General features: G+C 40.2%; 3 protein-coding genes and 1 long non-coding RNA gene across 6 annotated transcripts; 2 read left to right on the top strand and 2 right to left on the bottom strand.

Moving 5' to 3' along the window:
• Positions 1-18,169: 18,169 nt before the first annotated feature.
• On the bottom strand, positions 18,170-30,236 carry LOC120525206. Its single transcript, XR_005632902.1, has 2 exons — positions 29,893-30,236; positions 18,170-19,398 (listed from the first exon to the last, which is right to left on the bottom strand). It is a non-coding gene; the product is annotated as an uncharacterized LOC120525206 (long non-coding RNA).
• Positions 30,236-36,196, top strand: LOC120525205 (tubulin alpha-1B chain-like). Its single transcript, XM_039747317.1, has 4 exons — positions 30,236-30,486; positions 33,790-34,012; positions 34,093-34,241; positions 34,912-36,196. The coding sequence occupies exons 1-4, from the start codon at positions 30,484-30,486 to the stop codon at positions 35,890-35,892; spliced, it is 1,356 nt and encodes a 451-aa protein (XP_039603251.1). The 5' UTR covers positions 30,236-30,483; the 3' UTR covers positions 35,893-36,196.
• A 2,494-nt stretch (positions 36,197-38,690) lies between these two features.
• pmela (premelanosome protein a) lies at positions 38,691-53,665 on the bottom strand. Its single transcript, XM_039747316.1, has 12 exons — positions 53,569-53,665; positions 50,557-50,658; positions 49,304-49,450; positions 46,979-47,122; positions 46,629-46,790; positions 46,161-46,529; positions 45,374-45,973; positions 45,030-45,170; positions 43,495-43,588; positions 43,075-43,280; positions 40,233-40,323; positions 38,691-39,247 (listed from the first exon to the last, which is right to left on the bottom strand). The coding sequence occupies exons 1-12, from the start codon at positions 53,615-53,617 to the stop codon at positions 39,091-39,093; spliced, it is 2,262 nt and encodes a 753-aa protein (XP_039603250.1). The 5' UTR covers positions 53,618-53,665; the 3' UTR covers positions 38,691-39,090.
• Positions 53,666-57,692: 4,027 nt separating this feature from the next.
• On the top strand, positions 57,693-61,695 carry LOC120526779. Of its 3 annotated transcripts, none has more exons than XM_039749927.1 (2): positions 57,693-57,729; positions 60,774-61,695. In XM_039749927.1, the coding sequence occupies exon 2, from the start codon at positions 60,864-60,866 to the stop codon at positions 61,500-61,502; it is 639 nt and encodes a 212-aa protein (XP_039605861.1). In that variant the 5' UTR covers positions 57,693-57,729; positions 60,774-60,863; the 3' UTR covers positions 61,503-61,695. The 3 variants fall into 3 exon arrangements, with proteins under 3 accessions (XP_039605861.1, XP_039605862.1, XP_039605860.1); XM_039749928.1 differs by lacking the exon at positions 57,693-57,729 and adding an exon at positions 57,778-57,857; XM_039749926.1 differs by lacking the exon at positions 57,693-57,729 and adding an exon at positions 58,193-58,217.
• The last annotated feature ends 10,394 nt before the right edge of the window (positions 61,696-72,089 follow it).

The raw sequence follows: 72,089 nt of genomic DNA, 5'->3' as shown, positions 1-72,089 counted from the left end.
ATTTTTTCTCATATTTCCAAGATGTGCTTATTAGAATTTTCCTCTTTAAATAACAAAGTGTTATCATTTCTAATGAATTGGGCCGTTCCTTTTTTGCACCCACCTAATAGGCTCCAGTTGATGTCTGTAGGAATGAATTGCAATATGTGCTGGATAGAACCCAGGTTTATCTCATTGATACAACTGGCTCCAGAAGACTGCCTAAAGATTTCGCGTTTTATTCTTACTTATTATTTCTATTAAACCATTCTGTTATACTTCCATAAATAAGAGTTTGGTCCATCACATTAGTCTGATAATGTTAAAGCTAGCATAACACAAATTAAACTGATACATTATCATGTGTAGGTATTGTTAAGCATAGCCTGCTGTATGCTAAAGGGAACAGAATTCAAAACATAGCTTTATCAGTTTCTTTCTATACTGAGAGTCAGTGTCTTGAATTTAAGTTTTGGGCAAAGGCAAACAAATAAAAGTGTATTTTTGAGTCCCTGTTGGTATTTTGTTTTGTGATCTAAGGTGGTCATCCTGCCTATTTATTTTTTACTTCCATGTAAATGGAAGTTTGGTGATGGGCTCAAAATTTGCTGTCAAGTTAAGTTCAGATCCTGATTCTATGATTTTCAAAATGCAGAGAAGTTGATTTTAGCATAGTGCTGTATGTGTGTCTATGTGTATGTATAGAACCCTATACAGTATACGACTTCTGAAAAAATTTACCTGTCTTTTTCAAACAATTTGCATAGTGTTTGTCTTGTCTTGTCACAGGCTCCATTCCCAATGTTTCTGATTTATATTGGTCCAGTACTTACCTCAATATCCTTCAAAATCATTTCATCTTTAGCAATAACTGCCATAGAACTTGTCTAATTTAGCTAGGTGTTTTGCAGTCTGCACCATTTAGTTCATGGGGCCAGGACTGTTGATTTGCAAAAATTTTGCACAAGTAGTTTTGGAGATGCATAATTTATTTAAATACACACATGTGCTCACACATGCTCAAAGAAATTTATAAGTGATGATAGCTGACAGCCTTTTTGCCCTACCAGAATTCATTCTGGATGATTAAGAGAAAGAAATGAACACACACAATCATACACATGCCACAGTAAATCTGTAATGGTTGATGTACACAGAGGCATTGGCACCCCTGTATCAATTTGCTTGTCTACGTAGGCTTATTTTCTTCATTTCAGCCATTGTGTTTAGTTTTACTGTATATTTATTTGTGTACATTCAAAAGTTAATGTGTTTGATTTTATATTGTATAGTACAATCAGTTATTTTGTATTGTAAAATCATCTGTTGAGTGTTTTCCTGCAGTATCATTAATGTGAAGTTTACAAGGAACTACTGTAGGGACCATTCAAGACCAATTTTTCCAAGGATTGACTAAACACCCCATTGTTTATTCTTGCTTTTACTTCTCTTGAACCATTCCTCTATGTTGCCATGATCAGAGGGAAATTAAAGAGTTTTTTTTTTGCATTCTCTCATCTTCTTGCACTTGTGTGAATTCCATTGTAGAGCGAATTGTTAAATTAGTAACTCTGCAAGGATTTTGCATACATCAAGAAGCAAATAGAAGTTAATACAGAATACTTTTTATGTTTGGTAGTAAATCAGAAAAACTAAAGCAAAAAGTATAACTTATGACTCTGCCAAATACTGAGAGAGTTTCTTCACACTTACTTGAATTCCAGTGTAGATGAAGTGTTAAATTAGGAAACTTAGAAATCCATTTTCTGTTATGCACATCCTACAACTCCCTGAAGCTTAGTACATCACAGTTTTTTTTTCTGTCTGATTCCCTACATTCATGTGTGGATGAAACAAGTGTCAGATGAACAACCTTCTAGATCAAAATTTGAAGTGTAAACATCAGATATTTTCATTCATTTTCAGGACTCATTATTTAGACTCAGATTATGAAAAAAATTGTGAATTAACCTTGGGACACACAGGAAATGCATAGGAGCCATATCATACACTAGTCAGCTTCAAGTTGCATTTGGGTAGTTACTGAATTTTCAACTGGATTTCCATCTTGTAATGTCATAAATTACACTTTTTTCTCTAATCTCTTTTTTTTACTGAATTATGAACAAAAAAGGAGGTTAGCATAAAAAAAAAAACTTTCAAAGTTGAGCTCACCTCTCACGTTACGTCCTTCATGCAACATATCTGCTATTAGTCTCTACATGCTGCTTCTGCTAATGGATTGTATTTTTGTAGATTCCAAGCAAAAAGTGGTAGAAAGTTTTTTTTTTATATTTGGTAAACTCCATCCAACCTAAATAATGAGGCTCGAAAGTGAATCTATGGCTGCATGGTGTGATATTGTTTGAGGTAAGTGTGTACTACACTGATACAACTTTAGACTGACTGACTCACAGTACACACAATGTGCTTTGCCACAAGTATCTTGGCTCTAAGCCAGTCTGTCAGTGTACAGCTGAGCCTAAGGTGGATTGCAAGTGTTATGTGCAGCGCATATCTGACACATAGTATGCACCATAGTATGCTGTGCTTTAATATCACACATGGGCTCCCTTCTGTTATGCGGCTTGTCTACTGAAAGTGAATTCCAGGGATAAATGAAGATAATTCTTTAATAATAATAATTCTTTGCATTTATATAGCACTTTTCTCACTACTCAAAGCGCTCAGCATTTGCAGGTTATGGGCCTTGCTCAAGGGCCCAACAGAGCAGAATCCCCTTTTGGCATTTACGGGATTTGAACCAGCAACTTTCTGATTGCTAGTGCAACGGATTTCCAATGGACAAAGTTTTAGTTAGATTTCCTTTACATTACTTTGCTAAATTTGAATAAAATGTTTCACAGCCACACAAAAGTTTGATGTTTTCTGCTGTTGAGTATCTGGGTCAGAGTTCTAGACGTTCTCTATGACACATTTTTTTGGTGGACACCAGCAGTTACACATCTAGGAGGCCAAGCTGTGAGATGTCTTTTCCCAGTTTGTTTCCTAACAACAGGACCACAACAACTGTTGCTAGTCCTGTAATGAGTTTACTTTGACAATGTCCAGCAGGACGTATGTTTGGCCATAAGAAATCGGCAATAAAGGCAATATTGCACTTGGAAAATGATACGTTTAAAACAATTAGGTAATACTGCGCTAGGTAGACATATTACTCTTATGAGCTAGGAAAGAACTTATTGACCAGCTCAGACACAGGTAGAATGTAGAATGTTCTAATTAGACCTTGCTCCTAAACCAATAAGGTTACATCAGGAGTTCCTATCTACTTCTTTTAATCTACCCCTGCCCCTTCCACCTTTTCATGAATACCATTTGATCATTTTGGGTTACATGCCAGACTGGTTACATATGTTGGCTTTCTCTTGGTGTGTAAATATTTTGTAAGATGTCTTTGCTCACTTGATATGTTTTTGCTTGTGGGTGTGTCCCCCATTACTTAATATATGGGACACCCTCCTGGATGTTTCTTCAATTTGACACAACACATGGGTTAACTTCTGATATGTTCCTAGATTGACTTCATATGTGGGTTCTACCCTGATTTGTCTTTTCTACCTGTGCTTATGAGTTAATTCTGTGTTCTGTTTTTGGGTATGTCTTCTCCATGACTCTGTGTATGAGCTACCTCCTGATGTATTGCCATCCTGGCTCTACAAGTAGGTTACTGCTGTGTGTCCTATCTTTGACTTCACATGTGGTCTAAATCTGTGTAATCTTAGATAGCACTGTATTTATAGATAGATAGAATTTTATTTGTTTAGTATTTATTATTATTACTTATTTATCTTTACTCTCATTTCAGGCACTGACTACTTTTTAATATGTCTCCTCATCTACATGTGTGAGCTGACTCTGGGTGGGTACACACTGTTTCCTCGAGTGGGTTATCTCTTTGTATGCTCCCTCTCACATATGTGAGCTCTTGTCTAGGTGTGTTTGAACATGAAACATGTAGTATGGACTACATTCTGACATGTTAACCTTGTTCATATTATTGTCTACCTTCTTGGTGGTCTCCATGCTGACTACGCTTGTGGGTTTCCTCCTAATTAGTTTCCACTGCCAACGTTTGTTCTTTACTTCCCACAGTTTATCCATTTAGACTCCAGCCATTACCACCTTCCCATGTATCTTCACCAAGGCTTCTCCTTTTAGGCTATCTTCTGGTTTGTCTTCCTTACCTTCATCTTTGGGCTAGATCCTGGTGTATTTCCACATGACTAAATACAGACTTTTTCTGCATCTTCCTCTGCATTGTTGATTCGAGATGTATACACTCTCACTCTAAATCTCTGCTGCCTCTAAAAGTGTGCCCTCTTCTTCCAGGCTATGTCTTCTTTGCCTACATTAGTTATTGTGTCTGTCCTCTTTGTTTAAATGGGCTGCCTTAGGGTATTACATGAATCAGCAAATACCTGTATAGCATAACACTAGAATTCTCATTATAGCTAGTTTATCTTTGTTTTGGATAGCATAGTTGGGGTATAGGTCTTGCTAATAATTTCAATGTAATCACTCCTTACGTATCCTTCTAGACACCTAAATACCAAACATCTGTATCAGCAGATACATTCTAGAAGACTTCCATTTTTAAAAGTGAGGGGACAAAAAGGTAAATGGGATATTTTGATTCTCAGGTTCCTTTAATCTATTGTCAGCCTTGTAGATGTGGCGTGGAAGCGGTTAAACCACCATGCCATATTGCAGCCTCATTTCACTGTTGCTCTGTCATTGGAGTCCCACCTACTGTGACTAATATGTTTTCCAAAAGCAACGGGCTTCCTGTTTAATGGAATTAGGCAGCCGCTCAATCCAGTCTATGATGTCATTATCATAGATCAGCAAGGCAGCCCCCCCGCCCCAGAGTCACTCAACTCAGAAATGCAGGCTGCAGTTCTCCAGCAATCTAACCCCTCCCCAAATCCAATGCTGAAAATGGAGAATTAGAAACACAAATCAGGACCTGCATACAGTATGTCTGCTGATCTGTTGTAGAAAGGGACATGCACACCATCTCTTATGCCAGTCCACTCTCATAGTCCTATTTTCAAAGCTCAGAGGTAAACTCAGTTAACCCCTTATCCTCTGTAAACCTTTCTCAGGGGAATATGATTACAAACACTCACATACATGTACTCACTCATGCTTTACTTTTTGATGTTTCAGTGGAATACTCCTGCGGGGGTTGTTATTATTTGATTTGGAAGCTTAGTGACCTGAAATTATTCTTTCACTCTGTCGATGCAGGGCCCTGCACTGCCCTACTGACCGCAATTTTTGTTTCTATGAAAATTTGTTAATGGCATGTAACAGAGAGGTGAGGGGGTGGGAGATAGCATTTTATATAAATCCAAACATGCGCAGCAAACAGTAGAGTGACTTATCCAGCACACTGCCACAGCATTTGAGAAAGGAAAGGTATGGAACTACAATCCATTCCACTTTTAGTTTTTTCAGTGGTCTTGTAATCTGCAGCAAATTCGGAGGTCCATACTTCATATTGTCTTAACATGGAGACAACTTAGCATAAACTGTGCCTTGAGCAGAACTGTGCAGCTGTCCAGCACCCTGGAATGGCCTTTTGTTCCCAATATTGTTTTACAAAACCCCCTTTCAGCTGCTGTGATAATCACAGCTGTTCTGCCAGTCCCACAGGACCCTCTTCTTTTATTTCTTTGAAGCAACTACATTTGCAGGTTCTGTAAATTCACTCAGTTCCCAATCAGGACAGTTAGAAGTCCAACTCTGTGATAAATCTAACCATGGGCACAGTTCATCTAACTAAAGGTAATCTTTGTTGTGTGATCTTATTATATTTGAGTATTCTGTAGCCTTACCAGTTTTCTTATAATTTATAATCCTACATCGTACTTGTTTATGCTCAACCCTGACATTAGAAATATAATACTTCAAGATTTCAGCTCTTTAATTGATTACCTCCTCAGGCAGTTACTTCAGAAAGTGTCAGTATTCTTTTGAACTCACTCATGGCGGATTAAAGCATTGCCTTCTTGTATCCTGACCCTGCCAGAGGTCAGTATAATTTTTTCCTCTCAGTATCATTAACTGAAATACCAAAAAACACTGATTATTGAAAATTAATGATCATTATTATTTATTATTATTATATTCGAGAGGTTCTGGCTAGATATAGTCGGACTCACCTTGACGCACAGCTTGGACTCTGGAACCAATCTCCTTGAGAGGGGCTGGACTCTCTACCACTCTGGAGTTGCCCCTGCTGAGACGCACCGAGCAGGTGTGGGCATACTTATTGCCCCCCGACTTGGAGCCTGTGCATTGGGGTTTACCCCGGTGGACGAGAGGGTGGCCTCCCTTCGCCTTTGGATGGGTCCTGACTGTTGTTTGTGTGTACGCGCCGAACAGCAGTTTGGAGTATCCACCCTTTTTGGAGTCTCTGGAGGGGGTGCTAGAGGGCGTACCTTCTGGGGACTCCCTCGTTCTGCTGGGAGACTTCAATGCTCACGTGGGCAATGACAGCGAGACATGGAAGGGCGTGATTGGGAGGAATGGCCCCCCCGATCTGAACCTGAGCGGTGTTTTGTTATTGGACTTCTGTGCTCGTCACGGATTGTCCGTAACGAACACCATGTTCAAGCATAAGGGTGTTCATATGTGCAATTGGCACCAGGACACCCTAGGCCTCAGTTCGATGATCGACTTTGTGGTCATGTCGTCAGACTTGCGGCCATATGTCTTGGACACTTGAGTGTCAACTGATCACCACCTGGTGGTGAGCTGGCTTCGATGGTGGGGGAAGATGCTGGTCAGGCCTGGTAAGCCCAAACGTGTTGTGAGGGTCTGCTGGGAATGGTCAACTTCGACCACGTCCCAAGGGAGTTGGGGGACATTGAGTCCGAATGGGCCATGTTCCGTGCCTCTATTGTTGAGGCGGCTGACTGGAGCTGTGGCCGTAAGGTGGTCGGTGCCTGTCGTGGCGGCAATCACCAAACCCGTTGGTGGACACCGGCAGTGAGGGATGCCGTCAAACTGAAGAAGGAGTCCTATAGGACTTTTTGTCCTGTGGGTCCTCTGGAGGCAGCTGATAGGTCCTGGCAGGCCAAGCGGAATGTGGCATTTGGTGGTTGCTGAGGCAAAACTTGGGCATGGGAGGAGTTTGGAGAGGCCATGGAGAACGACTTTTGGATGGCTTGAGGAGATTCTGGTCCACCGTCCGGCATCTCAGGAGAGGGAAGCAGTGCAGTGTCAACACCGTATATGGTGGGATGGTGCCTGCTGACCTCACTCGGGACGTTGTGGGTCGGTGGGGAGTACTTGAAGACCTCCTCAATCCCACTAACATGCCTTCCAATGAGGAAGCAGAGCCTGGGGACTCTGAGGTGGGCTCTCCCATCTCGGGGACTGAGGTCACCGAGATAGTCAAAAACTCCTTGGTGGCAGGGCCCCCGGGTTGGATGAGATACTCCCGAGTTCCTTAAGGCTCTGGATGTTGTAGGACTGTCTTTGACACGTCTCTGCAACATCGCATGGACATCGGGGACAGTGCCTCTGGATTGGCAGACCGGGGTGGTGGTCCCCCTCTTTAAAAAGGGGGACCGGAGGGTGTGTTCCAACTATAGAGGGATCACACTCCTCAGCCTCCCTGGAAAAGTCTATTCGGGGGTTCTGGAGAGGAGGGTCCGCCGGATAGTCGAACCTCGGATTCAGGAGGAACAGTGTGGTTTTCATCCTGGTCGCGGAACAGTGGACCAGCTCTTCACCCTTAGCAGATCCAGGAGGGTGCATGGGAGTTTGCCCAACCAGTCTACATGTGTTTTGTGGACTTGGAAAAGGCATTCGACCGTGTCCCTCGGGAATCCTGTGGGGGTGCTCGGGAGTATGGGGTACCGGACCCCTGATAAGAGCTGTTCGGTCCCTGTACAACCGTGTCAGAGCTTGGTCCGCATTGCCGGCAGTAAGTCAGCCCGCTTCCAGTGAGAGTTGGACTCCGCCAGGGCTGCCCTTTGTCACCGATTCTGTTCATAACTTTTATGGACAGAATTTCTAGGCAGCCAGGGTGTTGAAGGGGTCCGGTTTGGTGGACTCAGGACTGGGTCACTGCTTTTTGCAGATGATGTTGTCCTGTTTGCTTCATCAGGCCGTGATCTTCAGCTCTCTCTGGATCGGTTCGCAGCTGAGTGTTAAGCGGCTGGGATGAGAATCAGCACCTCCAAATCCGAGACCATGGTCCTCAGCCGGAAAAGGGTGGAGTGCCCTCTCAGGGTTGGGGGAGAGATCCTGCCCCAAGTGGAGGAGTTCAAGTATCTCGGAGTCTTGTTCACGAGTGAGGGAAGAATGGACCGTGAGATCGACAGGCGGATCGGTGCGGCATCTGCAGTGATGCGGGCTCTGCATCGGTCTGTCGTGGTGAAAAAGGAGCTGAGCCGTAAGGCAAAGCTCTCAATTTACCAGTCGATCTACGTTCCTACCCTCACCTATGGTCATGAGCTATGGGTAGTGACTGAAAGAACGAGATCGCGAATACAAGAGGCTGAAAGGAGTTTCCTCCACAGGGTGTCTGGGCTTTCCCTTAAAGATAGGGTGAGAAGCTCAGTCATCCGGGAGGGGCTCAGAGTAGAGCTGCTACTCCTCCGCATCGAGAGGAGTCAGATGAGGTGGCTCTGGCATCTGATCAGGATGCCTCCTGGATGCCTCCCTGGTGAGGTGTTCGGGCACGTCCAACCGGGAGGAGGCCCCGGGGAAGACCCAGGACACGCTGGAGGGACTATGTCTCCCGGCTGGCCTGGGAACGCATTGGGATTCTCCTGGAAGAGCTGGAAGAAGTGGCCGGGGAGAGGGAAGTCTGGGCCTCTCTGCTTAAGCTGCTGCCCCCACGACCCGATCCTGGATAAGCGGAAGAGGATGGATGGATGGATGGATATTATTTTGTAAAATTCCAGAATAACTTTTTATTCGGTAGACAACAGCTTTAACTATTTATACTGTATCCCTGATTCTGACAGATCAAATCCTCAGATAGATTCAAATCCTCAGATTTCATTATAGTATATAATTATTCCAATGTATTCTTATCCTGTTAATTTCATTTTAACAAAGATCAAAATGTATTTTAAATGCTAATTCTACCAGATGACACCATTCTGTATTTGATTCAGTACTTCAGAAAGCTTTTGTTTAGAGTATAACATCAGCTGTGGAGTCTGAAATCTCTGAAACAGGAACTAAATTTCTACTTTGATATGTACTTTTAATCCTATATGTGTTTTTGTAAACATTAAAGCGACTCAGTTCTTTTACAGCAATGTGCATCACTGCAGCAAATACAAACAAGCATGTCAGTAAAGTCTGCAGCTTTTTTGTCAGTTATCTCTGAGTTTACTTTGCATGCAGCAATCTATTACCATTATTATATATTTAGCTGATTTGTTCATCTAAGTTAATTTAGAAATATCTCAGTTAGAGGATCTGTGCAGAACTTTTTCAAAACCTGGCAGGATCTAATCAATAATATTTTAGAATAAGTTCTTAAAGCACTGAGGAAGTAGATTCTCTTCCCATTTCCTTTTCTTCTCCATTTATCTTTATCCGCCTATTAAACTCATTATTTTTTTTATTTTTACTGGCTTTAAGTTTTATTCTGTTGACCATGCTCTCTTTCCCAGGGGTGGGGGTTGATTTATTTTCAATCCTATTTTTTTGTAAAAATTGATCTATTTGTATGGAATGATTACAATAAAATAAAAAAAAAGAAATATCTGAAAATGTTACAGGTGTTAATATGAAGTTTTCTCCAGTTGAAGTCCAATTAAATGACTTGTTTTGTGTCAAATAATGAATCAGAGGATGAAACTGAATATTCAGCCTTGTGGTTTGAAAGTCCAGTGACTTAGCTATTGCACTCTCATCCTTGACATTCAAGCTTGAACCTCTGACTAGTTACACACTATTTAGTTATGTTAATATTTTTAAACAGGTCAAGTGTTTCTGAATTTGTTACAGGACATGCAGAGATTAAACCACAAAAAAAGGCCTCTTGCACAGGACATTTACAAACCTTACATTCCAGACTGGTTCCACAAGTCATTTGTGCCATTGGTACAGGAATGTATTGGCAGAGATCAGGTATTTTTTTTTAAATCAGGGGTCTTAAAATCAGTAAGCTGTTGACAGAAGTGAGTGCTTAGGGCATTCAGTGATGGGGGAGGTGATTTGGCAGAAGAGAGGAATTACAGTCAAGGGCAGTCAGAGAATTCACGCCTGTCCTACAGCTGTTTGCAGTTTGAATCTACCCATTAGGAATCTGTAGGCCAGCTCAGAAAATGCTATGAATATCCTCCCTGAAACATGATGGGCATTCTGACTGCAAAGGGAAATAAACATGAAATGACAGATAGGGATTTCAGTTATGATGAGACATTAAAAGGCTTTTTTTTAAAAAATCCTGATCATTTCAGAATCTTGCAAATCCCAATGGAGTGCCTGGGTGGATTTTGGGAATTTGATGTTAAAAAGTTATATATTCTTCTCTGTACCTTTTGCAGCAAAGACCAGGTGCAATTTGCATAATTAAGAGTTATATACCAGCATCTAGTTATTATTGTTTATACTGAAGTTGCTTTCATGATTACAGTAATCTAAAAGATTTCCTTTTATCTCTTTTCAGACCTGTATATTTGCATTTCAAGATCATGACGAGACAGTCTGTCATGGCAGCAGCAGATGCAACATCTTACTATTGACTTAAAACAAGTCCTTTTCAGGGCATACTTACACTCATGCTCACACCCATTTTGGCATGTACAGTCAACAGAAAAATCAATAGCTTATATTTGATCTTTGATAGTAAATGGGAGTCCCTGTGGAAACTTACATGCAGATTCCATACAGAAGATACCTGAGTGAAGATTCTAGCCAGGATTACACACTGGGAAGTTATGATAAGAACTAAAACATCATAATAAATTTCAAAGCATTTTGTTAAACAGAAGTTGAAACATGAGCATTCTGATGTGATTTTATAGAATGTTGTTTTATCATTATACATATATAGGTTTATAGGATCATTACTGTCACATGTACAGAGTAATTCTTACTTACATTTGCTAATCAACATCTAACACCTCACCACACTCCGACACCATTACTAGTGAGTACCACTTCAGAACTATAGTGTCTCTTACCTTAAAAGATATCCTACCTTGAAACTTTTGTCTTCCTTGCTTAAGTAAACATGTGTCTTCCTTGAGCACCGAATTATATGTTAAATGTGGTAGTATACTTATCTGTTCTCCTAGCTGCATTAATCTGTTTTCAATACCAAGGTGAAGTACACCAATGATCTGTAAATACACTTTATATGTCTCTGTCTGTCTGATTGATTTATTTATCAGGTGCATACAGTATGTGTGTACTGATTTTTCTATTCGTATATACTGTAATAATGTAAAGGTGTAATTGCCCTTAAAAGTGGAGTTTTGTTTTGAAATGCTCCAACATTATAAGTTCACTTCTATTTCCAATGGAATTTCTATGTGCAGACGGACCTTCTACCTTTGGATTTTACCATACCGGTCTTATGAACTATGATATTTTTGGTCTTTTAACAATAATCTTACTTTTTTGCTACTACCTCAATACCCCTTCATATCCTTCATAAAAAAGAATTGTGTAATGATCATTTTTATTTGATTCCTTCTCAATTTCACTTATTACTATATTTGTGTAAAGGCTTGACCTTTTCAGTGTTTTATACAGTATATCATGGTGGTATTACTTTTACTATTGGTGAACTACCCTTTTGTGATGCTTAGCTAAATAACATAGCGGTACATCTCTGTTTAGAATAAAGATGGTTATCTTTGTAGGATCATTGTACAAGCCTCATAATACAGTACTGTACAATGATGTGACATGATTTCAGTCCAAGGGATCAAAATGGTGCAACACCAACCTTTGACAGAATCATGCATTAAAAATGTAAAAGAACTATAGAAAATTATGTTTTGTTAGAATCAGGCTTTAAAGAGAAAGTTGCAGGATACTAAAAGTTAACAGCATCATGATTGTAATACAAGAGTATTGTTTTGTAAATAGTATGGAGAAATATTAAACAAGAAAAAAAAACATCATGCAATTTTTTTAGGAACAAATATTTGGATATTCATCGTCCTTGTAGAAAGTACCAGCCTTCCGCCTCTATCCCAGTCATCTCTCTGACTCTGTTATTAAGTAAGTGATTCAATCTTTGCAGCTATTAAAATCTTTTAAACTGAAAATGGCTTACTTTCTTTTATTTGCTTTTTAACTCAAAACAGGTCAATGTATAGTCACTAGTGAACCTCATTTGGACTTGTAAGCATCCTGAAGAAAGCCCATCATGGAAGGGTGTCAGTCTGGCATGAAGTTGCTTGAGGAAAGGTGGTATTAAGGTTGGAGAGCCCCCAGAACCAAAAACACCATACTGGCATAAGAAGATGGTCTGTTAGTCTATCCATAGAGATAATGGGCAAGGGGCATACAAGCAGGGAAGAAAGAGATGGAGAAAAGTGATCTTTCATGTTCCTCTAGAAATTAGAAAGCATGTGACCCAATAGTAGCTAAGAATGTCAAACCCTCTAGTTAGAATGAAGAAGAGTATTTTCAATGTACAAAAATATCTCTTGGAAGATAAGGAGCAGAGCATAGATGAACCTATGGCCTGGGAGGATTAGAACGTGACAATTCTGTGCCCTCAAGTCAATTATTTGGTAGCACACAGTACATGTCTTGGAAAAAAGCTGTCTTTTTAAAGTGCCTAGCTCAGAAGCTGCTTCAGATACATGGACCTTTTAAAGCTATTGAAGATCAAGTGGTAGTGCCACCCCAGACCCCAAAAATGACTCTGACAAGGAGTTTCTCTGCTCCCTCAAACCAGGAGCTAATGCTTGATGGAGGAAAAACAGAGCAAAGGCTGTGAGATGGAGGTAAGAATTGGAGTACTTTATTAGCTAGACAAAAGGGCAAGACACCCTTCTTAACAGACAGAGTATACTGAATATATTGACATAGGCAGAAGACTTGTGAGGGTCAACCCGGTAGGACATTTTTTTTCCCCACAGATAATATTAAGGACTCAATTTTTTATTGATTTGAAAGTTATAATGCCACTAGTAATCTATTAAAGTAAACATTCTAACTGGAAATATCTCTGTGAAAAGAACCATTTAGATAAAGAAAAAGCTGAGGTATATGTTAATTATAGAGGGAAAAAAGTACCAATATGAATATGTATCCAACTAAATAGGTAATGGTTTTAGTAGTTTTACCTTACTTAGTCTTCTTTATTTATTTACTTTATTTTTAATGTTTGTATTATTGTTATTTAAATGTGGTGCCTTACATAGTGCTACCTAACTATACTAGAGATTTCATCAGGACTTATTCACAAGTTTTCAGAAACTAGGAACATACTTGACAAAGTTAAATGACAGTTTAAAAGCGTGGATGGGGTATATCTGGTGAGCTGATTTATGTTTTCTATTAAATGAATTGAAAATATGTATCTTAATACATTCTTCTCAATTACTACTATGTCAAGTCAAGTCAAGTTGGGGAACATGCACTGGTACAGTGCTTTGCCGCACCCACTACACAACAAAACAACTCGGGATCCCGGTTTGCAACCCCCCAGGCAGACATGTGGTCCAGTCCCACTCTGCAGATATGACCCTGTGTCTGCCGCTGCCAGGTGTTATGTGGGCGACCCCTTGGCCTGGTCAAACCAATGGTACCCAAGGATTTTCCAGAGAGACTCAGTACCAAAGGAGTCCAGTCTTCGTCTCAGGTCATTGGATAACGTCCATGTCTCGCAATCATATAATAAAAGAGAAAGCAACAGGAATCTAAAGACTTGGATCTTTGCCATTTTGCAAAGATATTGGGAGCACCACACTGCCCTTTACAGAGACCTCATGACTTCCCATGCACTCCCAATCCATCTACAGACTTCATAGAAAGAGTCAGCCAAATACATGAAAGTTGCTGCCGAGGTAAGTAAACCTGGTTGACACTCTCTTTATAGACAAACACACTGCCAAAGGCTGTGGCCAAGAGGTTATAAAAGACCTGGATCTTGGTTTCGTCTCTGGTCACTGGATAGCGTCCATGTCTCACAACCATATAACAAGACAGGAAGCACTAAGACTCTAAAGTCTTTAGACTACTATTACTGCTATTATTTTATTATATATATGTCATTTTGAATATCTCTAGCCTCCTGGACATTATTCTAGACATAACAATCCTTTACTATTAACACCACATGCAGACTTAACACAGTGTTTCATGACAAAGTCCTTTGAGCTGTGACAGAGAAGGATCAATCACTTAATTCTATTCCAGGTCAAAGTTTAGCAGAGCCTATTTCAGCAGCATTGTGTGCAAAATAAGAATCAACTCTGGGAGGAAATGTGTGAGGAAAACAGGAGTACTCGAAGGAAAAGCCATACAGATGAGGGGAAAGTGTTTAAACTCGTGAAATAAGACAGGAAATGTGAAGCAACAACTCTAACCAGTATGCTACTATGCTACCCCTAGCATCATAATGATAAATATTATTTGGGCCATGCTATTTTGTATTGTCTTCATTGTGTTGTGATATCAATTAATTCTTTAATTTCCATTTTGTAAAAGTGGTCTAGTAGAGTTTTCACTATGAAAGGCACAAGTTAAAATATATACTGAACGGTCAATTCCTTCATTATTAATAATATAAGCTGTTGTGTTAATTGCTTTTTCTAATTACACCAAAATACTATTCACCCATTCCCTGGAATTCCATTTTCATTATTGGATAGGACACCAGTTTATCACAGGGCAAAGACACACATCAACACTAGCACCTAATGGGACAAAGCAAAGCTGTCACACCTTAGGAATGTGACAGGAAACTTGAGTACCCCTACAAAACTAAAAAAACAAGTTATTCTATCATTAATAGCATAGTATTAAACACTGTTTTATACACTCACCTAAAGGATTATTAGGAACACCATACTAATACAGTGTTTGACCCCCTTTCGCCTTCAGAACTGCCTTAATTCTACGTGGCATTGATTCAACAAGGTGCTGAAAGCATTCTTTAGAAATGTTGGCCCATATTGATAGGATAGCATCTTGCAGTTGATGGAGATTTGTGGGATGCACATCCAGAGCACAAAGCTCCCATTCCACCACATCCCAAAGATGCTCTATTGGGTTGAGATCTGGTGACTGTGGGGGCCATTTTAGTACAGTGAACTCATTGTCATGTTCAAGAAACCAATTTGAAATGATTCGAGCTTTGTGACATGGTGCATTATCCTGCTGGAAGTAGCCATCAGAGGATGGGTACATGGTGGTCATGAAGGGATGGACATGGTCAGAAACAAAGCTCAGGTAGCCTGTGGCATTTAAACGATGCCCAATTGGCACTAAGGGGCCTAAAGTGTGCCAAGAAAACATCCCCCACACCATTACACCACCACCACCAGCCTGCACAGTGGTAACAAGGCATGATGGATCCATGTTCTCATTCTGTTTACGCCAAATTCTGACTCTACCATTTGAATGTCTCAACAGAAATCGAGACTCATCAGACCAGGCAGCATTTTTCCAGTCTTCAACTGTCCAATTTTGGTGAGCTTGTGCAAATTGTAGCCTCTTTTTCCTATTTGTAGTGGAGATGAGTGGAACCCGGTGGGGTCTTCTGCTGTTGTAGCCCATCTGCCTCAATGTTGTGGGTGTTGTGGCTTCACAAATGCTTTGCTGCATACCTCGGTTGTAACGAGTGGTTATTTCAGTCAAAGTTGCTCTTCTATCAGCTTGAATCAGTCGGCCCATTCTCCTCTGACCTCTAGCATCAACAAGGCATTTTCGCCCACAGGACTGCCGCATACTGGATGTTTTTCCCTTTTCACACCATTGTTTGTAAACCATAGAAATGGTTGTGCGTGAAAATCCCAGTAACTGAGCAGATTGTGAAATACTCAGACCGGCCCGTCTGGCACCAACAGCCATGCCACGCTCAAAATTGCTTAAATCACCTTTCTTTCCCATTCTGACATTCAGTTTGGAGTTCAGGAGATTGTCTTGACCAGGACCACACCCCTAAATTCATTGAAGCAACTGCCATGTGATTGGTTGATTAGATAATTGCATTAATGAGAAATTGAACAGGTGTTCCTAATAATCCTTTAGGTGAGTGTATATGATAAAGGGAGTGCTGTACTCTAACAAATTTTAATACTAAAGATATGCTACTGCCATTCTGTCTTACACATAATCAAGATGACAGTGCAGGTTTTACTTTATAGAATAATTTTCTTCCAGGTTTATCTGTGAGACATTACAATTAAAAATGTTTTTAATTTTATAACTTGTCACACTACCGCCAAACATACTGTTCTTTAAATTGGTTGACATATGTATATTCCTTCATTTCACTGTTTTTATCTATCTATCTATCTGTCATTCTTGTTTGTTTTGTAAACTAATGCTCATGTATTAAATTTTTAAAAATGATTGAATAATTACTGACATTACTATAAACATTACCTGGACTGCTTGTAAGAGATGTTTTTAACAAAATTATATAGAACTTTACTTGACACTGTGGACTTTTCAAACCATCCACATTCAGATTTTGTGACAGAGAGCTTTCAATATTGAAAGTTGATGACTGCACAGTTTTTGAAAGACTTTGTTTTGAATCCTTTGAACACAAACAGCATCCTTTCTCCAATATATAGGGCTCTTTAGGGATGATATAGCACCATAACTAACTAAAAAAAAGATTGAGTCTCCTTCTTGGTCAGATAGAAGGATTCTGAAGGAAGTCAAAATCAGACTCAGAACAAATCTGGGCTGCTAATGGCACTTAAAATAAATACAACTGCAGAACATCTGAAACAATAAGACCTCAACGGACAGTGAACAAAAACTGATCATTCTGTGTTGTGAAAACTAAAGTTCAATTTCCCACATAGTGTGAAAACAGACATTTTGTATAGGGCCTGACCTTTATGATGATGATCAGACTAACTGGATTTTAATGTTGTAATCAATTTCAGCATTCCGTATATTCAGGGCACTGGATGATTGTAACAAGAATTATTTAAAATTAGATGTAATCATATTTGAGCATGATATGGAGGTAGGCCATATACAGGCAATTTTAGTTTTTCAGGTTATTAAGAGTGGTCTTTGAAAATCAGAATTCTGCTTTGTCTTAGTGGTATGAATGTAGGCTAATGGGTGATGCCATGCTTTTGTCAAGGGATGGATCTGGAGAAAGGCCTTTAAAAAGGTGTAGGATTTGAGTCCAACATGCTATGGTTTTAAGGCAGTCCATTTAGTACTAAAAGAATCAGACTCTAAAAGCAGTCCAATTACTTACTGGAGAGTGATGTCTCACAAAATGGAATTCAAGGACAGTGTGGCTACAGAACTTTGACACCTGAAGAACCAAATGATTACATTATGGCACGATGAGATTATTAATTCCATATACTACAATATTAAATAAATAAGACGAGGAAAGATTCCAGCATTGTCACTGAGAACAGACATCAGACTCTGAACCATTGTAGCAGGAATATTTCAAAGTACAATTAATCATATTTGAGCATGATATAGATGCATTTTGAGAATTAGTCTCAGTTTGAGATTCTTTTATTTGATATAATTTAGAAAAAATATAACCAGACTTGAGCTTTGTCTGAGAGATGTGAATGTTGGCTGCTGGTGAGATTTGTCACTTGGCTGATGTGGGCAGAAGCTTTTAAAGAACTTCATTATAAAATTACAGAGAAATTCAGTGTGAATGCAGGCTGTTTAGTTCTAACAGAGTCTAAATCCAGAGCAGTGTTAGTAGATGCTATTGAGGCCTGTCAAAATCGGAATATATGCTATTGCAGGCTGACAAAATTAAATCTTGTACTAATGTCCGTGTAAGCTTGTTGACATCTTACTGCATTCAGATCCTGTATGGTGTGAATACAAATACAGTAAATGCTAATAGAATTTATTTTTAGAATAATGTGACTAAAGCCTTTTTGAGGTTACACTAAATTGTTGCAGGCTAAAATCGGTTGCAGGCCCAAGAGTTTTTTTTATTGTAATGTGAAATTTAGGCTTCAGAAAAGGAAGGAGCAAACTCTCAAGAGGATTTTAAAAAAATACAATACACAGCTTTTTTATTCACAATGCAATTCGGATACAATGTGTCACTGTCACAAAAAGAGTTGCAGTAGCATGGTTGCCAAGGAGACAGACTTGTCAGTCTTCCAGATTAACACACAAAGAATCTATTACTGACTCTCCAGTCCATCTTCACTCAGATCTAGGCCACGGGGTGCTTATGTGTCCACCTGCTCCATTCCTACTGAGTATAAGCTGTTGTTGGGCAGTATAATCAACTGCTAGTCAGGAACGAAGTAAAAAATGAACATCAGATGTTGAACAGATAATCAAAGCATTGCAGTATTTCAGAGTAATAAATAAATAATGCCAGTCCTTGTTCCAAGGATGTGGTAAGACGTGTGGGATGCTCACTGATCACCCCAGCAGTCATGTGATCATGCGGCAGAAGTGACTTCACTGCAGCAAGCCTGATAGGGGGGGGGTGGAGTGTGTGTGTGCATATGAGGCTTCTACTGGCAGTAGCAGTGCAAATGAATGCAGAGGAGCCTTCAGAGTACATTGAACATAAACTCAAAATATTAACTCGCTTTCTGAAAATTGCAGATGCTAGTCACGTCCATCCCCTGCCCCTCAAAGCTCTATTATTGAGCAGCTGCTGTATTTTTTTTTGCATTTCAGCTTCTAGACTATAACTGTCAGCCTTGGGGGAGGGGAACCAAGTGAATGTCTGCGATTAACATTTTCTATGGACTGCCACACCCAGGAAATCATTTGGGAAGAGACTTCTACTGGATACAGGCGACAGAGGTAATGGATAACAAGAGAAACGCATTTTTTTCTTTCTTTGAGAATCTGGCCAAGTTCCCTTTGCTTGTCATAGCAGACTTCTGGCTTATTTTTTTTATTTTCTGTAGTTCACAAACAGAGTGGTATTCTTACTTACACTTCACTCTCAATAAAAATAAATAGTGTTGATAGGTTGAAAAGGTGGAGTAAAGCTATATTATACAGTATATATATACATATATTCATCATTCATATTCTTTGAATACTTGTGTTTGAAGGTCTTCCTCCTATGTCTTTCCTCAGTATCTTCATGTGTGTCAGCCTCTGTTGTCCTGAATTTTCAGTTCCAGAGGGACACTGTGGGGCATGCTGGCTGGGACGGTTGGTGTTCCTGGTTGGGAGGCTGCCTCCTCAGTCATACACTGGAAATGCAGCAACTCTTCTAGTGAGTCCTTGTTTGGATACCTGCAGGGCAGCATGGGAAATATGGTTTTATAGGGCTGCCTTGTTGGGTTCCACAGTTGCTACCAGAGGAAGCTATATGGTGTCAGGTCAGGTCAGGTTGGGGAGCATGCACTGGTACAGGACATTGCCAAAACCACCACACAGAGAAATATTATTATTGGTTGGCAAACAAAACAGACACGTGGTACAGTCCTACCCTCCAGAAATGCCCATCTATCTGCTACAGCCAGGTGTTATGTATGTTCCCTGGGCCTAGTCCAGCCATTTGGGTCCTCAACAGGGAGGATCCTGAGAGCCGGATCACCCTTGTGGAATTGCGCCACATAATTGTAGTGCCGTAAGTGATGTTCTGTCACAATGCAGGTAATGTGTCTCATTTGGGAGTCCATGAGCAACCGCTCATTCAACACAAAGTCAAACCAATGGTACACAAAGATTCTCAGAAGAGACAAGGTATCAAAGGAGTCCAGTCTTCGTCTCAGGTCATTGGATAACGTCCATGTCTTGCAATCATATAACAAAACACAAAGCATCAGCAATCTAAAGACTTGGATCTTCGTCATTTTGCAAAGATATTGGGAGCACCACACAGCCCTTTCCAGAGACCTCATGACTCCCCATGCACTCCCAATCCATCTACCAACTTTATAGGAAGAGTCACCAGATACCTGAAAGTCGCTGCGGAGGTAAGTAAACCTGGTTGACACTCTCTTTGCAGACAGACACACTGCCAAAGGCTGTGGGCAAGAGGTTATTAAAGACCTGGATCTTGGTTTTTATCCAGGACACTCACAAGTCCTGACACTCAGACTTCTCACTCAGTTTCTCAAGAGCCCCAATCAGAACCTCCATTGACTCTGTGAAGGTCACAGCATCCTGGACAAAGTCAAAATCAGTGAATCTCTCTTCACCAACAGCTGCTGGACCACATGACCCCGCCAAACACCCAGTACATCCAAGTATTGAACAGAGTAGGAGCAAAAACAGACCCCTGATGAACCCTAGAATCACCTGGGAAAAAAACAGAGGTCCTGCCTTCAGTCTGCACAGCACTCACAGTACACCAGTGTACAAGCCAGCCATGATATCAGCAACCTCGAGGGGATCCTGTGAATCTCAGGGTGTCACACAGGGCAGCTCAATCAGCTGAGTTGAGTGCTTCATGAAAAATCAACAAAGGCTACAAAAAAACTCTGCCGATATTCTTGTTTGTGCTCTATGAGAATCCTCAGTGCCAGGATGCAGTCGCTGGCAGACGTCTTAGTTGAAAAACCAGACTTCTCCGGTTGCTGGTAGGTGAACAAGTGATCATGGATCCTGTTGAGGAAGACCCTTGCAAGGACCTTACCCAGTACCAAGGGCAGTGTTATCCCCCTGTGGTTGCCGCAATCCAGGTGATCACCCTTCACTTTCCAGATAGGGATGACAAGTCCCATTTTCCAGTCAGTTGGGATAATGCCCAGCTCCCACAAGGAAGCAAATATTGCTTGCAATACCAGGAGGACAGTTTTACCACCAATCTGGAGAAGTTCACCCTGGATACCACAGATACCTGCAGCCTTCCATACCCCTCAGCTGGTTCACCACCTCTGCAATCTCAGTGAGATTGGGTGATTCACAGATGGAGAATTAGCCCCAAGAACCATGGACACAGAGATATCCAATGTCCTAGCCGAAGGATCAGCTTTAAACAGCTGCTCAAAGTAGCCAGCCCTGTGGGTCACAACTGGGCGTGAGTTCATTTTTTTGGTGGTTCTACCTGACCCTCTACTTCCTGGAGGCAATGATTGAGCACTGGAAGTACCCCCAGGTCTGGTTGAAAAGGGAGACCTTTACATAGCCTGGGAAGTTGAGGTTGGGGGAGGAGGAGGTTACCTGGGAGAAGTGGAGGAATATAAAATAATAAGAAAATTGATTGTATTGTAGATTGTGGAAGAAGAAGCCTGGTTAAAGGTGTTTTTTTTAAATAAAAATGATAATTTGAATCCGGGACTGTTGTTGAAATAATTGTGTCTGGTGTTTGGGGCTCAGTCATGCCCCCTGGTGGTCACAAAATATATACAATTCCTAGTTAACCATTCAGTGCACAACTATAAAATATAAAACACACCATACAACATTGAAAAAAAAGTTTGCTAATTAGTTGTCCATGTTGTGAGCCAATACAATGGAGGCATGTAACCCAAAGAACGTGAAACAGCTTTTCATCACCATTGATGGCCAAGGTGAGACTCCTAGGAATCCAAAGTAGCCTGATCACTCGAGAGTGACGATGTACGCAGACTGCAGTTAAACAATGAATGCGTAAGCAAAACTACAGCTAATCAGAAAACTATTTTTTTTTACCAATCTCACAGTCTCACCCAAAAATATGGTCTGTGGTGAATGTTTTTTTTTCTGATCTTGTTCAAAGAAATTACTTTCTTATTCTAGTGTGTCTAATAATTTATTTTACCCCAAACTTTTTGCTGCTGGATTATGTGAATTTCCCCTTGGGATTAATAAAGTATCTATCTATCTATCTATCTATAACATACACATTACCCAACAGCCTAATATTCTAAAGTCTCTGCAGGTCACCAGCTGTTATCCATCTTCAACTTAAGTGATTTAGATATCAAAACAATAAATAAAAGGCACAGGAGATCCCTGCAAGTGGAATTGCAGCAATTTTAGTTCATTTTCATTTTTGTCATTATTTACCAGACATTTCCAGTAAGCTTGCCGTAACACTCTTAAACTTGATTAATCCATTGTTTTGGTAGCTACAGCCTATCCCTGCAGCATTTAGAGCAAGGCAGGCACTAAATATACATGGTTCCAGTCCGTCACAGGTCTCACTCACAAACACCACACTCCATAAAGGAAAACTAAAACACTCAGGCAAAAACTCATACAGAAAGAAAACACCCACCCAGCACATGATTTCAATTCAGGACTCTTGATTCATGAAATAGCAGCACTAACCACTGAAATATTATATTGCCTGAGCCAAAATATAGCAGACAGAAAAAAAAATAAAATAAAAGGAAAACCTTTTTTACTTTAGCAATCCATCAGCCAAATGGGGAATCCCAGCTCTGCTCTAAATCTGCAAAAAAAAAGAATATCCTGCACATTACGCATTAGTCAGACTTCATGCCAGGATTTGTTATGGACGTTGCTCTTGACCCCTTGTTTCTTATATTGCCTTCAAGTAAGCAGGCCTCTAGCCCTGCCCCTAATCTCTGTTGCTAAGTAACTTATTTATTTAGGCAATCACATGACTTTAGGGACATATTGATGACCCATCCATGATTGGTTCCTGCTTTGTACCTGACACTGCTCCAGACTCCTACAACCATAAACTGGAATAAGCTGGATGGATGATTGTCCGACATATGGATGGATATTTAAGCAAGGCAAATTCTACCCTATGTACTCTGTTGTTATATACGTTACTATTTTTTGACTTTTTGATTTTGTTTTTTTTTATTTTTTGGTTTTGGTTGCCATTTTGTGTACCAAGTCATTTCCTGCTCCTACCTTGCCCCCCTGTCCATTAAGCCATTCATATTCTAACCCACTTATCTAGTTCAGTGTTGCAGGGATTATACATCTCTCTATTATAAAAAAAAAATCTTGGGAGGGAGATGAGGGAGACGAGATATGACACTTTGACGTCATGTGAGACAAGGCAGTGAGACAAAAGGACAGCTGCTGTACAGGCTTTAAAACGATCGACGTGCAGCGCGACAAGCAGAACATGCAGCTCGCCAGCAGCAGCAGCAGCAAGACAGCAGATGATCCAACCACATCTCCTTAATGTGCATTCAGCCCACCACCCCTTCAAGCCCCCTTCACAACACGAGCAGTGTTATATGTCCCGCAAGAAAGAGATTTAACCACGCCCGGGCCTTAAATAAAGGACAAAGAGTAGATGACAAAGTAGAACGTCGTAAAGAATTCCAAAATGTTTGCACGGTACACATGCACAGCAGAGATAATGGAAGTACGAAAATTCAAAAGTCTCAAAAAAACGATAGGAAAAATCGCATTAGCGCAAAAAACAGAAATTATTACTCGATGAAATAATGGAATAGCAAAAAGAGATTGAATATATTGTTCAGATTTAAACTTTAAGTTGGAGACTTATAGATCGTCTAATTCGTGTTGCCAGCGAAAAATAAAAGATTCCAAAAACGTTGTTGCGGTATGAATTCCTGTGAGACGGAGACTTTTAACATGAGATTCTTTCAGGCCACGTCCTACTTACAACTATTTTCAAACAAGACCACGGTCATCTAGCCTCAGTCGTGTGAATGCTTTTGTCTCACACAGTTCCTGTGTTCTCAGTTCTTAGTCTTGTGAATGCTTTTGGCAGACACACTTCCTGCGCTCTCAGCTCTTATAAATTTTATCAGGACAATAATTTTATACGTTCTAGATGACACACCAACGACAAAGCGAAGAAGAAAGTGCATGGACAAACATTCGAGAGAGTAATTTTATTTATTAGAGAGAAAGAAACGATATTCACTCACAGGCAGAAATGCGTGGCGTTGTCACGATGTAAGCCCAAACATGATCTTGAAGAAAATTTAATTCCAAATATTGTTTTTACAAATGTTTTAAAGCAAAAGTGAAAATAATGCATATGTAACAATTCCCATGAAAATAACAATCTCTTTAAATTGTATATCCGGTAAACCAAACCTGGGGTTGGGCGAGCGAAGCAAGCAGGGAGCGGAGCCCTCTAGTTACAAAAAAGTTTGATTTTTTTAAGAATCACTTTGCACTTCTCAGTCCTTCACCCTGCATCTAATTTTTTTCATACACTTCTCATGCTGTAGTAAATAAAGCCATAGCCCAGTGAACTCTGGGATTGCATTCTGGTCATTGGATGTAGAGTGGCAATAGAGCACTATGCTTGTGACTAACAAAAAAACAAAGGTTTAAGCAGCCTTCAGCAACTCTCAAAGCCTTTGATATGCAATTAAAAGAACGACAAAGTTCCATAACAAATGTAACCTGTCTGGGTAAACAAGTGACTGCATCTATAAAAGAACTTACTGCCATTTCCTGGAGGCCTGAATTCACTGCTTTACAAAGCTCTGCAGCTGTGTCCAGCCCAGGGGGAAGCAATCTCTTTGAATACTTTGAGTACTCAAAGTTTTGCTCCATCCTATGCTACTGCTCTAGTTTTTGTTAATGCTTTAGCACCTGCTACCATTCCTTTTTGAGCAGTCACTTTGCCTAAGTATGTTTCTGTGGTAGGAGAAACCTGCAAATGAGAGCCATCCCTGCTAGTTCAGAGACTGGTGGGCTGCCATGTGACTGGCTGTCCACTTACACATATAATGCTTAAAGACTGAGGGAGGAAACAGAGTGTCAGACATTGCTTTTGACTCACCCACCTTCATTAAACACTGAGCTTCCTAGAGAATGCAGGCAGATCTCAGATACAAAGGCCAGCTGACAAAAAGATGAACTCATCTCATCTTATTATCTGAAAGTGCTTTTACTAGTGAGGGTTGTGGTCAAAAGAGTATCTTTTATCTCCAAAATATTTTCATCATCCATCCATCCATTATCCAACCCGTTATATCCTAACTACAGGGTCAAGGGGGTCTGCTGGAGCCAATCCCAGCCAACACAGGGCGCAAGGCAGGAAACAAATCCCCGGCAGGGTGCCAGCCCACTGCAGATATTTTCATCATTTAATTTACAAAATTACTTTGGTCTTGTACAGGTAAGCTGAATGTGTAAGGTTATAAACTTTCTTTCATCCTCACACACCAACATGCACTTCTTTTATTTAAACTGATCTGAGGTACTTTTATCTGGAAAATAGGTTGTGGAGAATGGTTTTATTTATCAATATCACCAAACATAAAGCTAATATATTTACAAAGTTTTGAAAGAATCATATGCACAGTCTTACCTGTTAGTTTTTAGAAAGATCAGTAAAGTGTGAACTTTAGCTGTACTAAAACATTTCATATAAACAGCAAATTCATACCAGTAGAACAGGGTAGTACACCGAATAAATAAAAGAATAGCATCCCTCTATTATTTAAGCCACTTAATCCAATTCAAAGCCATGGAGACCAGAACTCAAATATATAACATCTTCATTCACTCATACAGGACAATGTGGATTGCCAGTTAATCAAATATGCACATCTCTGAATGACAGAGAAAAACTAGTAACCCAAAAAAATGACATGGAGTGACCATGTAAGATCATCTGGATTTGAACTCAACTCTCGAGCCCTGAGGAAGCTGTGCTAAATGCTTGGCCCCCTTCAATGGACATTAGTCACTCACAAGTTTATGCAACTTTCTATCCAAAAATTCTCATAAAGATCATCCTTAAGACACGTTATTAAAAAAAAAAAAGCCTAATAGCAAATGATGAAGATGATTATTTCTTTTTAGAAACTAACATTACATTTTGAAAGAGTTAGTTTAACCCCTACCTGAGAACTTTTAATCCATGGATAAAATTTAGTGGGCTTTATACTCAGAAATCAGTCAGTCAGTCAGTCAGTTTCCAACCTGCTATATTCTAACACAGGCTCTGCTGGAGCCAATCCCAGCCAGCACAGGGCGCAAGGCAGGAAACAAACCCTGGGCAGGGCGCCATCCCACCGCAGGGCACACACACACACACCCACACACCAAGCACACACCAGGGACAATTTAGGATCGCCAATGCACCTAACCTGCATGTCTTTGGACTGTGGGAGGAAACCCGCGCAGACACGGAGAGAACATGCAAACTCCATGCAGGGAGGACCTGGGAAGTGAACCCAGGTCTCATAACTGCAAGGCAGCAGCACTGCCCTACTCAGAAATTCCCAAACAAAATAGGATTTTCTGTATTTTTGTCTCATATCTATTCATTTAAAATCTGAATTGGTTCCATTTGAATGAAAAATAGGTGTTGAACTTCAATGTTTCAGTGCAGTGTTTGAAACATCAACACTAAAAGAAGCTTAAGAAAATGAATTTTTTGATCAGGGTTTGTTACTTCTGGATCTAAAGAATAAATCCTGCAGGTTTACATTCCAGCTACTTCCTTAATTAGTAGCCAGTTAATGATGATGATGATGATGATGGGCCCTGTATCTTTTACTTTCATTTTAATTGATAGATAGATAGATAGATAGATAGATAGATAGATAGATAGATAGATAGATAGATAGATAGATAGATAGATAGATAGATAGATAGATAGATAGATACTTTATTAAATCCAAGGGGAAATTCACATAATCCAGCAGCAGCATACTGATACAAAAAAAAACCAATATTAAATTAAAGACTTATAAAAATGCAGGTAAAAACAGACAATAACTTTGAATAATGTTAACACCCTAGTATTACATGATTTTATATAAAACAACCTGTGATGCCCTACTTACTTCAAGATCCTGCAATTCCAATTACATAGCACTCCCTGCTGATCACAAGTAATATTGCTGCCTGAGTTGTCTTCACATTTTCTATCTTTCCCTTTAGTACTAGGGTGTTGTATACCATTATGAATGTGGTGAGGAGTTAAGCAAAATTACACCTTTTACTGGCCAACTAGAAAGATTACAATATGCAAGCTTTCAAGGCAATTCAGGCCCCTTCTTCACGCAAGATGAAGGGACCTGAGTTGCCTCGAAAGCTTGCATATTGCAATCTTTCTAGTTGTCTATCCCTTAAAAGATCTTGTACTCAAATTATTACTGATGGGAAATATTTTAATTGTTTAAATTATACCACACATTGAGGCAAATGTTGAAAAGGTACATTTAAGATTCAGTATATAGCTGAAAATTTGTAGTTGTGGTGCATTAATTACTTTGTAATGCACAGAACAAGTTAAGTGTGAAGGTGGCTGTATACAATAAAGTTAGATTGTGATAGTTTGTTTGATCCTGAACATGAACCACCAATGTATACAGCATGCCAGAACACAATAAAAAGTGCTCTGAGGTGGTTCGTTGTGTGGTGGGTGTGGCAATGCGCTGTATTCCTCCTCTCCTCCAATTATACTAAGGTAGTGTGGGCATTAAGCAATTAATCAATTTTATATTTAGGACCTTGCGCTGATATTCATGTATTTTTATATTATTTGGTGTTTAATTTTTGATATTAGTTTGTGCCCCATGTTAAATAATGTGATCTTAATTTGTATCTTTTACTCCTATTGTGTATATTTGAATATCTGTGAAGTGCTTTGAGCATGGAAGAGGTACTATATAACTAAAAAGTGTTCATAAGAATTACTTATGAAAGCTTTCAAATCAGTTCAGTTTTCTACAGCACCTTTTGACTCACCAGTACGAGAAAAACCCCACATATGATACACATCTTGATGTTAAGTTGTGCAAGAGTTCAAGTTTTTCTGGTTCCCCCTATTTTTGACTCTCTTGTTCCCAATAACCATTATTTTTTTAAGCCATTATTAGACTATTATTACTTTATTACTACTATTATTTTTCTGTGCAGGAAGTTAAACTCTTAAAAGAGTAAACCAATAGGTGTTTTCATCAAAAGAAGAAGAACCTGAAATTATGCAGGTTCACCTCAACAAACCCTAGAGGTTCACCCTGTAATGGGATATGAAGGGTCAATGTTACTCCTTTTCACAAAACTTCAAAAAAAAAATAAAAAAAAATAGGGACCTGTAATATAGGCATGTGGAGTGGCATTTTATGCTATTTTGAGGTTGCTGATTACAAATATTTCATATTTGATTCTTTACTAGTGGTCTTAGCCCTCTAAGAGCCACTCCCAGAAGATTAAAAAGGACAAACCTCAAACATAAGCAAGTGGGGTATAATTTTAGACTATTTCAAGGTCAGTGATTATGAATATGTTATTTTTGATTCTTTACTAGGGATGTAGCCTTCTATGGCCCTCTATCAGAGGGTGAAAAAATACAAATTACTATTGCAATCAAGAATATTCAGATTTTAAACTGAAGCACACATTTTTATATTTCAAATATCTGATGCAACTATTGTTGTTTATTAGGTACTTCTGCTTCAGCAAATAATTACATTTCTTATGAACATCACAAATTAGGATGGCTTACACTATTATTATTAATATTCTATAAGAACTCTGGTACATAAGAGTTTGAAGCCCAGACAGTATATCACTGATTTATAAATACAATTCAGCTTGCAGTATTCACAGAGTAGTGTGCCATCTGCTGGTGATACATTCAATGTGTGACATTTCTCCGCTAGTAAGGGCATGTTAAGTTTACCAATGGGGTCTCAGTATATGCTCATTTATTCTCAGTACCACAGAAATGATGAACTGGACTTTGTATATGCTTGAAAATATCTATCTATCTATCTATCTATCATAGTGCCATTACTATCTATCTATCTATCTATTTATCTATCTAATGTTTAGATATCTGGGTTGTACTACTGCCTTATGGCTCCATGGACATGTTCAATTTCAAACTTCAGTTTGCATAGTTATCCTGTGTCTGTGTTGTTATTTTGGTAAATCTAAAATTGGTGCACATGCAGCCTGCCGAAGACTAGCATCCCCTCCACCTTTAGTTTTTGCTTTGAACCCTGATGCAAGTAAGATGGCCATTGCACATCCCCTCATTCTGTAATGGAAAAATCGGGAGTGGTCTCCCCTAGACTTTCTCGTATACTCAAATATGGGGATGGATATATGAGGAGTAAACCGCAAGACAATGATTATATTTTTATATTATGTACATTAAAGAACCGTCAACAATAAATTAAATCAAATTAATAATTATTTAACAATTATTACAAAAGTAAAGTTGAATAAATCATACACTTCAGAACAAAAGTAAAGTGCCACTTTGGTTAACAGAAACAGCCCAAAACTTAATAGAAATCTACATTTTGTACCTAATACTTGTACGCAAAATTTACTTGACCTAAGAGAAAGCGTACTCAAGTTATCGTATTTACAGTACATACACACAGACATAACACCAAAAATGGTATTTTCGGACTCAGGGAGGTCTAAAACGTCGAGATTAATCAAAATGTCAAAATGGATTTTTTGGAGAATTCCAATACTTTCCTTATACTTCGTATACGAGAAAGTAAAAAGTGCTTCCAGAAAATGGATGGCACGGTGTTTTGCCATGCCAGCTACTTGCCTTTATTGCTACAAAAATTATGTAATCCTTGTGCATATCCACCCTGTATCCACACAATCACAGCCAATAGAAGAGATGCTTAGATTAAAGGAAGCTGAGAATGGCACACATTTCCTGAATTGTAGCCTGTGATTTAAAGAATTATGTAAAATATACAATATAAAGCGGCGTTAGTTTAATCTGCTTAAGTTAAATCACGATGAAGAAGAACACCTTTCCTTTCCAAAAACAAACATGGCTGCATAAGGGGAAGGCCCCACTTGATATGCGGCATACTGATGCTAAGATGCAAAGCACGTCTGATTCTCAAATCAAATACGTGGCTACTCGATGAGGACGGTCTGACTTACTGACAACGTAAACTGAAGCTGGATGTGAGGGTGCCGCTGGTGGTAATGTCATCACCGCTGAGACCCTAGCAGCAGGCTGGGCTTAACGAAAAGTACCCCACCCACCTGAGCATCTGCAGACGCGGAACCCTCCTTTTGCAGCCACCGACAGCCAGTGAAATTGCTGCACAGCCGCCTGATTTATCGCTGCTCTGCAGATGGTAAGACCCCGCCCCCATTCCCCAGCTCTTCAATTTCCCCAGGTCGCCCTTTGCGCGTATAGGGAGAAACGTTGATGCCTCCACGATTCTTTCCTGAGAAGGCTAGTCTGCGGCTTGAGCCGGTGGACAGCAGATTTCTAATTTGGCTGACGTTCGTTTTTTGAAAACCTTTATCTAATACATGCAGTGTAGACCGCCGCCAATAGGAGAAGCGAGTGTTACTCATTATCATATTCCCCACCCCTTCTGCTCAAATACCGGCGCGGCAACAAGCCCGTTATCAGTTACTGCGTCGACTCTTGGCTGTCGGGTAAAGTAACGGGACCGGACTCGGCCTAGCGGCTTCTCCGCCTCCATTCTGCTACTCCAGTACATTTTAAAATACTGAATCATGGTGAGTAAAAACGCTACCAAATCATCTTATTCACTTCATTAGTTCTGTGGGAAAATGCGTGGGCCAGATTGACGTCAGACTTTAGCGGAGGGGGCACAACTGGCATCACTTCGTTTTAGGCGAATTTTGGTAAGGAATATTCGAGAATGGGAGGCATAACTGTGAATTAATTTGTGTGTGGTAGGCAGGTGCAAGGATGAAAAAAATGTTTGGTGTTGTGTGCAAATAACCATCACTATACAGTAGTTAGCCTTGTAATAGTATATAAGATTTTGATATTGCATGCACATTACATTAAGTTATGACATTACAAGCAACCAAAGGCACTATATTAATTAAACTGAGAAGCCTATTATGAGAATACAAGTAGCTGCTCAAAACAACCACAGACACACACCTGCATTTAAAGAATGAAAAACAGATGACAATTAATTCCCAGCTGAAGAAACTAGCTTTTATCCATATGCCATACTTGTTCAGATTCATGCTACCACACTCATATTTATCCATTTGTCAGTTTCTGAAGTCATTTTTTTCTGTTTGCAGGGTAATGAGGAGCAGACAGCATCAGCAAAGCCCAACCAGTCCATCACAGGTCACTCATGGTCACCGACATTCATACACAGTACATCACTTACCTAACATGTACCTGTTTGTGATGTGAGTGGAAAGCAGAATATTCAGAAACAAATGGCTTAAACAGAGGCAGAATATGCAGTTACCACATAGTGACAAGACTGGAAATTAAATCAAGTATCTAGAGCTGTCAGGCTGCAGTGCCAACTACTGTGCCATTTCATTACCCTGATTGCTGTATTTAGCATTTAGTAGAGAGACACATCTGCTTATAAAATCTACATAAGTATAGAGGACAAATGTCCCCTTACAGTGCATCTGGTCATCTTCAGAGAGAACAATATCAGTAAATTTAAGAAAAGGTCTTGAAATGCTGGGGACCAGTTCAGGTTCACCTGAAAATAGTCCATCTTAATTCAAAGGCTGCCCATTTCTATCCACAGGTCTAAAGCCTAACTTGAACAGTCTATGCTGTGTTTTTAGTAGAGTGGAATATTTCAGATTTTGCCAAAATGGGCACCCCAAACCCCGGGAGGTATCTTGCCCAGTTATATACTGTATATAGGAAGAGAGAGAATTGATTACAGCCTAATCAAACTCTCCTGTATGTAGTGATTTTACAGTTCTTAGTGTGAATTTTAAATATTTTAGGGTGGTCTCAATCTTGACAAATTTGGAAACTTAGACCAAAGACATAGGAAAATGTATTATGTACAGTGTATAATGTTTTGGTTTTTAATAGCAATGATAATGAGGTGATAGGATGAATAACAGAGCATCATTGCTTAAGGGAATATGGCCTAGAAGGTAAAAGATTGGGCTGTAAGATGTATGATTTCATGTCCAGTCACCAACAAGAACTCGCTATGTGACTATAAATAAGTCACTTAAGTTGCAAGTGCTCTAAAAATGTATTATAATACATTTAATCAATTACACTGTGGTTCTTTTATTGTGGATCCTTGAAATGGTATTTATTAAGGTTCTATTACATATAAAATAAATTGGTTGCTTAAGAGGACATTACTAAACCTGTTAGATAATGATCTTACAAACCTTTAAAGCATGGTTGTCAAACTTAGCTCCTGGAGAGCCTTGGTGGGTGCAGGCTTTTGTTCTTACCATCTTCTCAATTAGTACAGCCAACTACTTTTCCTAATGGAACATTCTGCATTGCCTTGATTTTTAACTGACTTGCATTTTAATTGTTTCATTTTATTCTTTAACCAGAAAGAGACAACCAGGCCCACTATGCACACTATGCCTTTCAAACAATACCTGTTTCAATAGAAACATTTGTAAAGAAAAACACAAAGATCTGAGAAGTATTGATGCCCGATGTGGCTAAGTGACAGTACTAACAAGCCACAGAATTAATAAATGGATTATATTAACAGCTAAATAGCAGACTGGCTTGAGTGAAAATGGACTGTTTGAAACCCTGAGTTAGCCAGTCATCTGTCCCTTTATTGTTTGGCTGCCAAAAATAAATAAATAAATACTTAGTAATAAATAATAAAATTAAGACAAAAGAAGTCTGTTAATTTAGGATCAATAACTGGTAAATTATTACGAAAGTGGGTTCATCCACTGAGGCTCCCTGAGTAACAATAACTTATGTGGTGTGTCATACGACAAAGTGAGGCTGCCAGAGTAACACTGCGTTCTTCAGTTAAGGGCCAGGAGCCAGATATCTGATCTCTCACTTAAATATCATAGTCATAGTTCTTGAAAGTAAATGAGGAAGATAAGTGGGTTATAAACAGGAAGGAAGCTGAGATTTCATTATTGTTTCTAGAGCTGGCTTCATTTGGAAAACATGACCAATAGGATTGTTTTGCTATTTAGAAGAATGAATCAGTCATATGTTGCTTAAGAAAGCAAATAATTGCCTTATACCATTTAATATTTACAGTATTGTTTATTGGTCATAAGAAACACAGTGCTTTTTACATTAACACATAAAATAAGATGTTAGTTAACCAATTCCAAAACCATACTTACTGTATCCCTCAATAAGTTGAACAGAAAGGGATTTGGATAAAGGAAAAACCAAAATGTTAAAAATCTTCTTATTGAAGAAACAAAACATTTAAAAGTTACTGCTACTGTAAAACGACAGGCAGACAGAGTTACCACTGGTTCTGAGTGTTAAGACTCAAGGAATTCTAAAAAAAATGAAACATTTAGTAAAAAGGGAATAATCTTGCTTGTATAGGTTTGTGTTGGTCATGTTACAATTTCCTGAATGTGGGCAGTCACCATGGCAATGTGGGACAAGAAATCTGCAGTATAGTGCTGAGCAAAACCCTGGTAGTACCGCACCCAACAGTTCACCCCCTTTTTTCAGGAATGGAAGTAAAACGCAAGTCCCACCTTTTCTTTAAAAATATCTCATGTTCGCCTCCCTACTTACAGTCTGGAATACATTTCAGAGATCCATAAATTTCTGCCTTTTCTACATCCCGAGATGGCCATTCACTGTCTTTACTGTCAATGTCATTGAATCTTTAAACTTTTTTTCTTGTTTATACCCTTCAGGAAATGAAAGTGCTTTTCTGTGAAAGGCAGTTTCCCCTTCCCTGCTATTAAGTTTTTTTGACCTGGGGGTGTCAGCTTTGGTTTATATGGTGTATATACCATGAATAATACTCAACACAAATTTTTAGATTAGTCTGCTTTTGTTATAATATTCATTGCTCTTTTTTCTTCTTTTCCCCTACTCAGCGTGAGTGCATCTCCATCCACGTTGGGCAAGCTGGGGTCCAGATTGGCAATGCCTGCTGGGAGCTGTATTGCCTGGAGCATGGTATCCAACCAGATGGACAGATGCCAAGTGACAAGACAATTGGGGGAGGAGATGACTCTTTCAACACTTTCTTCAGTGAAACTGGAGCTGGTAAACATGTTCCCAGAGCTGTGTTTGTGGATCTGGAGCCAACTGTCATTGGTAAGTTTGGTTATCTTCCCATGAGCACCTCTGTCCTGTATGACAGTCAGATCTCGATTGTCTCAATTTTTCTGCCATAGATGAGGTACGGTCAGGTACATACAAACAACTTTTCCATCCAGAACAACTAATCACTGGAAAGGAAGATGCAGCCAACAATTATGCTCGTGGACACTACACCATTGGCAAAGAAATTATTGACCTGGTTCTGGACAGGATTCGTAAACTGGTAGGTATCTTTTAATGGCAGGGATCTTCATTCTGCAGTGGCTGCAGGTTTTCATTCCTACCAATTTCCTAATTAGAAGATAGTCCTTCCTGATAATAAAACTTGGTACTTAACTATATAGCTTGCTAGTTCTTTCATTCATCTAATACAAATTTTAATTACATTGTAGAGTTTCCTGCTCTAAAAACATTATACAAATGTTTGGTGGAATGGAACATATTTGGATTCCTCCCACGGTCCTCCCCTTTTCTCTCTCATTTATTTCTAATCATTTTATTAATATAGGTACTTCATGATGCAAGTTGTACATTGTATATGTAACCAGGTTAGCTGGAGAACTCCGGGTTCTTTGTTATTTGCATTTTGTTGTTAAGCATGTTTTGTTAAGAAAATGGCAAACAATTAAAACTTAAATTCAGCTACTTAAAATTAAAATAGGCAATTAAGGACTGTGAATCAGAACAACTTAACTAACTAAAATTAGCCACAACAAACATATTGCTTTAGGAGCAAATAATTGAGTTCAAATTTAAAAACTGGTTGAGGTGAAAACCTGCAGCCACAACAGCCCTCCAGTACCATGAGTGAAGATCCCCATTTTATGGCATGAGATTTGCAGTGTTCTAGCCTTTAAGCAATGTTGGTATAACTATACATGTTCTCTTTACAGGCTGACCAGTGCACAGGTCTCCAGGGCTTCCTTGTCTTCCACAGCTTTGGTGGTGGCACTGGGTCTGGTTTCACTTCCTTGTTGATGGAGCGACTTTCTGTTGACTACGGGAAAAAATCAAAGCTAGAATTTTCCATCTATCCGGCACCACAAGTGTCCACAGCTGTTGTAGAGCCCTATAACTCCATCTTGACAACCCACACCACTCTTGAGCACTCAGACTGTGCCTTCATGGTAGACAATGAAGCTATCTATGATATTTGCCGCAGAAATCTTGACATTGAGCGGCCCACCTACACCAACCTTAACAGACTGATCAGCCAGATTGTGTCATCCATCACAGCTTCTTTGCGCTTTGATGGGGCTCTGAATGTCGATCTGACAGAATTCCAGACCAACTTGGTGCCCTACCCTCGCATCCACTTCCCCCTGGCTACCTATGCCCCAGTCATTTCTGCTGAGAAGGCCTATCATGAGCAGCTTTCAGTGGCTGAGATCACAAATGCCTGCTTTGAGCCAGCCAACCAGATGGTTAAGTGTGACCCTCGCCATGGCAAATACATGGCCTGCTGCCTGCTGTACCGTGGTGATGTTGTGCCCAAAGATGTCAATGCTGCTATTGCTACCATCAAGACCAAGCGCACCATCCAGTTTGTGGACTGGTGTCCTACTGGTTTCAAGGTGGGCATCAACTACCAGCCCCCTACTGTAGTACCTGGAGGTGATCTTGCCAAGGTTCAGAGGGCAGTGTGCATGCTAAGCAATACAACTGCTATTGCTGAGGCTTGGGCACGTCTTGATCACAAATTTGACTTAATGTATGCCAAGCGTGCTTTTGTCCACTGGTATGTTGGGGAAGGAATGGAGGAAGGGGAGTTCTCTGAGGCACGTGAAGACATGGCTGCCTTGGAGAAAGACTACGAGGAAGTAGGGGTTGATTCGATTGAAGGAGAGGGGGAGGAGGAGGGAGAGGAATATTAAACTTTGGTTACAAGTGCTCTCATCAGACCCTTTCACACTAGTAATATAGATCACCATCCATCCTTGCAACTAAAACAATTGCCTGAATAACTGAGCCATAATACTGCTAATTATGTATGTTTCTGAGAGGGTGCTTAAGTAAAGAGAAAATGAATGTTCAATATCTGCACATTAAATAAGCTGAAATATGTACTTCAGTTTTATTGATTGTAATATCTGTGCTCATTTTTACACAGATTTTTACTTGCTTTCAGGTATTTTCTGTTGATGTTTAATTGTGATTAAATAAATGTCAGGCAGATGAGTGTGGTATCTATTAAGAATTGTGTTAGGGCTGGCTTCCTGCACCTTGCCAATATGGTGATTCATCAATAATCATCTTTCTAAAAATGAACACAATTATGTTAAGTTTTAAATCTGTTTGTGCAAACATTTAAAAAGGTATACATTACAAATACAAAATACTTGCACCAGTAGAGGGCATTCCGATAGTTCAGGTAAGTAATTTCAACAGCTAATAATCCCTCTTTCATTAAACAAGCTTGTTGTAAAACCGCCTCTCATAAGGATAGGAGGTTTTGTATATCCATCGCAGATAATCCACTTAATAAGGGGTTAGCATTATAAATAGACAAGCCCAGTCTAGTATTTAAGTGTTGTTCATGTAATGCGATAGAAAACAGAACTCCAGACGGCTATCATTTCCCCAACCAACCTCCTTCAATCAAGTCTTGTGTGTAGAAATGCAGTTTTATTCCATACTTCCCTAAACATGCCATTGGCACACCATTTGATATACCGATTATGTTCCCGTTGGACTGCATGAATCCTTCATTAAACATCTAAGTTAACATTCAAAGTAGCATCAAATGCCTCTTTCAAGCTGAGAATAGGACACGTACCCAACGGTAGCTCATGTAGTCTGGCTTTAAGAGTGTGTAATGGGATCAGACAGCTCTACTTCCTTCTTTTACTTGTCTTTGTTGTAGGTAAAGTGTGAAGCTGCACGAAGATCACAGATCTGAAATGTTATACAAGATAAATCACCAGTAGAAATCTTAGAGGAAAGGAGGCCCGTTATTACTTAGTAAAGAACACAGGGGAATTTCTCTTTGCAGGTTACAAAGATGTGGAATGGTTATGGTTTAATCATTTTGGTGTTCAATGATATGGCTAGAGAAATCTTAGTGTGGGACTACTCCAGGTTATTTTTATGCTTGACCACAGCAACTCCAGATAGCACTGGACCTGCACTACATAAATTATATAGATTAATTCCAAGTGTTTCACAAATGTTAGCATTTTTTTTTTTTTAAAGCTAAGTTATATTGTTGTTAAATCTCTATCTTGGGGAGTGCCAGAATTGTAGGTTAGCAAATGACAGAGCTGGATTCTAAACTACGATTAGAAGAAGCAGCGGGACCTCTACTTAATACTGGCTTAAAATGTGACGAAATGGAGCAAAGTGTAAGAGAACTGCAATGCCACAGTCTGAAAGTTAAGAATGGACATGACTTGCAACAGTCTCTCAAGGAATCTCTACCCCAAAATAAGTCAGACTGTTTGTACAAATACATAAATGGTGGTAAAGTCAATTATGTTTCTTTTGAGAAAATTTTCAAAGCACAGAAAAGTTAACTTTGGGGGGTGAAAAAGTTCACAGCAAGCATTGAACCTGGACTAAACTGCTTTAATATAATCAGGCATCACATGTTGCTTAGAAAAGTCAGCACTCCTTTTCATAAGTATACTCAGTTTGTATTAGTATTTGGCAAAAAGTTTCACCAACTTGGTTCTCTAGGGACAAATCGAGTGTACCTTAAAATTCATTGTACCAAGACATTGGGGTACCCACCTTCTGGCTCTACAAGGATGCAACAATCACACTGTGCCTTCCCTCGTGGCAGAGAGTAGAAGTCAGTCAGTCAGTCAGTCATTCATTCTCAAACCTGCTATATCCTAACATTTTCACGGAGGTCTGCTGGAGCCAATCCCAGCCAACAGGGCACAAGGCAGAACAAATGCCCAGGCAGTTTGCCAACCCACTGCTGGGCACACACACGGGACAATTTAGGATTGGCAATGCACCTAACCTGCATATCTTTGGATTGTGGGAGGAAACCCACGCAGACACGGGGAGAACATGCAAACTCCACGCAGGGAGGACCCGGGAACCAAACCCAGGTCTCCAAACTGTGAGGCAGCAGCGCTACCACTGCGAGAAGTTCTGTTCCTGTATGCAGAAAATTCACTCTTCAATGTAGGTGAATCGTTACACTCTTGGGTAGCAGAGATAAGTCTCGGGTGCAGCTGGCATATTACAAAGCTGAGGAAGCAATTTATAGACCATGTAACATTTCAACATTCCTGGAACTAAAAAGGTATAGGCACCGCAGATGGTCACAGCTTTGAAGAGGTTTATCCACCATTCAATAAAGTGAATTCAACAAAAATCCAAGCATCTTGAGAAATGGCACACAATTACTTCAAGATAATGAAGTGAAATTTAATTGCAGGACAACTTCTCTAAAGTAGAATAGTTCATTTTTTGAAGAGGACCAAACAGCTTGTGAAACAATTGGGCACAAATCCATTCAGACTGAAAAGTCTGCCCTCTACTGGTCAAGAACTGTTAAGACTAGTCAAACCATGCCATTTTGTAGTGGGTGGGTGGCTGGCTGGGTTAAATACTTAAGCAACTCCAGTGCCTTGTTAATCGCAAATTTACACCAAGATAACAATATTCGCATATGTAATGTCATGACAAGGTCACAATTCTGAATTTAAAAAGCTCTTGCTCATTTCATAAAAGTTGGATATTTATTAAATATTATACAGGCATTTTTTCCAGATTTGACACAGTGGAGTTGCACTTTATATACTAGGACACCATACTGAAAGCTGTAGCTCACCTTCAGCACAAAGGTGCACAGGCCATCCTTGCTAATGCATATCCATGAGCCCATAAAAATGACATCATATGATCCCAAAAACAGTTTGAAAAAAGTTATACCTTCATTGCAAAAATACAAGAAAACCTCAAAAATCAGGATTTTAAGGGGCGGGCGGTGGGCAGACTGAAATTGATATTTCATGACGCTAATCCCTTTTCCCCCTCATCTGGCTATCACGAGCTAGTACTGTAAAAGGGTCTGGTGCTGGTTTGGTCATGAGATATGCATTAGCAAAGTGATGAACCTAAACAACCTGGCTTCGTAGCAGGGGCCGATTCTCCCCAACAAGCTCCCAACCCAAAAATGTCCTTAGGAAGCTTTGAACAGAAGTCTGATCTTCCGCTTCTGGCCTCCTGCTCAGGCCCTCCTCTGTAAGCGGGTGGTAGGCCTTCAGCCGATGCCTAGGAGGAAACGAGAGGATCAGTGGAGAGCAACCCATTGACATCACACCTTTAGTTGTAAGCCACCGCCAGAAGCACTTAAACACATCTGCAAGATCAGTGCTATATTTGCACATAAAGTATTCAGACCCCGTCATCCCCCCCCCACCTCATTTATGTTGCAATGTTGTGCTAAATAACCCAACCCCCCCATTCAAGCAACACTGAATACCCCAGACTTTCAGACCAGAGAACTATTTCTCAGTCCAGAAGCCCTAGGAGGTGCCTTTCTGCAAACTCCAAGTAGGCTTTCTTGTATCTTCGGACAGGGGGTCTTCCATCTGGCCACTGCAGCAAAGCTCAGTGGGGACTGCTGCAGTGATGGTTGTCTAAAGCTTAGCCAGAGTAACCGTCCAATTTTTGGTCACCCCTTCCCATGGCCCTTCTCCCCAGATTGAACAGTTTGGCTGGGAGACAGGCTCTAGAAGAGTTAGGTTTGTTCCAGTGTTCAATTATGGAGATTGCTGTGCTTCTAAGAATCTTCAATGCTGCTGAAATTTAGTTTCTCCCCCAGATCTGTGCCTCAGCTCTGCAGCCAATTCCTTTGATACACATTGTCAACTGTGGGACCTCAGACAGGCGTGCGATTTTCCCCAATCTTGTGTAATCAATGGAAATCAACCACAGGTGGACTCCAAACATTTGTGTCATTGAGAAATTTAGTTTAACATGAAAATCTATATAATCGTGTTTCAAACATGTCATTCTGGGGTAGGAGTGTTGCTTAATGAGAAAAAAAAAATGAAAGGATTTTTAGCATACAAAATAAGGCAAAGGGATCTAAATGCATTGTAGTTCACTAGGCAGTTTAAACTTTGAGGATCAAACATCACGAGTCAGCCTTAAGCACACTTACGACGTGCACGCTCCCGCTCCAACAATCTTAAATACTGAAAACAAATCACGAGGCAGAAACCCATGCCACCCAGAAAGCTAATCTCCTCACCTGTAGGTAAAAGCTACAGCACCAACTGCGCCAGCAACCAGAAGCAGCCCTAGAACCAGAAGTGTAATGGTAGTTGTCGAGGAACTTGATGCTGGGGGGGATAAAAGAAAAATCCTGTTGGAGGCTTCAGTATTAATGACCAAGCCCACTAGCAGAACATGAACTTTATCTGGTCATATTGGCTGGCCTGTTAACTGTGTAGTGGGCATAAATATCTAATATAGCCCCCTATGACCAAAGGAAAAGGGATTTTTCTTAAACATCCCCCTTCAACTTTTCATACTGTCAGCACACTTAGTGCCCCCATAGGTCACAAATACCCTATATTTTCCACCACACTCAAAACTTGCTTAAATTAGTCACCTTACAGGTAAACACCCAAATAACCCCCATTAAAAGAAATGTCAGTCTGTAATTGTACTAGTAAACTGCCACTGTGCAAATGCACTCTGCTAACTGGTAGTCTGTTGGGATGAGATTTTACTAAATAGAAAAAAGGGTAATAGACAAATGGGGTATATGGATTGAAGAATGGGATAATATTAATGCCTTTATTCAGCCATATCTGATTGGGGGATGAATCTACTGTGCTAGGGAATACTCCTCACCCAACCACCACCACCTGTCCTGTGACAGGCCCATGCAGAAATCAAAACCGTTGTCTTCACATTACTATGGACCAACTAGAACCAGGCTCACATTAAACATGTGCACCTAGTACAGCAGCAGCATCTCAGTTTAACAGGCCAGACCCCATAATGGATGAATCTAGCAGGCTGTGTTACATCATGCACATATGCTTATGGTTGTAATGCACTCTTTATTATTATTATTCACCTGTTGGTTGTCTGGTACAAATCTTGTAATTGATATTTAACCCACTTCCTATTGTCCAAATGACTTGAAATTTTGCACACTTACTCACTTCTGATGACAATACATGAATCAGTTTCACTAATTGAGCAATTAATCCATGTTACTTAAATGAAATTTAAAGAATAGTTCCAGATTTCGCCAACAAATGTGCTAGTAACGGACAGAAATATTAAAGTGTTAAAATATGGATTACAACATTATACTAAAACAAACCCAAGACTAAAAAGTTGAAAATATTTTCATCAACATTCAAAAAAAAAAAAAACACTTCTTACAATCTTGAGTGATGTATGAGAGACTTACTTTTTAGTACACTTTTTAACTTAATACTAGGCTGACCCGCCTTTTAAGGCGACCGACTTTTAAGTTGACCACTTCTGAAGGCAATTCAATATGTACAGTAGATCAATTTGATATTTTATACAAACTCATTAATTTGGTTATATTGCATTTGAGCGGTATTACTTTAATACTCGTAATTTCTGTTATTTTTGTGATGAAATTTAAACTTTTTTCTATATTGAGGTTGCCCTTTGAACCCCTGATATTTACTACGCGGTGAGGCATTTGTACTCCATCAACATTAATTATTTCCAGAGACATAATTTTGTCTATTTTTCCAGCGCATCGCGCACAACAGCAAGGGAACGATGGGAGCACCAGAACTCTGCTCACATCATGTCGTAAACGCAAGCTGCAAGTAGTAAGTCTGTGATAAGCAGAATACCGCTACGCTTTCCACTCACGGGATGGAAGGACAATCCTGACCGCTTTTATATAGCAAGAAAGAAGAAGATATCGCACAGTCTGGAGTAGAAAATCATCTTTTACCTGGAAAAACTAAACTACAAATCCCATCGTGCATTGCAAAATGGACGGGGCGTGTGTGAAACTCAGCGCCTGCGTAGCACTCACGGGACGGTAGGACAATCCCGACCATAGAGATAGAGAGCTAGAGAGATAAGCATGAAGTATACTTTGGTAGGCACAACCCTAGCATGTGTTATAGGCCGTGCTTTACCATATCACAAGTCAGGTCAGGACACACGGACTGAAGTGCTGTACCTTACAGTTTCATTCAGAAAATCTACTCACTGAGCCAATTAGGAACATTATGCTGAAAGATGAAAGGGCCTCTCCTTTTGCCCTCGGAACAGCCTCAGCTCTTTGTGGCACAGATTCCACAAGATGCTGGAAACATTCCATGGAGACAGGATTGTATCGTGCAATTTCTGCAGTGAGGCTTCCATGCTGTGAAGCTCCTTTCCTACCACATCTCAGAAGTGTTTTTGTATTTAGATCTTGTGACTGGGAAGGCCACTGAACACGCTGGCAGGTTCATGAAACCAGTTTCAGAGGAAGCTTGCTTTGTGACTTGGTGCATTCGTCATGGTGGAATTAGTCATCAGAAGATGGCTAAATTGTGGCCATGAAGGGATACACATTGTCAGCGACAACACTCAAATAGGCTATGGCATTCAAGTGATGACAGATATTAAACTGACCCAAAACATGCCAAGAAAACATTCCACACCCTAATTTACCACCACCAGCCTAGACTGTTGTCTCAAGGAAGGCTGGATGCAAGGATAAATGGAATTGACACAAACTTCTGACCCTACTGTCTCATCAGCTCATCACATCTACAGGATTTTATGCATTGTGCTGCTGCCACAGGAGAGTCTACACACTAGCATGGATAAGCAGGTGTACCCAATTTGCTCATAAGAGTATATTTACAGTTAAAACTCCCCCATTACCCTTCCCATCAAAGCCCTCAGTGCAGACGGAGGACAATACACAATTTCCAATATATCAATATATATTATATATCTATATATAAAAAAAAATGACAGAATTACATTTAAAATAAAATCCACTATTTGTCAGTGCAAACTGACTTTCCTCATACATAAAAACTTCTTGTGCCAGTTATACCAAAACAAAATTGACAAGTCACACAAACCTGCATTGATGTTGATGTGGGCACTGGCTGCTGCCAGGCTCACACTGTTGGCCAAGGACACATTGACACAGAATACTCCAGTGTCATTGAAGATCTGCCGGAGGACAAGCTGACATTCAGGAGTAGGCACCACCTCGCTGCAAGTTGTCTGCAGTGGAACTTCACAGTTCTCATCGGATATTATGGTGCACACTTCATTGGGCAAGCTTGTAGGGGGGGGTATGGAGAGAAAAAAAAAAAAGACTTTAAAAAGGGAAACGCCACAACAACTCCGCATTATACAAATCTTAAAAAAGAAATTGCCCAACCAACTTTCTCACAGGCTACCAAAGTCACTTGTGCACCTCACAAATCTCAAAACGCCAAGCCCTCCTCCTATAGGAAACCCCAGTCAGACACCACATCGCCCTTGCAAATTACCTGCCCTGACAGGCCACCGTCAGATCCACCACATTCGAAGATTCTGCCGTGTTCACGTTAGCCACCTGAATGATCTGCACAGCCTCAATTCCCTCTGAGGAGGCAAGCACAAAACATTTTGACTTCAGTATTTCATGGTTTGTATTTTCCATTCCCCCTTCGCAGTATGAAACCTTTTGATTGCTAAACACCCCACAAAGCAGTGCACAGACGTTTCTAGCCGTAGCTGGAATGGCTACCCACTACAAGATGAAATTTGGAGCCTTTGAAAGGAAAAATCCAATCTAAAATAAACCTCACACACGGAGCTGAAAGTTACTGTTTAATCCTGGTTTTAAATGCCTTTCATGCATTCAGTGTAGATTTGTAGATCTAACAGGATACACCACTCCACTGCAATAAGTGCCACCATGCTGTAGACTGGTGGTATTCTCAATTCACAAAAGAGCTGGTTCACTTCTCAGTCTACATTTATTGGCTTATAGGGTCTACAATACGTCATGTCAGTAACTTTCAACTGATACATTTCAGGTAAAGATGTTGGCCTAAAAGTTGTGTCATGCTGAACAGAAGTGCAATTTATTCTGGGAAAGTTCAAGTCAAGATAGGAAGGAGTATTATGCATTATTAGAAAGTGAAGCGTGACCTTTGAATGTTCTGTATAACCAAACTGAAGCTTTGAGTAGCTTTCGATTCCCTTGGGAATCAACCTTGCACTTATAGGATAATGACTGAATACAATTTGTTTTGGGGAAAAATGGTTGACTTCTCTACTAGAAACAAAGCTAGGTGTGAGTGCTTATTTTGGGCGAGGAGGACGGCATGGTTGCTGTATTAGGCTTTTTAAAAAAAAAAAAAGGGGGCTCTCACTTCAGTCACTCTTGACACTTTTGTAAAGTCCTCCATTTAGTTGCTGCCTCAAGATCAGCTCCTCTTAGTGTCCTCTCTTAGGTTCCATCAACTTTGCTCAAGCAGGAAATTGTGTTTAATTATATAATCAATTCTCCAAGACTGAAGGAAGACTGCCCAATTCCACGGAGGTTGTATAATTTTATTTCCTGCAATACCATTTAACAGGAAGGTCTGATTGTTACTTAGCAAGCCAACAGCTAGGATTGCCCATTCCTTGTCTAGCAGAGGTCCCTTAAGGACCCTTCCGGAAGTAACTCTGTAGGTGGTAAACTGGGTTGAAATAAGAGTAAAAGTAAAAAAAAATAGTTGCAGTTCGCCAGCAGCCTGCCATTAGAGGTCCTGAAGGGTGAATACCCTGGGTACAATATGGACAGAGACAGATAAGTTTATCATCATGTAGCTGGTTTTCACATAATCACCCACCCACGCTCCCCCCCAAATAAGAACCCAAGGTCACAGGTGATCGCTAAACATCAAAAAACTGGATATACCATCACCCCTAAAATGGAAATTCATTACCATGCAGAAATGCATTCTGATCACTTAGTAACTGTTTGCGTATCATTTCACCTAACCACTCTGCAAATTTCTGTAGAAACCTTATGTGCAAGAACATCACTTACGAACAACGTCCAGGTCTGTGGCGAAGGACCCATAGCGGTAGATCAGGCAGGTCTCACCAGAGTTCTCTAGTACTTGTCTCTTTGCTACTAACAGGGGTACATTGGCAGTTGCCTCAATCTGATCTTCCGGAAGTAGAACATCTGTGGAAACAAAAAGTCAGTGACCTTCATGGTGCAGACATCCAAACAGGAAGCAATGAAAGAGACATTTCCTAAAACAATCACACCAAACAACTCACTGAAGTTCAAGCAATCAGGATCTTAAATGCCATCGTTGCCAAAAAAAAAAAGCATATAATCTTCTCCATACTACTCCTTCTAGGAGAGGTTAACCATTACCTCACCTTCTGTCTCCACAATTTCATTGCTGATCTCTCCTGCTGTAGCAGCATCGGTCAGAGGGGTGACTGCATCCACTGGAGCAACCACATTTGCCACTACACTTGCAGGAGCAGCTACAGTCACCACCTCAGCAGCAGCATCAGCTGGGGCAACTTGTGTTGTATCCTCCTCTACCACTTCAGCAGCAGTGTCCGATTCTACTTCCTCTGCTACATCCCCAAGCATGGTGGTAGCTTCATTGGCCAAATCTAAGGAGGCAGCCACTGTCACAGACTCTGCTGTATTTTCAGGAGTGTCTTGGGTTTCATCTAATACTGCAACTTCTGGATCTTCCACTGCAGTATTGGCATTCGCCTCATCCTCAATAGTACCTGCTTCCACAGCAACCTCTGTAGCTGTTGTACTAACAGGAACCACAGCAGCCTCCTCAGGAGTCTGAGAAGCCACATTTGCCATTTCATTCAATGGTGTGGCATCATTAGCTGGAACCTCCACTGAAGCAGGAGCAGCCAGATCCAAGTTGGAAGGGACAGTAGGATTAGTGGTCAGGATGGGACTAGGGGTAGATGGCTGAACTGGGACAACAGAACCTTCAGCTGGAGCTGGCAAAACAAGGTAGACAAGGGCAGGGGAGTACAGGGAGAAAGGAAATAGGATGTTAACTCAAGGACACTTGAATTTGTGTGGGTTAGGGGAAAAATAATGTCAGTCTGTTAGTACTAGGGATTTTATAACTTTCAGAACAAACATTGTGTATAAAGCAAAACTACTTGCACACACTCCGCTTACCTGTAGAAGCTAGTTGAGGAGTTGTAGGTGGGTCTGAAGTAACTAATCCAGAGCCTTCTGTGGTGGCTCCAGGTGTGGGTGTGTCCCCAGAAGTACCACAGCTGGCCGATGGAATAGAGGCTTGCAAGGTGACTTGAGGCCTAAAAGCACCAGCACTCAGGTAGGTGTGAGTGACTTGTAAGCTGCGGGAAATCAGTGTTCCACTGTTGTCTCCAAAGTCCCAGTTGAATGCTATATCTGCATCCTGCAAATATTGACTTGGGTCATGTAGGTGAATCACGAAAGAGATTGCCTTGTTCTGGATGAAGCTTTGGTCTGCTCGGTTGACATCACTGATCTGAGAGATTAACAAAGAGAATGGGATCTGATCTGCAAAAGACATTTAGAAAAATGAGGGAAAGAAACGTGGAAATTGCAGTTAGTTATGAAAATAGTAAGTTTAGAAATTCATCACTGGAAACCCCCTACCTGTAACAGTGAATTGAGTTGCGGCTTGACCGAGTGGGACAAACTTATCCTTTCCACGAGAATGGTACACGACAACTTCCATAGAATAGGATCCCAGGGGAATATCATCTGTGCCAATTGTTAGAGATGAGGATGGTCCATCTGCCACCTGCCAAAATTTCCCTAGTTGTAGGCAATAATTAAGAATTTAGAAACCCAAAAGAGATCTAGGAAGAGCAACAAATAGAGAAAGGGAAAATCAAATGACTTGATAGTCCAAAAGATGGGACTTTAATGCAAAACCCAACTCTTCCTTATGTTAAAGTTAATTTGTTTGAAGGTGTCAACCACAACTGCAAGACATTTCTTACCGCGGGTCTGCCAGACAAACACAAATCTGGGCTTTCTTCGATTGAAGGTCCTAGGGAAATGTGCTCCATTGGGGAAGAAGCCACTCCATCCTGCTGAAGAGCCTTCACTGGGATAAATTGGATCTCCACCCTGATAGTGTGTGCCTGCATCAAGAGGTGGGATAAGAAGTTTGAGAAAACTGGAGCAGGGCTCAGTTTATGGGGTGTCATCTATTCATTCACTATGGTATGATTACTAACTGGTAATCAGATCCGAGTAGTGAAATTACATCTCTCTCTATTAAAAAAAAATCCTGGGAGGGAGACTAGGGAGATGAGACATGATCTTCTCGGAAGACAATTTGATGTCCAAGAGACACTTCAATGTCATACAAGAGAAGGCAGTGAGACATTTAAAACAAGTTCAAGGACATCTAACCAAGCAGTTGGAATGCCTTTGACAGACAAACATGTGCTCCCAGCTCTTAAAACAGCGACAAGCAACAAGCAGAACATGCAGCTTGCCAGCAGCAGCAGCAGGAAGCCAGCAGATGAACCGTCTGCGTTTCCTTAGCGTGCGTTCAGCATAAACCCCCAAATCACAACGCGAGTGGCAGAAATGCAAAGTGGCAAAAGGACAACTGCAATACAGGCTTTTGAATGATCGACATGCAGTGCGACAAAAAGAACACAGCTCGCCAGCGGCAGAAAGACAGCAGATTATTTGATGGCATCTCCTTACTGTGTGTGCAGCCACACCCAACACAACATGAGCACCATTATACGTCCTGCGAAAAAGATTTAACCACGCCCAGGGCCGGAAATAAAGGACAAGTCTTATTTTTACAAAAGTAAAAGTGAAAATAATGCATATGTAACAATTCCCATGAAAATATATACAGTATTATGAAATATATAGGGTGGCACGGTGGTAGCGCTGCTGCCTCGCAGTTAGGAGACCCACGTTTGCTTCCCAGGTCCTCCCTGCATGGAGTTTGCATGTTCTCCCCGTGTCTGCGTGGGTTTCCTCCCATAGTCCAAAGACATGCAGGTTAGGTGGATTGGTGATTTTAATTTGTCCCTAGTGTGTGCTTGGTGTGTGGGTGCGTTTGTGTGTGTTCTGTAGTGGGTTGGTACCCTGCCCGGGATTGGTTCCTGTCTTGTGCCCTGTGTTGGCTAGGATTGGCTCCAGCGGACCCCCGTGACCCTGTGTTCGGATTCAGTGGGTTGGAAAATGGATGGATTGATGAAATATTATATACACAATATATACATACACACACTTTAGCTTATGTGCAATACAATAAAATGCATACACAAAATAAAGGCAACAAGCCCAAAGAACTTGAATCTTTTTCTGAAAAAAAAAAAAAAAAAAGCTCTTACCACCATCCATTATAGTAAATTCACTATGCAATTGTGAAATAAATCCTCACCCTTTCCTTTAGGTATAGCTCCTCATTAATAATGCAATTCACACCTTCAAAATAAGCAGCCTAAAGGCTAGACATGGTGGTCAACTGGGTAGCACTACTGCTTAATAGCTCTTGGGTTACCTGCTCAACAGACAGACAGACGCAGCTTCAGTACCCATCACAAAAAAAGGTTCAAATGTTCAATTGTTTCATTCCCCCCCCTTAATTTCAGCAAAGCAACATACGCACAATATATACACACACACGCATATGGTTAACTGCATTCTATGGGACATTAAAATTTTAGTAGGCCGACTTTTTACAGCGACATGCAAAGCTAAAGCTACATACTCAGGTCAGATTTCCAGTAACCAGTTTAGGACACAATATGCTGCATTAGAAAGCAAACAGCATTGCTAAAGACCTTGGCCATGGCACAGTTATCTTTTCTCACTTCACCCTTCTGGCTGATGGTACATGGATATTAGCACCCACTCCAGTAGACTCCATTTCTATCAACAGATGAGGTTACTGAACAGCCAGTCAAAACATTTTCATGTTATATAAACAAACATCAGCACACACACTACATATGTTGTAATCTATGTATGTTTTTGGAGTTATTGTATCACTGTCTCTACTTGGAAAAGACATAAAAGTATAAAATTTTATTGTTTCGTAAATACAGGACCATTTGAAAGCTATAGATGTATTCTGCAACTCTTCCCAAAATTCCATTCAACTGGATGCAGGGCTCCTTCAGTTTTACCTCTTCAGAACTTCAGTTAGCCTTTGAGGTTTGTTAACCGTCATCTGGTGTACCACACTTCTGACCGATTGCCTCTTATGTAGGCAATGCACAGCAAGATTCCAGGAGCTCTAATTCTGTGTCACTCTGTACTTGTCATCCAAGATTAGAGATTAAGCTTACCATTTACTGTACAGTTGTGGGCCCAAACTACGTCTCCATCCTCTGTTACATTCTGGTTATGGGGAAACTTGATCTGAATGGAAAAAGTCACCTTGGCACCAGTCAGTGTGGGGCCATCATTACTTGTTCTGAAAGATACACCTCCTCCTGGGGAAAAGGAAAATGTATGAATTACTGCTTCTGTAAGAAAGGTAGGTCTATTAGTCCTCAATCACCATCACAATAGTTTTCCCATTCCTAACGTTGGAAGTATATCAAGGATTACATGAACCGGATAGTATTCTTATAAAAAATGTCCCAAAGTGGTAACTCAGAGAGACGCCATAGTCCCCTTCCAAAAAAAAAAAAAATTTTGTCATCTCAACCATATACAAGTAGATAGTAGATAGACTAAATTGCGAGGCTCAAGGTCCACAGTGTAACATCAAGTGCAAATAAAAAAAAATTAAAATAGAATTTTAATTCGAAATTTAATTTTAAAATTAAACAAACAAGACATTGTGCAAAGACGAGATTGATGCAATGTATGGTATTATGCGATCTAGATACATAGTCAATAAATATGTAATACATGTATAATAGATAATACAGAAATTATCAGTGTATGATAATAGTTGTTTAAGACATGTGTAAACAATGACAGGTTAAAATAGCAGGACCATTTTTTGGTTCCCCAAAGACACAGCCAAAGGAAGAGTCCAGAAGGATTTTTTAGATCTGCAATAGGCTCCACCAAATTTGGATTAGGATTACCCCCCACATGTCCCATGGATGACTTGTGATGAATTATACTCCTTAAAGTCGACTTTCCTTCCAACAACTCCTGGTTTCAATTCATGTAGTGAATTAATTCCTACTCTAGGTTCTTTCCACTAGCCGGTGGGGGCTAACCATTATTGGGGGTGGTAAGCTGAAAATGCAACTTACTTTCAAGGGCCCCTGGGCATACACCCACAACGCCTTAACTGTATGGAGCCTACAGAGGAGGATCTATCATCAAACAGCCATGAATATATGGTAACTGATTTGTTAAATAGCAATGGGTCAGGATTTTAAAAGGATTTTTACTGCATACAACACAGGCCAAGTTCAGGTCTTCTTATGCAATGAACCCTTCCCAGATGAAATGGTGCTTTGTCAAGCAATGGCTATATGAGGGACCACACAACTCAAGAAAACTCAAGTGCCAATAAAGAATCCATATTTGTAAGTGTGTGGCTTATATAATCCCATATGAAAATGCTAAAGCTCACCTCTCCAAACATTTCTGTTTCTTGGATCTCCATCTTTCCAAACAGGATACCGACTGGAATTCCATGGTCCATATCTAGAGAATCCTCGAGGAGCCCCTAAGGCTGTGAAGGGGAAGAAAAAAAATACATATGCAAATGAACCAAGGAAAGTAATATGAGAGGGGGCACAATCTGGGGCATCCACATGATTGAGTGCCACATGACTACACTCCCAAAAAAGGAGGGTTTAAGGAAGCTGGAAATCACAGGACCCTTCAAATGTTAAAAAAAAAAAAAAAAAAAAGCCAATCCCCTTCATGTGACTCTCATCTGACTAACCCTAATCCTGTGGGGCAACACAGACTAGTCAGCCAGCAAGTCTGGCAATTCACAAGTGGGTTACCTTCAACAGGAGATTTAGAAATTCTGTACACTTCAGCTAAAAAAAAAAAAGTGCGTCAGATACATTTGTTACATCTCTACTCACAGCACCCCTCACATTTGATTATTGTGGAGAGCAAGGGTCCTCTTTAGTGCACTTGTAAAGTGAGGGTGTCAAATCTAACAGGAATCAGATTCTGCAAATACTGGAACTACAAAAATTGCAGGATTATACATCAGCACCCCCAAGTCCACATCAATACTTCTTAGTTTCTAATGCTTCATCATATAGAATAGGTATTGCCCAGACACCCATTAACGCCAGTGGATTAATAAATGTTGCTATCCAAGCAACCACAATCAGTATTCGCTTGATAAAAATTCAGGGTGAAGAGGTACAGTGCATTATTGATTCCAGCACAGTTAGGTAAGAATTATTCCTTGATGGGACACTAATTCACTGCAGCTTTACCATACACTTGACCCAAATTTACAAGTCAGTATAGGAGACAAGACGGCCATATGGGTACAAGAGCTCCCTCGTGTACAGTCCCGCACTCATACACCCCAATACAGTGTTGCTCTGCCCAAACATGGCTTCAGTAAAAAGCCAACTCATGACAGGAACAGCACAAGCAGAGAATGAGAACAATTTGTAGCTCTGAAAGAAAAAAAAAATCTATTAAAATACTCTAAGTGATGTAAATACAAAGTCACACAACAAATTTGAAAAAATGATGCTACCGATGATAACTGTAACCACTCTCAGGCAAACCCGATTCAATGGCGCATTACATGCTTAACATAGCAAACCATATTTATGTAATAAATCACATCCAAACAACCTATATACACTGTCAGGTTAACAGCTTTATCCAAGGCTCACACAGGAATTGTGCCTGGCCATGAAAGCTCAATGACTTACCAAGACCACCAAGTCATACAACACCATCCTTTCTCCATTAAAATCCAAAAAGGTGCCTTATATAAAAATGCTTAAAAATAAAAAAAAAGCCACAAGTGGGCAAATGCAGATTTATCCTCCAACATGCACTCTTCTGATACAGGGTTAGTGCCTGTGCTGCAAAAAACACATGGCAGATCTCTCTCCTTGCCGCACCCGAAAAAAAACTATTATCTTCAAGGTAAGGTTGAAATTTAATATAAGGAAGGCCAAAGTCTTGGTCAATGGACTGCTAATTTTTGGAAATCATCACATCTCCAGAAATGGAAGTGGAGGTGGGAAAAGCTGATTAGGAAACAATGCAGCCTATTAAATGAGTGTTGCTAATTAAAGGGCTCAGCTTCTAATATTATAAACTACCGAATTCCATAATGCATGTTTAGGGGCTGATAATAACCAGGATTATCATAATTGCACTTTTTAAGTACAATAACACCTTTTAGTAAATCTAAATTCAGCTTAGGGTGACCTGAAGTACTGGACGGGATCCCAAAACCACACGGTCGATTGGCATCCCATAAGTGGTGACTCCTAACACTGTGTGTGTGAAATAAGAAAAAATCATTGAAGCAGCTAAAAGAAAATCATACGATACACTTGACCTTTCATCCTAGCATAGGGCCCACCCTTTCAAAAAAGTATCCCCAGAGAAGGGGCAACATAATGGGGAGCAGTAGTGCTGCTGCCGCTCAGCTGGCGAGGACTGGGTTTGAATCCCAGGCATTGTTAGAGAATGGAGGGAGACTGTTCAAGGTGTTTGCATTTCTTCCAAAGCCCAAAGATAACACATTCAGTAGATTGGTAGCTCCAAATTATAGTATTTAGGAGCAGATCTTGCTTTGGTAGACACTCCATCCAGGGCCAGTTCCAGACTTGCTGGGTCTATGCTGTGTCCTGTGGGTGCATTTGGACTTCTCAGTCTCAATTCACAGTGAAAACATTTACAGCTGTGTACTCAAACATTTTAAAATGTAATGTAAAAAGCCTAAAATTTCTAACTAAATAAAAATAAATAGAATTACACGGTATCAATGATCTACATGAATGCATGAAATGACATAGCCCATCTTACAACCCAAGAGCAGCAGCTGCTTTAGAGTACAGCTTAATACATTGAAAGGTGCCAGCCGGAGAAGATCTGGACGGGAAAGAACACTTCATTTACCAGCCACACCAGACGAAAATTTGATTTCATTAAATGAGGCAACCAAACGGATTGAAGTGAAATTAACTCCACACAGAACAGAAGCAAGATCCAAATACTTGGACCAAGAAAACTAGCGCGGTGGTGCGCCTCACGCATCTATAAACGCCTCAGTATAAAACTTCGCAAGTGCGCTTCTAAAGCGGAGTGTCACAACTTTGATTATTAAGTACTTGTTACACGAAGAGAAAAAAAAAAAAACAACAGAGAGAGGTCAAAATTTCACACAATTGTAAATACAATACGCGATCATGCGTTACCAAAGTGGCAAATTTAAGACTGTGGACTTACTGCCGAGTAAAATGCAGCCTTTCTACCCGAGTTCTGCTACCTGCTCCCACTAATCAAAGCAGCCTAATGAGGATCGTTAGCAAGCCGCGTCCTTATAAAATGCGCCATACGCTTTGTCGCACTTCTCCAAGCCGAAACGCTAGGAGCAACCGAACATCACCGGACTGAATGTCCAGCACAAAAGAATACTTACAGTCAGCCACAGCCGCGCCCAGTAGCACCAACAAAAGTGAAGACACCATCTCCCAGCACACAGGTGTCGCCAGTATAATTTAAAAGCGCGTCGAGCGCTCCGCGAGCTCCTTTAAATAAGCGGGGCACTACCTTCTCTCACCCACTCCCTCCCTCCCGCCGTAATCAGCGTGGACACGCCTGGACCCTCCAGTCACAGGTCATCCCCTTCTGAAGAATGTCTCACATCCTGGAGTTGTACGATAGATGCCAAAAGAACAAAGGTTACAGCCAAGCTCAAGCATCCAGGGTATGCTGCCTTTTAAAACACGCACCAAGTCACAATATTAGCCTCCAACCATTTGGAAAGTTTCAGAAGAAAGAAGCTACTCAGAGTTAACTGGGATCTACGAGCATAACCTTTGCAAACTGGCCAGAAATGTGCTAAAACGTGCACACTGGGTTGTATGATTATGTTCCACCAGGCAGCAGATAAATATGAGAGATCAGAAAATGAATGAAATGTTTGTATGAATGTTTTTAATGTGGAATGCACATTTTTATTAACGCTTTCAGCCCTGCACTTTACTACGAAGTCAGCACTGTTAGTCCACAATACACAAACACACTAGTTTCTAAAGATCTGTGTCAAATACTTTTCAAAGTCTGCAACTGATTGCTAGCTAATCTTTGGTGTTTTTAACGAGTTTATGGATTTATCACAGAAAACCATTGGTTTTCAAACCTGCCAAAAGCTTTTGACTACCAGGGTCATAAAAACACCTTCAGTGATGGACATGTGTCTCATTCAGGGATGAATCCTGCCTTTTCACTGAGGCTGCTGGGAATGTTTGGCCCTTTATAATACAGAATTGGATTAGGTGAGCTTGGGAATGTTATGCTAAAATGTGAAATGTTGGATTGGTTCTTCATCCAGTGTTTGGTACTGCCTTGTCCCAGTGATGCTGATCCTAGCATACCCAGGCTCTTCATAATCCTAAATGTTTTTGAGATTTGAGAATTTAGTGTAATGCCATTTTATTATGTGATAGATAGATAGATAGATAGATAGATAGATAGATAGATAGATAGATAGATAGATTGGACTTTAGCCAATAAGTGAACAGCAACCAGGTGCATCCCAGGACTTGAAGATGTGTCCTATTCTGACAGATTTAGACAATTAAACATATTTAGTCTCAAGCAGAGATGACTTAGAGGGAACCTAATCCTGGTCTTCAAAATCCACAAAGGCATTGATAAAACAGATCAGGCAGATTTCCTTCAACTTAATAGTGAATGACAAACACAAGGACACCAGGGGAAATTAAGAGGAAGAGTATTTAGGACTCAAGTTGGAAGCATTTCTTTATGGAGACTTGTGAGAATCTGGAACAAGCTATTGAGACATGTAGTTAAAGCAGAAACCTTGACAACTTTTAAGAAATATCTGGATGAGATAGGGGCAGGTCATGATGGATTGAATGGTCTCCTCTCTTTTGTCACATTTCTTATGTTTTTTCTTTATGTTCTTCTGTTTGTCCCCAGTGGGATTTTTGGCTTTTTTACAGACGCACCATAAATAATTAAACAAATCCACTTTAATAAACAGACAAGTGTCTGTGTGTGTGTCTGTGCATCTGTGTGTTTGTCTGGTTGCTAGGGTTAGGGAAAAAAATTAAAATAGGCAAAACATGTAGAAGGAGGGTCAAAAAAATCAAAAATGATAATTAAAATGCCAAAAAACTAGTCTAAATCTCAGGAAATTGGTCTTTTGGCCTATTCTGTTGTCCAACATTATATATTGACAACAACAGCATGGCAGCAACTTTCTTGCACCTGCTTAGACCACATGAATGAGATTTATAGCTGAAATGCTATTGAATAATAACTTTGCATAATAGGTAATGAATGAATGAAAATAATGGTAAATCAATACTCATATCGGGACACCAAAATCCTAACACAACTAGACCAGAGTTACTAAGTCAGGTCAATGCAGTAGCAACCAGCGTTGCATTTTTCCAGTAAAACACTTTGACTATAAGAATGGTCAGTTGGATAAGTGAAGTCGAGAGGAAGCGATAAAAATGGTTTCCTGTATCTGAGGAGGAAAAGGCAGCCATTGCAGAAAGGGATCAGGTGCTTATTACTATACCAGATCAAATGGACAGCCCATGCGTGAAATAAAAAAAACACGAGGTCTCTGTTGATTGCTTAGATTTCAACCCAGCTTGACCAGGTAGCACAGCTTGTATTATTATATCACGACAAAAAACAACTCTCCTCTCAGCTGCACCCTTAAATGGCTGAAAAGAAAGAAAACAATGTTATGTTAGACAACATGCCTTTTACTTCAAGAAATGTTAATAATGTCATCCTTATTACAAACAAATAGAGCCAAACATTTTCACATTGTGACAATTCTTGTGTATAAAACTGAGATGAAACATAAATGACATTTCATCCAAACTCACAAATAATTGCTCCCAGCTCCTTGTATTCTATGTGTGAAGACATCCATCCTAATATCTTAGTGAGCAATGAACATATGAACATTTACCCTGTGCGTCTGCATTCTTAAAGAAATAATTTATTTACTAATCATAAAAGTTACTAATTTAATGAATCCCCTGCTCATTTTGAATTCATCCCTCATCTATTTATAGACATGTCTGCCATCCATTTTGCAAATGTGCTCATTCCCATACACAGTCATGGAGAATCAGAGCCTCTCTCTTGGCAGATCAGACACAATGATACCTACTACCCAATTTTACAAATCCTACTTGCAATAGTTGCACAGCCAATGTTGCACTAATTGATAAAGTGTTATTAAATGGCATTGTCCATGATTCCTTCAAACTAGCCACAGTTAGACATCAATTAAAAAAGCCAGACTAAGAGTCACACACCAGCTTCCTATTGTAAAGATTCAGTGAAACTTCTAAACGTTCAATTTGAATCTTTCATTAAAAATGACACTCTTTATTGAACATTTCAGTCTGGCTTTCACGCTCCTCACTGCATAGAAGCTGCTTTAACTCGTCTTGTGAATGATATTTTAACCTTTGTCAGTGCATGACACTCCATTATTATTATGCTTTTAGAAATAATCAAGCTTTTAATGATGGATAGCGTTCTTCTACACATGCTTGAGAATTTTGTTGGTCTACCAGGTGGTGTCCGTATTTGGTTTAGTCCACGGGTGGCAAACTCCAGGCCTGGAGGGCCCCAGTGAGTGCAGGTTTTCTTTCAACCCCTTTTCCTAATCAGTGTCCAGTTTTCACTGCTAATTAACTTCTTTTCCCTCTATTTTAATCTCCCTGTTTTAAAGGATTAAGTTTTATGAATTGATTTTTTTCTTCATTAAATGACAGCCAAACAGAAATGAGACATGAAACGAGCCAACAGATAGATGACCAGCTAAACTGGGGCTTCAAACTCCAACCAGTTCCTTAATAAAAAGCTGATTCTTGCTGTTAATTAAACCTGTAATTCAATTCCATGGCTTGTTGCTACTCTCCTTCTGCCACAGCAGACGTTTCCAAAACTGTTGATATTCTGTTTTTTTCTAAGAACTCCTAAAATGTTTTGGTAACCTGAGGGATCAACCTTACTGTGACCTTCATGTATATTTTCAGATTTTGTTTGATGGGTACAGGTGAGCTGGTCATGTCCTGCTTGTTTTATGTCTCATTACTGTCTGGCTGCTAATTAAGGAAAAAACAACTAAGGGGCCTGAGTCAAGCTAATTAAAGCTAAGGCTAAAGAAGTTAATTAGCATCAAAAACTGGTCACTAAATAAGAAGATGGTTAGACTGAAAACCTTCAGCCACAGCAGCCCTCCAGGACTGGAGTTCAACACCCCTGGTTTAGTCTACAGTTGTCTGAATACTTGTAATATGTTCAGAAGACCATAAACTAGGGGTCTCCAAATCAACTCCAGGAGCTTTATTGTGGGTTCAGGTTTTTCTTCTAACCCTTTCTAAATAAATGACCAGTATTTGCTGCTAATTAACCTATTTTCCCTTCATTTTAATTAACTCACTATTAAAAACTCAGATCCCTTAATTGTTTCATTTTATCCTTAATTAGCAGCCAAACAATAATGAGCTGCAAAACGAGCCAACACATGACCAGCAACATGTGTCCATCATTCGATATCTGAAAATAAAGAAAGGTGAAGGTCTCAGTAATATTGATCTGCTCAGGTCCACAAAACATTTTGATGATATTCTTAGAAAAAGGAAAGCCAGCAGTTTTGGAATGAGAAAGAGAACATCAACAAGCCCTGGAATTAAATAACAGGTTTGATTAACAGCAAGAAATGGTTTCTAATTAAGAAACTGGCTGAAGTGAAATTAATTGGAGTTTGGGGCCTCGACTTAATGTCATGCTTTAGCCATAATGTCTCCTCTGAATGGGGTTCAAAGAGTAGTTTCTTGTTTGTTTTGTGTTATTTTATGGCATTCATTTATATTGATGTTTATTTCACGTATTATGTACATGTTTCTAAGTGTATGCTGAGAAAGGAGAAGGGCCTTGGTTATGACCCATGTGTTTTGTGGGTGCCCATCACCATCAGGAATGGCCCTCCACCCTATTTAAGGGTGGCCCTCCCATAGTTCCTTGCAGTTCATTGAATGCACTAGTGGGTGGAGAGTTTTTGTGAGTATCTGTGTCTTTGTTATTGCCTCTGGATTTTTGAGCCTGTATTTTGATTCTTGACTTTGGATTTTGTTTTTGGCCTATGTTTTGACTTTTTTAAACCTCTGTTTTTGACCATGCATTCTGGATTCTTTATTGGAACTTTGTTCATTGTGTATTATCTTGCCTTTTCAGGCAATTTCTTGTGCTCTATGGAGACTTGGTGTATTGTAGAGCCTTTGAAGAAATAAACCTTTTTTATTTTATAAAGATTGTTCTTGGCCTTTTGGGTTTCTAGTCTGGGTTGTTTGGTGCTTTCTCCTCACTAGGAGGCAACCCTACAAAGTGTTTTTTGAATTGGTGCTTTTGTAACTCCCTCAGATTCATGACACTTGGATGGTCTTCTGTTGGCTCACTCTACATCTCTTTTACGGTTGGGTCCCATTTGGAGGAAAAAAAAAATGAACCAATTCAGAACACTTAATTAAAATAAAGGAAAAAGTTAATTAGCAAAAACCTAGCTACTAATTAACAAAAGGGTTAGAATGAAAACCTGTGGCCATAGTAGCGCTCCAGGACTAGAGTTGGAGACCCCTGCCACAGACTGTACTCCCTCATCACTGTCCACAAAAATGAGGGAATACTTTAGGATTCAGGGCTAAGAACAATTCTCACTTTCAGTAGATCTGTTGGAATTATTTTTATTTATTTTAGAAACATACATTTTTTTTTTTTTCTTCATATACTGACCCTCTGCTGTAGACCCCTAAATAAACCAGGGGGGAATAACGTCTGTCTTGGAAGGCCACAGTGGCTGCAGGTTTTGTTCCAACGCAGTTGCTTAATTGGAAAATGGTCCCTACCAATCATATTTAGTATTATGACCTGTTAGTGTGTTTTTGGTCATGCTTTTATTGTAGATATCTTTTCCTTTCTAAGGATATCATACAAATGACTTGAATCCTAAAACGGATTAGCAATTTTCAATCGTTCCCTTTTTTTTCCTATTCAGTTTCTTTCTAAATGTTTAATTAAACCAAGTAGTGCATGGTGATTACACAGGTGTAAATGGAAACAAGCTAGATGAAGTGCTGGTTCCTTTGTCAACTGCATCTTATTGCTAATAAGGAGACATTTACAAACTGAATGCTGCAGTTTACATGTATAATTGGCATTTAAGGATTCAATCTTAACAGGTAAGTAACAAGTAATATGAAGCAGAAAAATGTCACTCGAGCAATAATTGACTTTGCTAGAAACCATTGAGCTGGAACAAACTTACAGCCACCCCGGCTCTCTAGGACCAACATTGCTTACAACTGATTTAAACTAAATGCTACTTTTCCTAGTGCATAATTAACTCTTCTATTGAAGTATAGCTATTGTCATACTCTTGCGCTTACGGGGCAGCTAAAGGGACCAAATGAGCATGAAAGAACAAAAGGTAGAGGACTGGAACAGAATACTAATGCCTTTTCTCCACAGAAAAATGGAACATTAGTAAACCAATCTTACCTCCTCCGGTAAACAAATATACTTGTACTAAAAATATACTTTTAATATCCGTACATTTCTTCTAACAAATAGTTTTTATGTGCTAATAAGTGCAAAGAAAATATAATACAAATGTACTAATTAAATATTGAGTACTTCAGTGTATATAATCTAAATATGCTAATTTGCACTAATACTTAAATTGATATTAAGTGTACTCGAAGGATACCCCTAAAGTATAAAAATGTGTTATTAGTGCATTACTTAATACTGTGCTATGCATACTTTAAATAGAAGTTCAATTTTGGTGTACTTTCATACACTTGTGTATTTTACTGTACCTCTGGGATATAATATACAAAAAGCATGCTATATTTGAGTTGTAAATGAATTTGAAATTTATCAAATGTTTTCAATGTATTCTCCTCATTTTGATTGAAATATACAGGTATAGGAAATATTTAAGTGTATTAACAAGACTCTAAAATGTGGATTCAAATGTACTGTACTTCAAGCAGAAACAAAGTTCATTTATGAAAGTACAGAAATGTGTAATTAAGTATATTTAAGCACATCTTAATGGTGTCTCAAAATAGCACATTCAAGTACACTTAATTGTATTTAAGTATATCTAGTTACACTAATGATATTACATTAGCACACTTAGTGCTTGAAAATAGCACACTTGTAACACAAGTGCACTTAAATTAAGTGTGTGTTAGTGCGCTTTTTTTTTTTTTTATTTAAAACCTGAGTCAAAGCAATGCAATAATTCCACTTCCGGTTCCTATTCTGAAGACATCACTTCCATCTTTCCTTGATGACGTCCCTTCCGGCTACCAATGAACATGTAATTTCCGTCCCTCACTACCAACATCACTTCCTTCTGATCCTTTTCCTGTCTCTGTATCATTTCCTGCCATCATTACAAAAGACCTAGAAAGAATTTTCTCAATGTCAAATGTCTGTTTTCTGCAATTTTGACCACAGTATCGGTCATAAGACTTCTCAAGTTTGACGATACTATACGGAGAATTTCCCCAACTCTTGACCCCTTTTGTTAATGTGTTTATTTCTTCACAGATAGGCATAGCTGGCAGGATTCGCTGTTCGAAATGTCTGAAGAACAGAACCCAAATACAGTGCAGGAGACCATACTGAGACCTCCAGAACATGCACCTGGAAGAAACGAGGACCCAACTTGCAAAGATGGAGGCTCGGCTCGCTGTGGCAGAAGTGGGAAAACCGGAGGCTGCTCTACCTCTCCCTGCTCCGTTACTGACACTTTCGGAGGAGGATGATATTGAGTCATATATGCTAATTTTTGAGCGTACCACTACACATAATCTTTGGCCAAAGACAGAGTGGACATACATACTTGCACCATACCTGAAGGGTGATGCGCAGCGGGCTTACTGCAATCTCTCCGAGGAGGAGGCTGCCGATTATGACACTCTTAAAGGCGAGATTTCCAAGTACTATGGCATCACCGTGGACCAGCCAACGAGGGAATGGAGGCAGTGGAAATTTGACCCTGATAAGCCCATAAAGACCCAGGCTTTTGAATTCTGGAGGAAAACTAGGTGCTGGTTACGACTGGATGTCAATGCCAGACAGGTCGTAGAGCAGTTTGCCTGTGAGACCTTGGTTAATTCCCTGCCTGACCATTTTGCTCAGCAGGTCCGTAGACAATCCTATAGAAATATGGATGCCCTTATAGAGGTAATCGAGCGACACTTGGTGATCTCCAAGACTGAGAGGTCGGATACAGACTGCTCGCCTAGCCCCACAGAGGCGTATTGCTCAACCTGAGCCCTCCTGTCGCAGTACTGAGCCTCTGGTTAAGCCTAAAGAAAAACTGCCCAGTCCTCCCCACTGTTACAAGTGTGGGGAGCTGGGACATATCATCCCTGCCTGTCCTCTTGGGGTCAAGCCAATGGATTGTTCCTGGGCACGTGGGGAAAGGTATTGTGCTCTGTCTGTCCCTCATACAGGAGTGGTTTTAGTAAATGGACATCAGATTGTGGCTATGTTTGATTCCAGGAATAACATTTCTATTGTTGCTCACTGTTTTGTTCTACAACAACAATTCCTTAAAACAAAGACCAACAAACTAACTTGTGTTCATGGAGAGACAATTACAAATCTGCCATGTGTATTATAACCTTGGTGGGCAATACCAAAAGACTTTTAGTCATGGTATTGCCCGTTCCTTCTGGCCCAGTTATATTGGGACGAGGTGGGACTGGTCTAATAGTAATAGTCATATAACCTAACCACTCATAGTGGACGGGGTTTCTTTGAACTTGGCTGCCCTCACACCGTGTATCCCGATAGAACAAAATGATGTTGCCACCCATTGTGATGTGGTGGCCAGTGGAGCTTACACCATGGAAGCAGAACCCGCGTCTGGAGAGTTTGAAGGGGTCAAAACCACACCCCTTGAGGAGGAGGATGATGATCCTTTGCATGCCCTTCATTTTCAATTTAAACGCACACCCTCAACTTTTAAACAGAAACTGTGGAATGATGATTCCCTGAAATTTGCAAGAAATGCAGTAATTTCAATTGCTGGACAATCCGTACAGAATCCCATTCCACAAGGGCCCCACTTTGTTCTAAAATCTCTTGTATTGAGTAGCAGAGCACGAGGGTGAGGTCACTGCTCTTAAAGCGGTGAACCTTCCAGCGGGAGATTTGTGAAATATCGCATGCCCATTTGGGAACCGAATAAACTTTTGGAGAGGATCAAACTCTGATTCTTTTTGGCCCAGAATAAATGAGGAGGTCCGATTTTGCTCTTCCTGTCTGGAATGTCAACTTCGTCAGATTCCCTGTAAGGACCGTGCTCCTTTCATTCTACTCCCACTGATTGATGTCCCCTTTAAGTGAATTGGTATCGATCTTGCCTGTCCCTTGGAACACCCAGCAATGGGTCAGAAATATATTAGTCATTGTGGATTATGCTACTCCATATCCATATGTTGTTCCTGTGCACATGGCTAATTCTAAAAATTATTGCACAGGAATTAGTAGGGGTCTTTGAGTGACTAGGAATCCTAAAAGAGGCCCTAACTGACCAGATGATTCCTTTCACATTGGAAACGTTCAGGAAGGTTGCCAAGTTACACCGTATTAAGCATCTTAAAACTTCCATCACCCTCAAACTGACACGTTGGTAGAAAGATTCAAACAAACCCTTAAATAGATGCTTCACAAGGTTGTTAGCGAGGATGGAAGTAAATGGGATCCATTACTCCCTCTCATCCTTTTTGCTTGCAGGGAAGTTCCACAAGGCTTGATTGGGATTTTCTTCTTTTGAATTATTATATGGATGACAACCCCTGGGTATTTTGGATATACTAAAAGAACGGAAAGGAGAGGCTCTTCTGTCTACCAATATTTTAGAATACATCACGCAATTTTGAGATTTTGGAAAATTTTGCCTATTTTAAAAGAACACATGGTGCTCATACCCACGTCCCATTTAAAATTGCTGGCTCATTGGCAAGTCCCTTATGAGAGAAAACGACTCATTGATTATTTGGTTAAACAACCAAATCGTCAACCAAGTCAGCGTGTTTATCATGTTAACTTGTTGAAACTGTGGAAGGACAGGGAGACAGATCTCCCATCCAGTCAACACCGCTCCCTTTTCTTGCAGAAGGCTATTATCACCTCTCCAGGGCAGAATGAGGTGAAGTGGAGTTCGAGATCAGGCGGATGCTGGATCTGGATGTGATTGATGACCGCCACAGTCCTTGGTCCAGTCCTATCGTCTTGATCCCTAAACCTGATGGGAGTTGGAGGTTCTGTAATGACTTCTGACGTCTCAATCAAGTCTCCAAATTTGATGCATAGCGATGCCCCAAGTAGATGAGCTCCATGAGAGGCTAGGATATGCACAATATTTAACTACTCTTGACATGACAAAGGGGTACTGGCAAAATCCCTTAATGGACTCTGAAAAAGGAAAAAAAGGCATTCAGCACCCCTAGTGGACACTGACAGTATAAAGTACTCCCATTTGGACTGCATGGGGCCCCAGTGACTTTCTGATGTCTGGTAGAGTACTAAAGCCTCAATTCATATAGTGCCACCTACTTGCTTGACATAGTCATTTATTTCTGACACCTGGGAGGAACATTTGCTGCAGGTCTGTACCATTTGGCTCAAATTGGCTAAATCCAGACTATGTATCAATCTGAAGTGTTTGTTCAGGTTGAACGAAGCCAAATATTTGGGTTATTTAGTGAATAGTGGAACTGTTAGACCGCAGTGTTCAAAGGTTGATGGCATTTTAAAATGGCCCCGTCCGATTACAAAGCAGCAGATACAAGCTATTCTTGAATTAGCACGCTAATACTGCCAATTTGTACTTTTGCTTTTCAGAAAAAGCTATGTCCTTGACTGATCTTACAAATCTTACTGACCTTTTCAATATGGTATGGGGTGAAGTAGCTGAACTTGCATTTTGGGACTTGAAAGAGGCCCTTACTTCAGCACCTGTATTGAAAAACCCTGATTTCTGTTCTCCCTTTTATTCTCCAGACTGATGCTTTGGACACAGGTCTCGATGCCATGTTCAGCCAGAGTATCAATGGTGCTGAACACCCCTAAGCCTGGAACTGCTAGACCAGAGGGGCCCTCATGTATAACGCCGCGCGTAGAACTTGTACTATAACATGGCGTAAGCACAAAAGCCGAAATTTGTTTACGCACAGAAAAATCCAGATGCAGGAATCTGTGCATACTCCAACTTCCACGTTCTTCCGCTACATAAATCCCGATCAGTGTGAAAACTAATGCTCGTGCACGCGCATTATGTAACGCCACAAATCCTCCCAGAATTATGCCTATTTGAATATGCAAATCAATATAAATCGCCCTTAAGCGTAGCCTTCTGTGAAAAGACAATGGGAAATACACGGGGGGAAAATATAAGAATTTCCGCGAATACCAAGTGGAGGCAAATGAAAAACATACTATTTGTTCAAATAAACCGTGGCATAATCAACAAAAGGAAGTTGATCAAGTGACATAGCGTGTTGGAGAAACTTGAAAGCTCACATTCACAAATCGCACAGTGCCGGGAATAAAAAAGAAGTCACATATCAAAGTCGCCGTGAAAAGCCGAGTTGTAAGCCCACTGTCTGAGTGTCATATGAAAGCTTATTAGGGTACAGAGAAAAAAAAGGCACACGGTGGGAAAAAGCACGAAATGTCCACTTCAATCTCGACATTTCCACTTTAATCACGTAGTTTATTTTGTCATTAAAGTAGAACATCATAAACTTCATCTTAAAATCGTTTAATTAACAAGTTTCTCAAATCACATTGTAATTAAAGTAGCACGTTAAATGCTTTGTTTTGTATTTGATCTTCTATGTGCTCTATGTGTGTGAATCACTACTTGCTTTTTAAACCGGCTCTCTTCCTCCAACTGGACACAGAGATATTACAGCTCTCTGAATAACTAAAATACTGAGATGTATACGTGATGTCATTTTCATGATGATAGGAGTTAAAGCACGTTATTAAACATGTTTCACTTCGATGAAATAATTTATTGCAGCAGTATAATCAGGGGCGGCTCTAGGCTTGTGGTGGCACTGGGCAGATGAAGAATCGGTGGCTCCTTCGCCCGCCCGTCAGTAAGGTAGCTTATGCACAGTGGATGGCTATGTCCGTTGCGGACACTGCATAGCCGCCTCGTGCTCATGACACAAGCATTTAACTTTTGCCGAAATTTGTCGCTGTGTTGTTATTTTCTCTTTATGTTTTATATTCAATATATATTGGCATAGCCGTCACTGCAGTCAGTGCTTTTCTTTCCCCAAGTAACCGATTGCCATACAATCAGCTCTGTAATCGACGTTAAGCCATCTGTAAGCTTAGCGCCGATTCTTCAAAACGTTTAAAGAACATTGAAATATCTTCGTAGTACATGTTTAATTATTCTATCCTTAACGACACTTCCAGTGAAGAATATAGATTATTTAAATGAAGTTAAAGTTTTATCTGTATAATTTAATAAACATATTTTGCTGAATTTCACCTTATAAATGATTATCGTTTCTGTTTCTGAACCGCGAGGTCCGTACAGGAAAGGCTTTAAAACATTTTGCAGTGGCTGAGACAGCGTGTCCTTGAAGCTGTATAACGATAATTCCCTTTCCGATCAGCTGCTGCTGTGATTCACACTCGGGTACAGTGATATAAATACTCTGAGTGGTGCAGTGAGAGAAATATTGAAAAAGATGATCCGCTGTGGCAACTCCTAACAAGAGGAGCTGAAAGAAGAAGAAGTGAGAGTAACAACGCTAAAGCAGTTATGGTATTTGGAATACTATGGCTGTTCCCTCTACCATTATATTATTATAAGTTAATTACAATCAGATGCATTACACTAATAAACGGTTAGTTTTGGTGTATTTATAAAGCCGCGTCAGGAAAATAAGGTGTAACCACACAGGAACAGTAGCACTGCTTTGACGCTGGGTGCCGGCAATCTGCAAAACCGAGCGGAGAACTTGCATACGACAAGGTATGAGGTACTGTGGAAAAGTGCGTGGATTTACGCCAAGTGTAGGTTTTATACATCGCGATTTGAACGTGGAAAAGTTCTTACGCAACGTTTCTGTGCGTACGCACCATTTATACATGAGGCCCCAGGAGACCAGGTATGTGGTGGTGGAACAGGAAGCCTTGGCGATTTTAAATGGGCCAGACCCAGCTACGGTACTACCTCTTGGGTTGAGAATTCACCTTGGTTACGAATCTTGCTGCGCTTTAGTGGATGGCCGTTCACAGGTAGTTGATTCCACCGGTCTTGGACTTGCAGCCTTATAGATTCAATGTTGTTTATTGCCTGTTTGCTCTCCCGGCTAACACCGATGCCCTTTCTTGTGTTTTCAACCTCTCAGTTCAGTCTGCCCAACCCAATGGGTCCGGGAGCTTATATCACACCTGTGCGATTAGGATGCAGCCAAAGGGCCCAAATAAGCATGAAAGAACAAAGGGTAGAGGACTGGAACAGAGTACTAATGCCTTTTCTGTTTTTCTCAACAGAAAAATGGCAGATTAGTAAACAAATCTTGCCTCAAACCCACACAGTAAATGTACTTCTGGTTCCTCTTCTGAAGACTTCCCTTCCAGTCCCAGTTTGATTTCACTTCCGGTCCCATATGGATGACTTCACTTCCGGCTACCGATGAAGATGTCATTTCCATCTCTCACTACCAATTTCACTTCCTCCCAACTCATTTCTGCTTTCTGTCTTTGTATCATTTCCTGCTATCATTACATAAGGCTCACAAAGCATTTTCTCAATGTCAAATGTCTGTTTTCTGCAATTTTGACCACAGTATCAGTCTTTAAATATTTCTCAAGTTCAATATTAAATGGGGGATTTCCCACAACTCTTGAATTTTTTTTTTTGTGCTCCTGTGTTTATTTCTTCACACAGTATATGAACAATAGTTGCATTACATACCTTCTCAAACTACTTAATCTAATTCAGTGTAGTCTGAAACAGCAGCACTGGGCACCAGGCAGGAAACTGGCCTGGACGGAACCAGTCCATCACAGATGAATGAGAATTATTGGTGCATAAAGCCAGGAAAAAAAAAACTAATTCTCTTTGTGGGTATTGATTCTGTAAATGCTAATTTTAGATTAGCAGAAGTGAGGCAAAATTTACAGTCATTGCATAGGTGTACTTTATAAAAGTCTGCGTTTTCCAGTTTATGAATATTACAAAATTAAGGTGGATTATATGAATTTGTCTCGTGCAAAAATGACTATTGTAACTCAATTTTTGTTGGTGGGACAATAGGCAGTGCTTTCCACTGTATGGGTTTAGGGTCTTACATTTGAATCCCATGTCTGCTCATTGTCAGTGTGGATTTTGCACATGCCAAACTTCCCGTGTGTTTAGTAAGATTTCTTTTGGGTATTGGAGTCTTCTGCCCACAGTTACAATAATTTGCATTCCAATCTCAACTGGCCGAGTGTGTATGTGATTGGGCCCTGTGATGGACTGTGGCCTTGTCCATGGCGGTTTTCTGCTTTGTGTGTGCTGCTGGGATAGACTCTGGCCATTTTGTTTTTCTGTTTTATCATACATTCAGTAGGCTTATTTTTATGCTGAATCCTTCGCTTGCTGCTTTTAAGGTTACTTTAAAACATAGTACTAAGGAATCATGATTTAGGACATAAGAAATCTATCAAATGAGAGGAAACCATTCAATCTACCAGGCTTGTTTATTCTTGAGTTGGACATTCACGTTTCCAGGCTGGTTGTTGTTCCTCACTACTGATAAATTTTGTCTAGCTCGTAGAGAGGTTTGAAGGTCAAGCTGGATGGGTGACTAAGACAGGACCTGCTGATGAGTATTGTGTGTGTGTGTGTGTGCTTGCTTTCCCTGTGATGGACTGGTGTGCTGTCCAGGGAATATTTCCTGCCCTGTGCTAGCTGGGAGAGACTCCAGCACACCCCACATCCCTGTTCAGGAATAAGCTGGTTAGAAAACAGCTGACATTATAGACTACAAATATATATGTAGATAGGATGTTGGGTGCCAAGAAGTTTAATATATTTTAAAGATTGGAAAGATGGTATGGTGGCCCAGTGAATAGCACTGTTGCCTTGCAATAAGAAAAAGATTTAAGTTTCAATATTTTGAATGGAGTTTGCATTGTTCTCCCTGTTTCTGCATGGGTTCTCCAGGTCCTGGGTTGTCTTTGATATTGAGATTTTATATATAAACTGCTCAAAAAAATTAAAGGAACACTTTGAAAACACATCAGATCTCAATGGGAAAAAGAAATCCTCCTGGATATCTATACTGATATAGACTGGGTAATGTGTTAGGAACGAAAGGATGCCACATCGTTTGATGGAAATGAAAATGATCAACCTACAGAGCCCTGAATTCAAAGACACCCCAAAAATCAGAGTGAAAAAATTATGTGGCAGGCTAGTCCATTTTGCCAAAATTTTATTGCAGCAACTCAAAATTGTACGCAGCACTTTGTATGGCCCCTGTGTTCTTGTATACATGCCTGACAACATCGGTGCATGCTTCTAATGAGATGACAGATGGTGTTGTGGGGGATCTCCTCCCAGATCTGGACCAGGGCATCACTGAGCTCCTGGACAGTCTGAGGTGCAACCTGGTGGCATTGGATGGACCAAAACATAATGTCCCAGAGGTGTTCTATTGGATTTAGGTCAGGAAAGTGTGGTGGCCAGTCAATGGTATCAATTCCTTCATCCTCCAGGAACTGCCTGCATACTCTCACCACATGAGGCCAGGAATTGTCGTGCACCAGGAGCCACTGTACCAGCATAGGGTCTGACAATGGGTCCAAGGATTTCATCCTGATACCTAATGGCAGCCAAGGTGCCTTTGTCAAGCCTGTAGCGGTCTGTGTGACCCTCCATGGATATGCCTCCCCAGACAATCATTAACCCACCACCAAACTGCTCATGCTGAATGATGTTACAGGCAGCATAATGTTCTCCATGGCTTCTCCAGACCCTTTCACTTCTGTCACGTGCTCAGGGTGAACCTGCTCTCATCTGTAAAAAGCACAGGGCACCAGTGGTACATCTGCCAATTCTGGTATTCTATGGCGAATGCCAATCGAGCTGCATGCTGCTGGGCAGTGAGCTCAGGGCCCATTAGAGGACACGGGGCCCTTGGTTCACCCTCATGAAGTCTTTCTGGTTGTTTGGTCAGAGACATTCACACCAGTGGCCTGCTGGAGGTCATTTTGTAGGGCTCTGGCAGTGCTCATTCTGTTCCTCCTTGCCCAAAGGAGCAGATACTGGTCCTGCTGATGGGTTATGGACCTTCTATGGCCCTCTCCAGCTCTCCTAGAGTAACTGCTTGTCTCCTAGAATCTTCTCCATGCCCTTGAGACTGTGCAGGGAGACACAGCAAACCTTCTGGCAATGACACGTATTGATGTGCCATCCTGGAGAAGTTGGGCTACCTGTGCAACCTCTGTAGGGTCCAGGTATCGCCTCATGCTACCAGTAGTGACACTGATTGTAGCCAAATGCAAAACTAGTGAAGAAACAGAAAAGATGAGGAGGGAAAAATGTCAGTGGCCTCCATCTGTTAAACCATTCCTGTTTTGGGGGTCATCTCATTGTTGCCCCTCTAGTGCATCTGTTGTTAATTTCATTAACACCACAGCAGCTGAAACTGATTAACACCCCCCTTTGCTACTTAACTGACCAGATTAATATCCCATAAGTTTCATTAACTTTATGCTATACTCTGATTAAAAAGTGTTCCTTTAATTCTTTTGAGCAGTATATATATATATATATATATATATATATATATATATACACTCACCTAAAGGATTATTAGGAACACCATACTATCGGTGTTTGACCCCCTTTCACCTTCAGAACTGCCTTAATTCTACGTGGCATTGATTCAACAAGGTGCTGAAAGCATTCTTTAGAAATGTTGGCCCATATTGATAGGATAGCATCTTGCAGTTGATGGAGATTTGTGGGATGCACATCCAGAGCACGAAGCTCCTGTTCCACCACATCCCAAAGATGCTCTATTGGGTTGAGATCTGGTGACTGTGGGGGCCATTTTAGTACAGTGAACTCACTGTCATGTTCAAGAAACCAATTTGAAATGATTCGAGCTTTGTGACATGGTGCATTAACCTGCTAGAAGTAGCCATCAGAGGATGGGTACATGGTGGCCATGAAGGGATGGACATGGTCAGAAACAATGCTCAGGTAGCCCGTGGCATTTAAACGATGCCCAATTGGCACTAAGGGGCCTAAAGTGTGCCAAGAAAACATCCCCCACACCATTACACCACCACCACCAGCCTGCACAATGGTAACAAGGCATGATGGATCCATGTTCTCCTTCTGTTTACGCAAAATTCTGACTCTACCATTTGAATGTCTCAACAGAAATCGAGACTCATCAGACCAGGCAACATTTTTCCAGTCTTCAACTGTCCAATTTTGGTGAGCTCGTGCAAATTGTAGCTTCTTTTCCCTATTTGTAGTGGAGATGAGTGGTACCCGGTGGGGTCTTTTGCTGTTGTAGCCCATCCGGCTCAAGGTTGTGCGTGTTGTGGCTTCACAAATGCTTTGCTGCATACCTCAGTTGTAACGAGTGGTTATTTCAGTCAAAGTTGCTCTTCTATCAGCTTGAATCAGTCGGCCCATTCTCCTCTGACCTCTAGCATAAACAAGGCATTTTCGCCCACAGGACTGCCGCATGCTGGATGTTTTTCCCTTTTCACACCATTGTTTGTAAACCATAGAAATGGTTGTGCGTGAAAATCCCAGTAACTGAGCAGATTGTGAAATACTCAGACCGGCCTGTCTGGCACCAACAAACATGACACGCTCAAAATTGCTTAAATCACCTTTCTTTCCCATTCTGACATTCAGTTTGGAGTTCAGGAGATTGTCTTGACCAGGACCACACCCCTAAATGCATTGAAGCAACTGCCATGTGATTGGTTGATTAGATAATTGCATTAATGAGAAATTGAACAGGTGTTCCTAATAATCCTTTAGGTGAGTGTATATATATAGTGTGTGTGCTCAAGCTGTGATGTGCACACATCCTGTCCAGGTTAGTGTATAAATACAAAAATTTGAATTGGCAAAAAGGGTAGACTGTGCTTTTTATGCAGAACCAACACTATGGGAAAACTTCAAGATATCATTGATACAGTGTGCATAAACTAGCCTTCAGAGGAGGTCATGGATAAAGAAAACAATTTTATTAAGCACAGATTCATTTTTATATTTATTCATTAGATTACTTAAAATTTTGAATAAAAATACTGTAACCCTAACTAACAAAAAGGAGCAAAACCTCTATTCTCAGTATGCAATAGTGTGATGCATTAACTATCCTGAAGGCATTTTAAGAAGAAACAGATTGAATCATAAGACATTTGCTGCATGTGATACCGTAAATTGATTTTCATTTTCCCATCCATTCTTTGAATGTGAAATAGGATAGAATGTTAATGTTTGCATGACCATATACTGTAGCTGATGGAAGGTTTAGTTTTCTTATTTGATGTTTTAATGAAACATTCCAGACACTTTATTACAATTTTAAAACATAAGGTAGAAATATGTGTGTTAATTTAGTTAGTAGTTAAAATAAAAGGTTTAAGAAACATAACTTGTATATGTAAAAAAGATACCGTCTTAGTTTTAAAATAACATGTTAAGAATTATGCTTAATACATTTATTTCAAGAAATTTTTTTCAGGTCTAAATACCTTTTGAAATTATTTTTAAGGAGTTTCTGAAGGAAAGCATACAATATATTTTGTGTGAATTACCTGTATAGTAAGCACCTATGACCTTTGTAAATGATT

This window comes from Polypterus senegalus, chromosome 3, assembly GCF_016835505.1.
Source record: "Polypterus senegalus isolate Bchr_013 chromosome 3, ASM1683550v1, whole genome shotgun sequence".
Lineage (NCBI taxonomy): Eukaryota > Metazoa > Chordata > Cladistia > Polypteriformes > Polypteridae > Polypterus > Polypterus senegalus.
This window is presented reverse-complemented; position numbering and strand designations above follow the sequence as displayed.

Excerpts from the sequence above, each read along its gene's own strand:
- LOC120525205 (XM_039747317.1), top strand. Across the intron at positions 34,013-34,092 it reads TCTGGAGCCAACTGTCATTG|ATGAGGTACGGTCAGGTACA; the intron begins GTAAGTTTGGTT and ends TTTCTGCCATAG. Across the intron at positions 34,242-34,911 it reads TGGACAGGATTCGTAAACTG|GCTGACCAGTGCACAGGTCT; the intron begins GTAGGTATCTTT and ends TTCTCTTTACAG.
- pmela (XM_039747316.1), bottom strand. The coding sequence starts at position 53,617 with ATGGTGTCTTCACTTTTGTTGGTGCTACTGGGCGCGGCTGTGGCTGAC. Across the intron at positions 49,451-50,556 it reads AAACAGAAATGTTTGGAGAG|GAGGAGGTGTATCTTTCAGA; the intron begins GTGAGCTTTAGC and ends CCTTTTCCCCAG. Across the intron at positions 46,530-46,628 it reads AACTCAATTCACTGTTACAG|ATCAGATCCCATTCTCTTTG; the intron begins GTAGGGGGTTTC and ends TGTCTTTTGCAG.
- LOC120526779 (XM_039749927.1), top strand. The coding sequence starts at position 60,864 with ATGCACCTGGAAGAAACGAGGACCCAACTTGCAAAGATGGAGGCTCGG.